Source organism: Lactuca saligna, chromosome 9 (assembly GCF_052625555.1).
Source record: "Lactuca saligna cultivar CGN05327 chromosome 9, ASM5262555v1, whole genome shotgun sequence".
Lineage (NCBI taxonomy): Eukaryota > Viridiplantae > Streptophyta > Magnoliopsida > Asterales > Asteraceae > Lactuca > Lactuca saligna.
The window spans coordinates 31819963-31892051 of NC_136425.1; the positions used below are offsets into that span (position 1 = coordinate 31819963).

The 72089-nt window shown below is 37.4% G+C and overlaps 4 protein-coding genes across 5 annotated transcripts; 1 reads left to right on the forward strand and 3 right to left on the reverse strand.

Moving 5' to 3' along the window:
* Positions 1-29648: 29648 nt before the first annotated feature.
* Positions 29649-34243, reverse strand: LOC145017380 (vacuolar-sorting receptor 2-like). The gene is made up of 12 exons (XM_078975419.1): positions 33619-34243; positions 31980-32672; positions 31720-31808; positions 31546-31615; positions 31378-31461; positions 31214-31290; positions 31021-31102; positions 30872-30954; positions 30595-30661; positions 30376-30504; positions 30154-30260; positions 29649-30013 (listed from the first exon to the last, which is right to left on the reverse strand). The coding sequence occupies exons 1-12, from the start codon at positions 33914-33916 to the stop codon at positions 29915-29917; spliced, it is 1878 nt and encodes a 625-aa protein (XP_078831545.1). The 5' UTR covers positions 33917-34243; the 3' UTR covers positions 29649-29914.
* A 736-nt stretch (positions 34244-34979) lies between these two features.
* On the reverse strand, positions 34980-36981 carry LOC145014275 (DNA-directed RNA polymerases II and V subunit 8A-like). Of its 2 annotated transcripts, none has more exons than XM_078972659.1 (6): positions 36854-36981; positions 36051-36147; positions 35722-35879; positions 35509-35603; positions 35320-35425; positions 34980-35177 (listed from the first exon to the last, which is right to left on the reverse strand). In XM_078972659.1, exons 2-6 carry the CDS (start codon positions 36121-36123, stop codon positions 35163-35165), a joined length of 447 nt encoding a protein of 148 aa, XP_078828785.1. In that variant the 5' UTR covers positions 36124-36147; positions 36854-36981; the 3' UTR covers positions 34980-35162. The 2 variants fall into 2 exon arrangements, with proteins under 2 accessions (XP_078828785.1, XP_078828786.1); XM_078972660.1 differs by lacking the exon at positions 36854-36981 and adding an exon at positions 36231-36333.
* Positions 36982-37819: 838 nt separating this feature from the next.
* Positions 37820-40715, reverse strand: LOC145015679 (uncharacterized). Its single transcript, XM_078974155.1, has 5 exons — positions 40323-40715; positions 38694-39633; positions 38519-38614; positions 38296-38432; positions 37820-38223 (listed from the first exon to the last, which is right to left on the reverse strand). Exons 1-5 carry the CDS (start codon positions 40586-40588, stop codon positions 38040-38042), a joined length of 1623 nt encoding a protein of 540 aa, XP_078830281.1. The 5' UTR covers positions 40589-40715; the 3' UTR covers positions 37820-38039.
* Positions 40716-57145: 16430 nt separating this feature from the next.
* LOC145014177 (transmembrane protein, putative (Protein of unknown function, DUF599)) lies at positions 57146-58376 on the forward strand. The gene is made up of 2 exons (XM_078972549.1): positions 57146-57505; positions 57759-58376. Exons 1-2 carry the CDS (start codon positions 57341-57343, stop codon positions 58281-58283), a joined length of 690 nt encoding a protein of 229 aa, XP_078828675.1. The 5' UTR covers positions 57146-57340; the 3' UTR covers positions 58284-58376.
* The last annotated feature ends 13713 nt before the right edge of the window (positions 58377-72089 follow it).

Sequence of the window (72089 nt, forward strand, 5' to 3'; positions counted from 1 at the left end):
TCTCTTTGGATTCACGTAAAGTTTGCCACTTTACATGATGGATGGGTTGTAGAAGGGTAGATCTATGGTTTGGATCATCTACATGGCCTGGAAAGCTTATGTATGGATTAAGATCTAGGGGTACTCGGCGAGTCACAAGGGTGTACTCGGCGAGTTGCATGAAGGTAGGCAGGAACTCGATGAGTTGGAAGAACAACTCGGCGAGTTGGTTGAAGATAACCTTGGACTCGGCGAGTCTGGTCTTGAGGTTCTAGCTTTTCTGGTTAAGCTGAGAATCGGTGAGTCAAGGGATGACTCAGTGAGTTGAGATGGGATTTTTCAAAGTTGGGGGACTCGACGACTCCGCGGGCTGACTCGGCGAGTAGAGTCAGTCAGGAAGTTTGACCTTGACTGAGGACTTTGACTTTGACCGAGAGTTGACCAGTTGACTTCCAATGGAATTTTGGTAATTATTGGTATTTATTGGATTCAGTCTTTTGGTATTATCAGGGGTGGAGTTCGTGTCGGAGGTTGGAGCAACGTGATCTTATCTTTTCAATCAGCAGTTGCAAGGTGAGTTATCCTCACTATATCAACAGGGTCTAAGGCACCAAGGCCGGCCCTTTATCGGATTGTAATCCGGGTATCGTGTTAAGTTGTTGCTTTGCTATGTTTTCATCCTGGTAGTTAGGATGGTGTATGTTAGAGACCTGGTTAAGGTCGGTATCCTGGTATATAGGATGATGTTATGCTATTGACTGGTTAAGTCGGTATTCTGTTTAGAGTATGTTATGTTATGTGATTTGTGTTGGATTAATGTTTAAGTCCATAATTATAATTGGTAAGACTTGACCCGACCCGGCATGGTCCATTTGGGTTGCATGGCATCATGCATTTGGATAAGACTATAATGAGAGAAATAAGACACTTATGGTTATTAATATATTATAAGTTCTAGTATATTAATAATAAGAATAATAAGATTATTTAATTAGTATTGATCAAGAATTAATCTAGGATTAATTAAGTGATCAAAAGAAGACTAATTAAATATATGGGTTGATTGTGTAAATCATCCATACTTGTATAGTGGGCTAATGCTCCATGCATTATCTAGTTGGGCCAAAACCCATATGATGCTCCATGGATGCTCCATGGTGTATTTGAACCCATGGATCCAAGGAAATGGAAAGTCATGACAATTAGGGTTTACCCTAATTGTAACACTATATAAAGATCTTATTCTTGACAAAATCAGCCACTAGGATCATTCTAGAGAGGGCTAGCCGATTTCATGAAGTGTAGAATTCTCTCAAGTTATTCCAAGTGTATTTGGTGTTGTGTGAACCATTTGAGGTGTCACACTTGGCGCACTAGGAACTCAAGCTTCATGAAGACTTTCTACATGAAAAAGGTATGTATTCTATCTTGTTATATCCATTATTTTGTATGCTAGATTAGGATAATACCTTGGATGTTCATATTTGCATGTATAATAGAGAAAACATAGATCCAAGGTATTTAGGGTTGCATGTACACTTAGGAGTGTTAGAATGCTCATAACCCAACAGTGGTATCAAAACCTAGGCTTGTTTTCTTGTTATACTTGCAAATGGAGCTGAAAATCAAGTTTTGATGATGTCTGCCCAGCAGACTCGCCGAGTCCAAGGCAAAAAGCATCCGACTCGCCAAGTTGGTTCGTGCACTCGACGAGTTAGACCCCAGACAGCATAAATTCGACTTTTTTGGCTGGAATTGGACTAGGAACATTACCCTAAGATGTTTTTGAACTTATAAACTTGTTTTTGATGTGGTTATGTTCATGCTAATCCAATTTCAAAGATAATTGTCAATAGATTCCTGTTTTGTATTAGTTTGAGGTTTAGACTAATTACATGAAAAAGTTTGATTTGAATTATCTTGTTCTTATGAGTTGCTTAGATTAATAGAAAAGTTGAGTGAAATAGTTGTTTTCAATCCAAATTAATCTAAGAGTTGATTCTAAAATGTGTTTTTGTAACTTGTCCTCAAGTTATATGAAAAGTCACATTTAAGTTTCATAAAACTCATAAAATTTGGCAAAGGTTACAAAATGAAGAGTCTAGTTCTAATTAATTGGTGTTATGACTCCATAATTTGTCCTCAAGTTATGGAGGACCAAGAGTCTCTTCATTAAATAATAAATAAAAAAAGTGTAACCTTAATTAATTCCATAAGTTATAAAATAAAGAAAATTTAATTCTTTTATTAGTTTAAAGTCTTCCATAACTTGTCCCCAAGTTATGGAACTTAAAGAGTTTTTGGATTAAAACTACTTTAAACACATAAGTTATGGAATTAATTAGTTTTGAATAGTTTCAAAACTTGCCCTCAAGTTTTGGAATTTGTAAAGTTTTCTCTTATGAATACTTTAATTCCAAGTTAGCCCTTAGAATTTTAAAAGTTAAAATTCAACCCTTATACTTTATAATATTATAAGTTAATAATATATATATATATATATATATGTATAAGAGTAAAGTCGGTCTTACCGCTAGTACGCCTCATTCACGAAGTCGGTCTATAAGGTAGGTATAAGGTTGTTGCCTATAAAATTGCAACTTAATGGGTGTCCACTCTCACCCACCGCTTGCTTGACTGGTGGAGGGTTGTTAGCTGAACGGGTTTCACATGACTATAATTCTCCCTTCATTAAAAGTATTAATGATAAATACTAAGTAATTAAACTCTTAATAATGCCCAATCTTAGTTACTTAGGAAAATGTGAATAAGGTGCTAATCCATGAAATTACACTTTGCACTTTGTTTAAGTCGGTTAGTGGAGCGTGTATGGTTAACCGGCACACTAACTCGTATTTAACAAGGTAGGCAAAGGGTAACTTAATGTTTATCATAGTATCGATGGAGCGTGTGTGGTTAACCGCACATCGATTGAGGGGTAAACACTTAAGGGTACCAAGTAATTTGCATGGTTACTTCACACCTTGTTTTGTGATCCTCGGCATCCCAATCACAAAACCTGAAGGGCACACTCGAGATTGAAACATGCCGTTGAACAGTTCAATGAATTTCAAAGATCTAGGAGTTTCAAAACCAATTAAAACCTAATTATTATTTCGTTTTTCATGGAGGAAATTGGTGAATCGTCATTCACCTACCTTCAAATATTTTATAGCTTGGATTATGGCATCCCTCTTCTAAGTTATAAAATAGTTTGTTGGGTCCTAGCCTTAATATTTCAGATTGGGTATCATATTAAGGACTTTAGATCAACTATCTTGAATATCTCCCAAAACATGTCTGGTTTAGACATTTATGATCTTCCCAAATCTCTTGAAACAAGCTTTCATAAATGAAGATGATGTCCCTTGGAAATCATACTTCATTCACCTCCTCCAATTATTCTCCTAACCCACAAGCTCTTGAAAAGTTTAAGGTCACTCAAGCCGTATTGGCAAGCAAAGGTCTATGTGTGATCACATCTTGGAGATGTAGTCACATATTGACAAGTCGGGAGAGTTGGGTGTCAAAGTCTTGTGAAAGTTGGTGGTTCAATCACTTTCAAAGTCACATAGTGAGTTCCTTTGGGTCTCCTATGAAATAGACTATGACAAGACCCTTAATGATCTTATCTGTTTGCTAAGATCAACTTCCTAAAACTTGTGGACATTGACAATGATGACATTGGATATCTAGTAAAGCTCTCTCTTCCTAGTGGAAAGGGATCGACCATAGTCTACTCGGTTGACCAAATGGTAAAGAGAAAAGCTAAGTCTATGATAGTCTCGTGTACCATTATCAAAGGGTCCATATGTTTATATTGCCAAAGGAAGGGTCATTAGTTGCGAAGCTGCCAAATTTACCTAAGGATGTTAAAGTCAATAAGTTTGACTCTACTTCAGGTAAAGTCCACTATCTAACTCTGCTAAGTTTCTATTCTGAGATTGTTGATACATGATGTGACTGGGTCACATGGTGATGTTTTAAGAATCAAAGAAAAGTGAGGAATCTTAAAGAAAGAATATGTTGAATCTGATCGCGTAGACGGATTTCTATCGTGTAGTTTGAAGATCGGATTCTTGAGCTACTTCTTAGGAGTTATGAGATGTTGCTTAGGAATAGATAACAACAAGTTTTTCATATGGATTGTAAGGATAAGTTTTTCCGCTAAGATTTAAAATAAAAGGAAAAATGATGATTTTATTTATTTTAAAATATCCTTACAATGGCATTTAAGGAAAAATTGTTTCTTATATGATTCCATTAATAGCAAAAGTGGAAATATGAAATTGATTCTTTCATTTGTGGTAATGTCTAAATATACCAAATAAGGAAAGATTCTCATCACCCAAGTTTCAATTGGACCGGGACTTGGAATCATGCAAGTTATATAGCATGATGAATGAGAACTTTCAAGTATTGAAAAAAAATTAAGACTAATTACTTGTTCACATGGATGTGTGAGTCAAGTGAAGGACTAAGGGATCAAGTACACATTCTTGTGCACTGGTCAAGTCTACCACAAAAGATCAATAAGACTATTCGTCATAATTTACTATAGCTCAGTAAATATGGTTATACTTACAAGCTTAAGTGTAATTCTGAGACATTGGAAAGAGGTTCCAGCGTATGGCAGAGCGAATAAGAAGAATCAACTTAGGCAGAAAGATAAAAGTTTCTCAAATCTGAAAAGATGGGAAAGTACTTTAGTATCAGTTTTATGATCATCTTAATGGTTTAGAGACCTTATCACAGTTCATCCTCAAAGTGCATTCTGATAGTTAAGAAGATGAGTGATGAATTGTTAAAGTGGTTAAATCAAGAAGATGAGTCATACTTCGTTCCAATACAAGTCTTGGAGTTATACTCTAAAATTGTAACTTGAGTGACATGTCTTAAAGAAGGTTTAAAACACTTGTCAAATGTAAGAGTAAAAGTTTTCTAGTCTTGTACATTTGAAATTGGTAAGTTGTGATGTTTTGGATAAAACAAAGACCAACTAAGGCCAACTGTGTGAAGTGTTTGTCTTGATTAGAATTCGCACTATCTCTTGGATGTTTGACAAGGGAGTCTTATAGGTCAAGAGGACAGTGGGAGTCTTAAAGGTCTTGAAAATCTCAAGAACTAATCAAGAATAAAACCTAAAGTTCTTCACTAGCACACGACTTAAGGTTTATAACCTATCGTGTTGACATATTCTGTGCCCATTCCAATTAAAGTTGGCTTTGCATATGATTTCTTAGAGTTCTCAATTGGTTGCACAACAACTTGGAAGCAATGGCAGACCCTTGAGCTGCCAGGTGGCAAGAAATTAAGATTGAGTTCAGTCCATATGAGTTTGGATTTCTCATTATCCTTGTCTTGTGACTATGGTTTTGATAATTCACATGGATAAGAACACATACACCATTAAATCTAAGTGTCATAAGGTTTCTCTCTGATTCATGAAAATGATGGTGATGAAACACTTTCACTAAGTAGATTTTAGCTAGATAGCAATTGTGATATTTGCATTCTCAAAGTCATTAGTGGAGCGTGTGTGGTTTACCGGCACACTAACCTGGACTTGTGAGAAGTGGCAAAAAGGTCTAACCATTATGATTACGGCATCCCTCTTCATAATTGTGTAGACACACAAGTGTGCTATCTAAAGGAAGGTGTATGATTTTGATAAAGTTTTATCAAAACAATCTGGTATCAGAAATCTGAACTTTGGTAAGAAACTCAGCTGATTTCTGAGAAAATGTCAGAGCTAGTGGGAGCATAAGTGTTATGCTAATAATCATCATGTTAGTGGGAGCATGATAATTATGATAAAGGTTGCAAGTTAGCAATGTTAATTATAGAAAACAAAAGGTTTTAATTGGGAAAAAGTTGTTTTGCTATAATTAAGGGAGAGGAAATTATACTTCATCTCAAATCTATAAGCTTAGATCGTGAGGCTTTAATCATTTAGTCAAGGAAATATATATATATATGAATTTCATGTTGGAATGGCTCAACATAAGGAAATTCTGTATATGGGTCCATTATTTGCGTTCTAAAATTCGATTATGATTACGGCAATTCTTTTCATAATCTGAATTATGAGAACTTGGCAAATAGAAAGGGAAATGTTGTAGCAAAAGACTGGTTTAGTCTTTATGTGAGACATCATGAATCGTGTCCCATATGCTTCGGATATAGGATCGATTACATGTGCTATATTCATCATTTCTAAAAAATTTCCAAATGCCTAGGGCATTAAGAAGGGAAAAGGTTTAGAATTGGATATGACTAAAAGGATTAAACAATTGTCGAGGACAATCTAAGGCTTACCAAAGATTGGTTGCTCAAGGATAGTTGGAAGTATAGTGATAATTCTGGAAGGACCATATTGACAAAATCTGTAAGGAGGCAACTCTTGTTTAGAAGTGATAGTCAAAATGAATCTGGAAATGTTTCAAAGTCAGATTTTTCAATCTGTGTAAGATTAAGGAAATTTAATGCAAGAAGGATGTTTCCAAGGAGTTGATCTCCTTTGGAATACTCTGTAATGATTGTTGCCAAGTCTTTGTGAATTTGTGCATAATCGTTACAAGAGGATCAATGCATATAAGTTTAGAATCTAACAGATTTCAGTAAATGGCATGAATTTGGAATTCTTGCATTTGCAGTAAGGATTTGGGAGTGTGAAAAGAGAATCATTGAAGTTATGTTCAATTGATCAAGTTCACAAAGTAAAGATCATAGACAAACATAGTATGCATACTTGGTGTATGGCATGACTAGTGTTTAGAAAACATAGTGTACATGTTTGGAGCATGGGACAACTATTGTTTTAAATTCAAGAATAAAGTTGATAGCTGAAACAGTATACAATGAATAATGTGTAATCATATGGTGATAAATAAAAGGTGTTTTATTTATGTTCATAGGTTTTGATACCATATTGGATTCAATTATTATTGTGTTTCACTTTGCATGTTTTGACTTCCCGAATAAACTAGGTTATTCTTCCGGAATGACTAAGTTATTCAAACCATCCATAGTCGGTGATATGTTGGAAGTAGATATGAATTAAGATTGTCATGGGTTGGTTTGTAGAGGTCTAAGGTGTTGGACAAAGGGCTACAACACACATGAGTGCTCATAAGTTCTGAGTATTGGATTCAACCCGCGCTCATTGGAATCACTTCATGGATTTTATCACGAGTGATCATGAGATGATAATATCTTATATTCTTCAAACCTAGAGATATGAGTTGTTACTATGAGTTGGTTGTACATTGTTTGCACAAAAACGCATTTGGTAACTCGGTGCTATAAAACGTGCCTTTGTGTATGATTCAACAAGTAGTAGAACAAGCCATATGAGTCGAAGTTTATCCATTCCTTTTACCTTCAGGATAAAAGCGATATCTGTGGGCCCCTCGATGATTTGACGATGACAAATGGAAGTGCTCGGCCGGGCCAAGACTGATTTGATTTGTTCAATTAGTCAGTCGTCATAAATCGGAAATCGGGAAACAACAAATGGACAAAGATAATGATTATAATCCATGTCTCAATCCATATGATATCTAGAATGGAGGAATATATGATCCCTTATCTAATGGACAAGTCATTGACAAAGGTCAGAGTTCATCTACAAGGTCAAGAGTTCGATAGAAGCTTTTGAGAGCTACGATTGCCAGTCGATTCCTGAAGTCATACGCAATATTAGTTTTAGACTTATCCAAGTGGGAAACTGTTGGATTAATGTCTAAGTCCATAACTATAATTGGTAAGACTTGACCCGGCCCGGCATGGTCCATTTGGGTTACATGGCATCATGCATTTGGATAAGACTATAATGAGAGAAATAAGACACTTATGGTTATTAATATATTATAAGTTCTAGTATATTAATAATAAGAATAATAAGATTATTTGATTAGTATTGATCAAGAATTAATCTAGGATTAATTAAGTGATCAAAAGAAGACTAATTAAATATATGGGTTGATTGTGTAAATCATCCATACTTGTATAGTGGGCTAATGCTCCATGGATTATCTAGTTGGGCCAAAACCCATATGATGCTCCATGGTGTATTTGAACCCATGGATCCAAGGAAATGGAAAGTCATGACAATTAGGGTTTACCCTAATTGTAACACTATATAAAGATCTTATTCTTGACAAAATCGGCCACTAGGATCATTCTAGAGAGGGCTAGCCGATTTCATGAAGTGTAGAATTCCCTCAAGTTATTCCAAGTGTATTTGGTGTTGTGTGAACCATTTGAGGTGTCACACTTGGCACTCAAGCTTCATGAAGACTTTCTACATGAAAAAGGTATGTATTCTATCTTGTTATATCCATTGTTTTGTATGCTAGATTAGGATAATACCTTGGATGTTCATATTTGCATGTATAATAGAGAAAACATAGATCCAAGGTATTTAGGGTTGCATGTACACTTAGGAGTGTTAGAATCCTCATAACCCAACAATTTTCTAGATCGGTTTGATTGGATGTGAATTGTTATATGATTGTATGTTTATGTGTACATGGCTGTTTGACTGGGGTTTGGGTTGAGGCGGGTCCTCCTTTGTGTTGTAGGCCAACATACCCAGGGCGGACCGGTTATCCCGAAGGCCCAGAGAGCAGTCCGGATAGGTTGTAGGCCCCACGAGGGCGGACCAGACGTGCCGAGGCTCGGAGAGTGAACCAGGCCGACTGTAGGTCCGGTACGGGCGGACCAGTCATATTGTAGACTCGGAGAGTGGACCAGGAGGGTTGAAGGCCTGGTGCGGGCAGACCAAACACACTGCAGAATCGAGGGACATGGCTAGACTCGGAGGGTGGACTAGGTGGACTGAAGGCCCAGTGCGGCGGACCAGTCATACAGTAGACCCGAAATGCATGGTTGTTCTGTTCGGTGATGATACGTTATGTGTGGTATATGTGGTTGGTATTTTGGGGGTATCTCACTAAGCTTTCGGGCTTATAGTTGTGGTTTAATGTTTTTCAGGTATTTCAGGAGACCGTGGCAAGGCGAAGGTGTAACAACCCGAAATTTCCGCATCATTTTAATGTAACTCTTTCGCGCAACCGATCGTCGTTCCGATTTCCGATTTCCGATCTTCCGTTTAATTGAGTCATTATATAGTACGCATTTAAAATGACTTAATGGGTGTCTTAATACATTTGAAAATCATTTTAACACCCTACTTTAGTGATCGGAATAATTCTAGAATTTACCGTATCGGGTTACGGTAACTCAATCGGGTACGACCAAAAACCCCGTCTAACGCCGGTATCGGGTAGAATTCCACAGTGTCCAAAATTTTAACACTATATAAACATGTTTAGGACTTCATTTGAAGCCTTTGGCCAAATTATCACTAAACATTTCCCACCTCTCTCCTAATCCAAATTTAAGGGATCAAACCTCAAAATTAAGGCTTCTAATCTCTAAGGTACCTTCCTAGCCTTAATCTATAACATATTTGGCATCCAATTTCGAGTTTAAGACATGAATTAGGCCAACATTCATGAGTTTACAGCCATGGAACATTCATGGGCCGTAAACTCATATTTCAAGGGTTTTTAAGCCCTAAAACCCTTCCTTTGCATAGTTGGACACTAGATATGACTTAAGGGCTTAAAGGGAAGAACTTATAACATGTAGAACATGGATTTAGAGGGACAAAAGTGAGTTTACGGCCAAGGAACATTCTTGGGCCGTAAACTCATATACAAGGGGTATTTGAGCCAATTAACCCTTCCAAAACCTAGTTGGGACTTAGACATGAACCATGGACTTGCTAATCTAGACTTGGAACACTTTAAACTTGATTTTTGAGTAATAAAGAAGAGTTTACGGCCAAGACATACTCTTGGGCCGTAAACTCCTCTAAAAGGGTGATTTAAGGCCTTTAAACATGTTCAAATGCTTCCAAACTCAACCTATGGCCTTGTGGTAAAATCTAGATGCATCTAAAAATGGTTTAAAGGATTGAAACACATCAAAAGTATGATTTATGGGAGTTTACGGCCTAGGAACGTACCCTTGGCCGTAAACTCATAAAACAATGTTTAAGATGCATCAAACACACCCAAATGGCTTGTACAAATTTCTAGAATCACATGTGATTGTTTTAAACACCAAAAACTATCTTTTTCAATGGTAAAAGAGAGTTTACAGCCTTAGAACATACCTCTAGGCCGTAAACTCCAACAAATGTCTTAATTGATGTTCTAAATTCATAACAATGCTTAGAAAATTAGTTTGAATCACATGTGATTGCCCTAAGTAGCTTAAATCAATTATTCTTAGCGATTGTGAGTTTACGGTCGTAAACTCTATGAGTGTGGCCGTAAACTCATATTTTAAATGTTTTAAATCCATTCCAAGTGTTCCAAGGTGTTTAGATAATCATTTCTAGCAATCCCTAAGTCCATTTGAGCCCTTAAAACACCAAAACCTCACCCACATGAGTTTACGGCCGTAAACTCATGTATGTGGGTGTTCCAATGTTGTAAACTCTTTAAAATGTTTACTTATGGGGAGTAAACTCAAGTCCCAAGTCCCTAGTGTCATTACAAATCCGAAGACGTCACCCGGGTCACTCCAAACGCTCGTTTTGAGGTGTTTAACCTCATTGGAGTGTAATGTTCCATATGATTAGTGAATGTATCTCTAATTGTATATATATGGACATTATATCATTTTACATAGGGTCATCGCGAGTAATCAAACCCTGAACCGACGTCTAGCATTCAAAACCGACACGTTTCCGAGTCCGGTGAGTTCATACCCTTACCCTTTTTCACTGTTTTCACTGTTTTCAGGGGGGAACACAAGCAAAGTACAAGGGAATTCTTGTACTCAAAAAAATGTTTTCAAATGTGTGTTTCATATTCTTATGCTTTTATAACTGATAACTACAACTGATAACAGATCGAACATACAAGTCACGTAACATATATTTGTGAAATGAGTCTTTAAACTAGTATGTTTTACACGTATTTCACAAATGGTTTTCCACATTTTATCAGTCAAAAGCATGACATTAAAACATTTGAATATAATACCTGTACACTGTTTTGTCTTCGGTAACACTCCACGCACATACGCGAGTGGAGGACTTTCATATTATTACTAGTAAATTTGTTATTCCTGTACGATTGGAGACACGTCCTCGGAGAACACTCCACCTGGATTACGCGAATGGAGGACTACACCCATAACCAGAATCTCTGGTATTTAGAGAGCGTGACTTGAGTGTATAGATCTATACGGGGCTGACTACCCCACACATGGCTGCTAGCTACAACCGAACCGAAATGGTTCAAGGGTGACGAAAGTCATAAATATGTGGACGACTTATTGCCACATGTGGACTACTTATTGCCACAGGTTTCAGTCTATTGTATGGTTATGGAACTCGCAATTAGGATAACAGAGATTTACTTATAGTAATAATGGATTACTTTATACATCGTTTACATCTTTTATATCTTTTACATCTTTCACGTATCGTAACTAACATTTAGGAAAGTACGGGACTTTCCTGGGGAAAACATGGAACCTAACTACGATTACATCTTTTACATTTTTAACATTGTTTACATTAGAAACTTACATGCAGGAAAGCATGGGGCTTTCCTGGGTAACACTTACATAACTAGAAAGAGTCATAAAATGGATAACATTACATCTTTTACAATTTGTAACATACAATAAGGAAAGTATGGGACTTTCCTGGTTACACACGATAAGTAAACAGAACAGTTTAACCAGTTAGATAACCAACTGTACATTTTTCATATGAGTAAACCTGTTTTCAGTGTACAAACTTACTATACTTTACATTTGTGAAACAATAACCAACTTTTAAGAAAATACGGGATTTTCTTGGTGTACATAACATTTCAGAAACAGAAAGGAAACCGAAACATTTTCACAAACAAAAACCGCTTATGAACTCACCAGCTTTATGCTGATTTTCAAACCGCTTGTGTTCTCAGGTCAGCGTTAGAACAGGTACACGAAGATCCTTTTGCTTGAAGACGGTGTACATGAAGACCCGTTACATTTTGTCTATATATACTATGTATCACAACTGTACAAACTTTACTTTTGAAACAACTGTAAAACTGTTACTATGTAATGTAATGCTTGTTTTACTTTACTTACTATGTACATTGGATTTGATACTCAACATGGTAGTCAACCCCAGAAATGTATTCCGCCTTTGGTTTTCGGGGTGTGACAGAAGGCGTGATCGTACCGCTCCTCATGTTTATGTTTTATGTTATGGTTCTTGGAATACTCTAATAATAAATGTATTGAAAACCTTTTTGTAATAACTTAATGAAATTGGGATGTTTTTGAAAAGTTTAAATTGGCTTGAATTTTTAGAGTGTTACAGTTTAATTAATCTCTTTTAGCCACAAAATTAATTCTTAATTAATTCTTGACTAATATTAATTAAACATTATGATTTCTCCATTAATATATTATTCTTATAATATATTACTAAATCATAATTAATCCTTTCTCTCCTTAATTCATCCTACATATTGCTATGGTGAAGGCAACCCAAAAACACCATGCTCTAATCATATCAAGTACATACCAAAATAGTTATGGACTTAGACACTAATCCAACAATTACTTGATATGTTCTATGTTCTAGTATGCTATGTTCTATATGATAGTGGTATTATGATAAGAATAGTCCCCCGATCGGTTGTTAGGACCTAAGGGTAGGTCGGACACCCCAGATATCTCTGACAGCATGTTATGATAGATTGTTATGTGATATTAGTAGGGGTGAAATAGTCCCCGTGACCGGGTGAGATAGACCGGAGGGTAGGCAGGCACCCCAGAATGGCCTGACATGAGTAGTTAGCACCCCATAATGGCTTGACACAGGTACAGCACCCCAAAATTGTGACAACCATCAAATTCTGGTCAATTCAAAGTCAAATAAAGTCAACAAGTCAAACCGGTCAGCTCAACTAACCCTTGTGTACTTGGACTTACGTTCAGTATTTACTAAACAACCCACTATTCTAATAAGAAAACATAAATCGAAAAGTACGTACAACTAGATCTCTTTAACCTAAAAACTGTAGTACGTGGCGAGCCAAACTGATAAAACAATGATGCATACTCATCGGGAGTGTGTAAGATCCTTAAACAAGGCTTAACAGGGTTTACGAACCATGCATTGCGATGCCGGACACTCACAATTGTCACACATGGATCCTCTCTCAATCGTTTTCACTCTATCTCTCTCTATGTCAAATATCTCCCAAATCTCTCCAAGTACGAGAAATCTCTCCCAAATCTCTCTCAAATATCTCTCTGTAAGATGAATCTCTCCAAGAATGTCAAATCACTCCCAAATCTCTCCAAGTATGTGAAACCTCTCTCAAATACCTCTTTGTATGAGAAATCTCTCCAAGAATGTCAAATCTCTCCCAAATCTCTCCAAGTACGGGAAATCTCTCCCAAATCTCTCTCAAATATCTCTCTGTAAGATAAATCTCTCCAAGAATGTCAAAACTCTCCCAAATCTCTCCAAGTATGTGAAATCTCTCTCAAATATCGCCTTGTATGAGAAATCTCTCCAAGAATGTCAAATCTCTCCCAAATCTCTCCAAGTATGATAAATCTCTCCCAAATCTCCCTCAAATAGTTCCCGTAACTTTTTAGAATCATTCGGGTCATTCCGGCCCTTAACCGGGTCAAAAACGGCTTAAAACGGGGCGAAAACGAGAAAAATAGGCTTTAGGAACCGAAACCGGAGTGAGAGGCTTCTTAGGCGAGGACCGAGCCTCTGGTGGCTAAGCACGCGAGGACCGAGCCTTTGGTGGCTAAGCACGCGAGGACCGAGCCTCTGGTGGCTAAGCACACGAGGACCGAGCCTCTGGTGGCTAAGCACGCGAGGACCGAGCCTCTGGTGGCTAAGCACGCGAGGACCGAGCCTCTGGTGGCTAAAGCACACGAGGACAGAGCCTCTGGTGGCTAAAGCACGCGAGGACCGAGCCTCGGTCTCTGTCGCTACCCCGCCTCTCTGTCTCGCTCGGTCTCTGCTTCTCTCTGTTCCTTCTTCGCTCGCTCGGTCTTTGTCTCTCTTCTCTCGCTCTGTCTCGCGCCCTCTGTTCTCCCTCTCCCTCTCGGTTCCTTCCTTTCTCTCCGTCTTCCCTCTCGGTTCTGCCTCCCTCTCTCTCTCGGTTCAGCACCAGAAGGCCGAGCCTCGGCCAGAATTCGCATTTTTGTCACTTTTAGCCCATTTTTGATATTTTTAACATTTTAAGCCCGTTTTTCGTGATTTTAAAGCGGGATTTTCTCCAGAAATTATATTTTAACATAATAAACTCTAAATATTCATAATTTAAACATATTTTGATGAAAATCATTATTTAAATAATAAAAATCAAATGGGTGAATTATTAAAGGTGGAGTGTTGACTTTGCCTTATCCAATGTCACAAGCAACCACCCCACACCCACTCTTTGACTAACCACACCTCTCCACCTTACCTAGGTCACATCAATGTCATTTCCACTCAATTTACACTCATTCCCACGTTTTTAGAGCTGGAACAAACATCCTCTCTCCTCATTTTCTCTCATTTGCCCTCATTTCACTAAGTATCAAACACCACTTTCTCTCAAATTTTTCCCACTCCAAACTCGAGATTCAAGGCTGATCTTCACGTGTTCTTCCACTCTTAGTAAGTATAATTCATCCTCCTTATGATTATTTCACTTCATTCTACTCAAATCATGAATATCTTACACAAACTCCATCATATTAGCGTTAGAGCTTCGAATCTTCAAGTGATTCTTCAAGTGTTCTTGGGTTGAACACTTCTCTTCTTCATCAATCATCTACTGAAATCACTCAAGGTGAGTTCATACCCCTACATTTTCATGTTTTCTCAAGTTTTCAGGGGGGGAATACAAGTTAAAATCAATAAGAACATAACTAAATTTTTCTAACAGCCTTCATTAGAAAAGTTCAACTCCATTCACGGACTGTTTTGGGCATCTTAAACATTTTTGTTTTCAAAACTGTACAAGGTGCAAATATTTCAAGTTTTTAGCTTTAAAATGGCTACTTGCACATCTCCATACGATTTTTCTACAATTTATGGTGATTTTTACAAAACTGCCTATCATTTCAAACAACAATCCGGACCAGTCTGTGATTTTGGACTTTTTCACCCAAGTTGGAGGTCATTAAAAATCGTGATAAAAATTATGAGTAAACTAGACACATTTTGTGAACTCTCAGAATTTACGGATCTAGTTTTCGACTTCGTATGATTTTTCTATGATTTTTCCAAAAATAGGGCAGAATGGCTAAAGTTAGCCAGCAGCATGTAAATATCATAACACTTTGTATTATGTTGAGCAAGGTGTATAATCATAAGTTCTAATATTTGAATGTGTTTCCTTGTTAGTTTATCATTATGAACTGAAACTAAGACATTCATATTAAATATTATTCATTCATTTTAGAACACGTATTATTTAACTATAAAAAGTATAGTTTGATAAATTCATAACACTAATACATTTCCATAAAAGAGTTCATACATATTACATACATTTTAGATAAACTATAATAGGTATAGTTTATGATACATCACTCTACGCACTCGTACAAGAAGGGTACATTCATACAAGAAATATTTATATTCACACACATTTCACGTAAACTTGTTAACCTATATTGTGAGACTCTCTCTCTCTCTCTCCCCGTACGTCCGAGTACGGGATATAATTCCTGGTAGTTATAATCAGAATCTCCTTGAGGGAGAACGTGATACTTGTATATAGATCTATATTGGGATTGACACCCCACACCTTGCTGCTAGCTACAGTTGGACCTGCAGGTCTACGGGTGACAAATGTCATTTCATTTTTCGCGACACTGAGAACGTCGTGGCAGGTTCACATAGTCATGGTATGATTATAGCGACTCACATAGGGATATAACAATCCATAAGTTTACGGGATTTTATTTTAAAAATCTAAATGAGTTTATGTTGATTTAAAATCACCTTTTTATCTCTATGAGTACAAATATTACTGTACACTTTTGGTTTTGGTAGTTACGACTACACATCATTTGAAACCACATTTATACTTTTAAGTATGGTCAATACTTGTTATTTCTCAGTACTCTAATTTAGGACTACGTATATACAAAGTACCGGGTCTCTATACAAAGTTATTATGATATTAAAACTATACTTCCTCTAGAATTGTTAGACTTCAACTATAGTCGCTGAGCGTATATGTTTGAGTCATATAAGAATTTAGTCTCGGTTGGCCTAGAATTGGTGGTGCCCGCCTCATCTCCTGTTCCTCGTTGGGTTGTGGACCTAGGGCAGACCCACTATATTCAACGTTTTATCTAATTTAAATTTTATATAACTTATATACACTGGACGATTATAGAGGAACTCTACGGGTCATTCTAGGGTTCATTAATGCATCATATAGGAATATTTCTATTCACACTTAACTAAGAAAATATTGGATTTTCTGGAAATCAAACTATATCGATCTTACAAGGAAAAACGGTTTCTACTTCAAACAAAACTCTTATGAACTCACCAACCTTTGTGTTGACACTTTTTAAAACTACTTGTATTCTCAGGAAATCAGTGAAACAGGAAAACTTCATCGCTTTGAGGATGGGATGTTAAACCGTCAACAAATTTATTTTGTCATCATAATGTAATTGCTTTTGAAACATGTAAACATATACTTTGGTGTAAATTTTGCAATTATATTTATGGTGGTTGTTTTTACTTTGAGCACTATTATACACATTGTTGTGATACTGTACATGAAGTCCTCCACCCTCAGACGTTTCCGCCATCCTTGGTTTGGGGGTGTGACCAAAATGGCTTGACACGGGTAGTCAGCGCCCCAAAATGGCTTGACATGGGTAGGTCAGGTACCCCAGAATTACCCGGAAGCATGTATGATTGTATAGTATGTGGTATGATGGGGGGAATCACTAAGCTTTGTGCTTACAGTTTCATTTTTGGTTTCAGGTACCTCTTCATCCAAGGGGAAGGAGCCGGTAGTGTAGCAGCGCATCACACACAAATATGATTTCCGCATTGAGTGTTCTGGGATTGTACTCTGATTTTTATTACTATTTGATGTTTGTTTTTGAGACATGTTGTTAATGGTTTATGGATGGATATGATATCGACAATGTTTTCAGTAAACGATTTATATAAAATACTTAATTAAAAACGAATTTTTTTTGGACTCAAAACTTGGGATGTTACAAGTTGGTATCATTACCTTGGTTTGAGGGATTCGGACACACCTTCGGGGGTGTATGGACTCAAATCGAGGGCTTGAAGGATTTTTTACAAGAAAATAGTTTTCAAAAATCTAAGTTAAAGAATTTTGAGAAAGAACGAGGTGTGTGATGCGTGCGACCGACCGAGCTCAAGTAAGTTTTCCCCAAGATACCTATACTTGTTACATTATGTTATATTATATGATTCTGAGAATTGCATGCTAGATTAGGGCTAAGGATCTAGGAAGATGCCTTGTATGCCTGTTATATGATTCTAAGAACTACATGTAAGATTAGGGCTAAGGATCTAGAAGGATGCCTTATATTCCTGTTGTATGAGCTTATTAAGCTGTATGTTAGAGCTATTAGTCAAAAGTATGAGAGCCTGATTAGGTCATGTTTGATTTGTTTACTCAATGCACGAATGTTGCTTGCTTTGTGCTTATAGGGATCCTAGCTAGCGCTAACTAACTATCAAGTGGATATGTAATAGTATTCACAAACTAGTTAGGGAAGGATGGTAGGGACTCCTTGTGCAGCTGATGGCTGAGAGTAGGTCGGAGAGTGCCCTACGTTAAGCCTAGGATGAGATTAGCATGGAAAGTTGTATTAGTATAAAGGGACTTGGTGAAGTCAAGGTCGTTCTTGAGGAAAGTACGGATAGATGTGGAAGGTAGTATGGGCCCATACTACTAGAAGCATAGGATTCGTACTCGAATCAAGGAAGGATGAGATAGAACCGGGAAACTTGGAGAGTGAGTGATCTCTCGAGAGTATGTATGACCCTAACATCATTGTGTTTGTTTTAGTATGACAATTATGCAACATGGAGCAAGATCTGGGTTAGGATCAGGGTCAGGCTCACGCACAAGATCCGAGTAGGTTGATGACGGGTTACGCAAGTTCATCGCGTCTGAGATCATGAGAGGTATCCTTGAGGCAACACCGGTCATTTTCGGTTCGATCAAGGAGGGGGTTATTGAGATAATGGAGGATTGCCTCCGGATATTTAGGAGTGATTTGGCGTCTAGCCAGTCGAGTACGTGCACATTGTCCTTCAAGGACTTCCGAGGGAGTGGTGCACTGGACTTTCACGAGGTGAAGGACCCCATTACTGCCAGGAGATGTATTGTAGACATTGAGTCTACATAGTTGACAAGCTTCTGCCCAGAGGAGTTGAAGATTCGTTTTGTTGCGGGTTGTTTAAAGGACAGAGCTAGGTATTGGTGGGAGTCAGTCGATGACTCGCTGGGGGCCCCGACCATTTAAACTTTGTGACCAGGTTCATGGATGAGTTTGTGCTAGCTGTGGAGCTTCAACAGCTAGCCAGGGATTTTCTTGATATGAGATAGACTACGAAGTCAGTGGCGGAGATCACTGTCAAGTTCGGGGAGAGGGCCTTGTTGGTACCTCAGTATGTAGGGGATGAGAAGATGCAGAAGACCCGTTACAATGATATGTTGATGGCTGATATCCAGGAGCATGTCAGCTATTCAGCTTGCCCGATCCTGGAGTCCATTATTGCCAGGGCACGGGCGAGAGAGATTGATTTAGAGCACCTCAGGAAGAGGAAGCCAGAGAAAGAGTAAAAGTATTGGGGTTTCGGGGAAGAAACCCAAGGGATCTGATGCTAGGTCGAAGGGCCAGCCAGGATAGAGTCATTGCAGGAAATGCAGTAGGACACATAAGGGAGCTTGTAGAGCGGGATTGTCAGGCTGCTACAAGTGCGGCAAGATGGGGCACTTTAGCAAGGATTGTACTGTCCCCACCCCCACAGTTCAGACATAAGACCTGATTTGTTTCCATTGCAATCAGAGGGGCCATAAAAAGTCCAACTTCCCTAGATTGACAGTAGCAGCAACGCCAATGGTGGCGCCGACTCCAGTAACAGCATGAGTTGCGGATGACTGAAAGGTCAAGGCAAAGGCTCCAGTGGTGCGGAGCCGAGCATTTCAGTTGATAGCCACGGAGGCACGCACCGCACCCGATGTGGTGACGGGTATGGTTTCCTCTCTCTAATTTTTATATTATGTTGTTGTGATTTTGATATGTTATGTTATGTTATGTGCTCTGTTCAGGATCGTTCCATGTGAACGATATTCAAGTTCAGGTGTTGTGTGATTAGGGTTCTACCCGATCATTTGTTTCTCTTGCGCTTAGCAAAAGGTTTCCTAAGTCTTCGGGCATGTTAGACTACCCCTAGAGGTTGAGATTGAATACGACCGATCAGTGCGGGCGTCAGAGGTTTTCATAGATTGTGTTCTGGGGTTGTACGAAGAGCGCTACTTGGTAGATTTGGTTCCCATACCTTTACAGGGGAACAAGGTTATCATAGGGATAGATTGGTTGAGCCCCAATGGGGAGGTGATTGACTGCACGCAGTAGTTGGTGTGGATCAGGTCCCCAAGAGGGAGAGAGCTGGTGATTCAGGGCGAGAGGCCACAGCAGGGACCAGCATTATGTTCAGCAGGGAGAGCTAGGCGCTACCTCCAGTAGGGTTACGTAGGATACGTCGCCTATGTTATGGATACCCGGGAGGCGGGTAAGGCGACGGTGGACGATGTGCCAGTGGTACGAGAGTTCACGAATGTATTCCCCGAGGAGTTGCCTAGGATACCTCTGTAGAGGCAGGTAGAGTTCAGGATCGACCTAGTTCCTGGTGCGGCTCCGATAGCTAAGGCACTGTATCGGTTGGCTTTTCCTGAGATGCAGGAGTTGTCTACACAACTGCAAGAGCTGTTAGACAAAGGATTTATTAGACCGAGCAGTTCACCCTGGGGAGCCCCGATTTTATTCATGAAGAAGAAGGATCGGTCGCATCAGATGTGTACTGATTATCAGGAGCTAAATAAGGTAACGTTGAAGAACCGTTACCCACTCCCGAGGATTGATGACCTCTTTGACCAGCTACAGGGAGCATCTTGGTTCTCCAAGGTTAACCTATGTTCAGGTTATCATCAGATGAGGTTCAAAGAGGAGGATGTGCAGAAGACTGCTTTTCGGACGTGTTATGGTCACTATGAGTTTGTGGTGATGCCTTTCGGGCTCACCAATGCTCCAGCTGCGTTCATGGATCTCATGAACCGCGTGTGCAGACCAATGCTGGATCGGTCTGTGATAGTTTTCATCGATGACATCTTGGTTTATTCCAAGATGCAGGAGTAGCATGAGGAGCACTTACGGGAGGTTATGGATACTTTGAGGAAGGAGATCTTGTATGATAAGTTCTCAAAGTGCGAGTTCTAGTTACGCGAGGTTACGCGATGACATCTTGGTTTATTCCAAGATGCAGGAGTAGCATGAGGAGCACTTACGGTAGGTTATGGATACTTTGAGGAAGGAGATCTTGTATGCTAAGTTCTCAAAGTGCGAGTTCTGGTTACGCGAGGTGCAGTTTCTTAGGCACCTTGTCAACCAGAACGGGATTTCGGTTGACCCGGCCAAGGTGGAGGCTGTGATGACGTGGGAGGCACTGAGGTATCCATCTGAGATTCAGAGCTTTCTGGGATTGGCAGGCTACTATCGGAGATTCATTCAGGACTTCTCCAAGATAGTCGTGCCCCTAACCCGGTTGATGAGGAAAGTTTTGGTCTTTCCCTGGGGACCTGAGCAGCAGGCTGCATTTGAGACATTGAGACAGAGATTGTGCGAGGCACCAATCTTAGCCCTGTCAGAGGGCATGGATGATTTTGTAGTAAATTTTGATGCATCCATCTCGGGTTTGGGCGCGGTATTGATGTAGAGAGTGCATGTTATCGCTTACGCTTTAAGGCAGTTGAATCCTCACGAGTCGAACTATCCGACACATGATTTGGAGCTGGGGGCTGTTGTTTTTGCCTAAAGATTCAGTTTCATTACCTCTATGTGGTTCGTTATACCATTTACATGGACCATAAGAGCCTGAGGTATCTCATGGACCAACCAAATCTGAATATGAGGCAGCATCGGTGGCTTAATGTGGTAAAGGATTATGATTGTAAGATCCTCTACCACCCGAGGAAGGACAATGTCATGGCTGACGCGCTTAGCCGCAAGGCAGCACCGATCAGAGATATTTGTATGAGGATGACGATTGTAACTCCATTGTTGGAGCGGATTCGGGAGGCCCAACAGGAGGTCATAAAGGAGGAACATCGCAAGAGCGAGCGTATTGTGGGTCATGTTTCCTCCTTCGACTATGACAGTCGTGGATTGTTGACTCTTCACCGGAGGGTATGGATCCCATATAATGGAGGTGTGTACCAGGTATTGATGGAAGAGGCGTACAAATCCAGGTTTTCTATCCATCCTGGGGATACGAAGATGTACAGGGATCTTCGTCTAGACTATTAGTGGCCTTGCATGAAGAGGGATGTAGCATGGTTTGTGGATAGGTGTCTGACCTGCAGAAAGGTCAAGGCCGAGCACCAGAGGCCTCACGTCAAGGTTCAGCCGTTGGATATCCCGCAGCGGAAGTGGGAGGATATCACTATGGATTTCATCACAAAGCTTCCCAAGACCGCACGGGGAGTCGATTCGATTTGGTTCATCGTTGATAGATTGACTAAGAGTGCCCATTTTATTCCGATTCAGGAGAGCATTTCGGCCGAAAGGTTAGTCAACATCTATATCAGGGAAGTAGTGGTGTGACCCGGGGTGCCAGTCTCAGTGATTTCCAATAGGGATGTGCGGTTCACTTCTAGATTCTGGAAGAAGTTTTACGACGAGTTGGGTACTCATCTGCACTTCAGCACTGCTTTTCACCCGCAGACGGATGGTCAAAGTGAGCGGACCATCCAGACTCTAGAGGACATGCTGCGAGCATGTGTTTTAGACTTCGAAGGTAGTTGGGATACTTACCTCCCTTTGGTTGCGTTCTCCTATAAAAACAGTTATCATACGAGTATTGATCGTCCTTCTTTCGAGATGTTGTATAGGAGGAAGTGCAGGACCCCGATATACTGGGGAGAGGTGGGTCAGAGTGCCATGGGGAGTACTGAAGTGGTACTCAAGACTACAAAGAGGATCCATCAAGTTTGGAGCAGGCTTCAAACTGCTCAGAGTCGGAAGAAAAGTTATGCCGACAAGCGTTGATCGGACTTGGAGTTCTAGGTCGTGGACATGGTACTCCTGAAAGTGTCACCTTGGAAGGGCGTCATTCGATTCAAGAAGCAGGGAAAGTTGGGTCCCAGGTATATTGGACCCTTTAGGATTTTCGCCCGGGTTGGCAAGGTGGCATATAGGTTGGATCTGCTAGCCGAGCTTAGCCAGATTCATAGCACCTTTCACATTTCCCAGCTGCAGAAATGCTTGGTAGACGAATCTGCAGTAGTACCAATCGAGGATATTCAGGTGGATGATAGCTTGAACTACATCGAGTAACCAATAACCATTCTAGATAGGAAGATGAAGACAATGAGGAACAAGGAAGTAGAGCTAGTGAAGGTGCAGTGGCAGCACCGCAAGGACTTGGAATGGACTTGCGAGCCGGAGGATGAAATAAGAGAGCCCTATCCTGAGTTATTATCAGCAGCAGTAACGAACTTTGGGGACGAATTCTAATTCAAGTGGGGGAGATTTGTAGCATCCGGGATTTTCTAGGTGTTATTATTATTCGTCCTAATTGATGTGTGGTGTGGTTTGGGTTGGGCTTTGACCTTTGGGCCTTGCTAGTGAGTTGAGGACGCTGCGTACGCGGGGTGTACAATGTCGTGTACGCCCAACATACTCGTGGAAAGGAAGCGCGGAGGCCAAGCACGTACAACCAGCATACATGTGCAGATCCTTAAACCCTAAAAATTATAGTTTTCTCCCTATATAAAGAACATAACCCATGTTCGTCCAGCCTCCCTTCACTCTTACCAAGCCACCGCGAAAAACCTAGCTCCCTTTGTGTGCCTTTGTGTTCTAGAAGCCATTTGAGAGTTTTTGTGTGTTATTTTAGTGAGAAAATAAGAAAGGAGCTTGAAGAAGAAGCAAGGATCCATCAAGAGCTTGTAGATCTAGAGGATTGACACCATTTATGACTCTTTTGAGGTATCAAGCTCCATACTTGACCATTGTATGCTTAGATTTGTTTATTTGGGGTTTTTATGTCCTTTTTGGACCCCATTGTTGGGAGTGTTTGAGTATTGTTGGTTCCAGAGCTTACTGTCCTTTTGGATTCTTAGAAGCACCTAGGATCATAAAAATCGGATCTTGGTGGTTAAGCCAATACCATGCAAGGGCTAGATGGTCTTAAAGTTGGAATAATGGACCAAAATCATATTTTTACCCCAACCTTGCATGCAAGCACATAAAGCTCGTGACTTTATGGTTTAGGAGGTCTAAAAGGACTTGGATCTGTAGCTTGGATATAAAGACTTAACGCATTAAGTCATGAATAAAGTCCCAAAGAAGCTAGCCAGTACGTTGGGCGTACTCCTTGGTACACCACGCATACTGGGTCAAACTCCCCGTCTTGGTGAAGGCCAGTGTATGCTGGGCGTACGTACGTATGAAAATTGGGAAAAATTAGGCTTTTGGGACCTAAGAGAATGGGTCTGAACTTTTGGGCCCCATGGCCCACTGAGAAGAATCATTTTGGACTTAGGAATAAGAAACTTGAGTATTGGGCCTTTTTGGGCCAAGATTGGGCGCTTGAGGATTATTATATTGGACTTGGGAATTTTGGGCCCATTTGAGATTATTATAATGGATCTTAGGAAATCCTTAATGGGCCATAAGAGAGCTGGGCTTGATAAGCTAGAATCGGGACTTAAGTATGTCCCAATTAGACTAAAGGGTAAAACGGTCATTTTACCTTGAGTAGTGTTATAGAATCTGATTGAGTGTTTTGTGTCTCTGATAGCCGGGAGTCATCAGAGCAGTTGTTATAGATTTCCTCTGCGAGATTCGACACGCAGTTTACGAGGTGAGTTACCCTCCATTAGAAGTGGGTCTAAGGCACAAAGGCCAACCCACTAGTAGTTGGTTACAGTTAGGGGTGTAAACGAGCCGAGCCGAGCCCGAGCCTGACAAAGCTCGAGCTCGGCTCGTTTAATTTGAGGAAGCTCGAGCTCGATTCGAGCCTTAAAATGAAGATCGAGCTCGGCTCATGAATAATTTAGTGGGCTCGCGAGCCTAATCGAGCCTAAACGAGCCTCTATGTGTGTGTGTGTGTGTGTATATATATATGTGTGTGTGTGTATCTGTGTGTATGTATGTATGTATGTGTGTGTGTATGTATGTATGTATGTGTGTGTGTGTGTGTGTGTATATATATATATATATATATAAAGAGGCTCGTTTAAGCTCGTTTAGGCTCGCGAGCCCATTAATTGAAGCTCGGCTCGAGCTCATTTAATAAACGAGCCTCATATTTAGGCTCGAGCTCGGCTCGGGCTCGTTTAATTCGATCTCGAGTCAAGCTTTTAACGAGTCGATCCCGAGTAGCTCACGAGTAGCTCGGCTCACTTACACCCCTAGTTACAGTTGAGATGACTGTCTTTGTGATAATTGTCTGGTTTGCTATTACTTGATATGTTCTATGTGTCAGTATGCTATGTTCTATATGATAGTGATACTAGGAGGGGAATAGTCCCCCGATCGGTTGTTAGGACTGAAGGGTAGGTCGAACACCCTAGATATGTCTGACATCATGTTATGATAGATTGTTATGTGATAGTAGTAGGGAGTGAAATAGTCTCCGTGACTGAGTGAGATAGATTGGAGGGTAGGCAGGCACCCCAGAATGGTCTGACATGGGTAGTCAGCACTCAGAATGGCTTGACATTGGTAGTTACCACCCCAGAATGGCTTGACACGGGTAGTTAGCACCCCAGAATGGCTTGAAATGGGTAGGTCGGGCACCCCATAATTGTCGGGCAACATGTATGATTGTATAGTATGTGGTATGATGGGGTAACTCACTAAGCTTTGTGATTACAGTTTCAGTTTTGGTTTCAGGTACCTCTTCATCCAAGGGAAAGGAGCCGGCGGCGTAGCAACACATCATACACACACATGATTTCCACATTAAGTGTTCTGGGATTGTACTCTTGTTTTTATTACTGTTTGATGTTTGTTTTTGAGACATGTTTATGATGGTTTATGGATGGATATGATATCGAGAATGTTTTTAGTAAACGATTTTTATAAATTACTTAATTAAAATCGATTTTTTTTGGACTCGAAACTCGGGATGTTACACATTCTGTGCAACAATGGAAAACCAACTACCAAAAAACCTTAGGGATTTGTAACTTCCTTGATACACGTATGGGTCTTGTGCTTTCAGTAGTACGAGCCCAAACTACCTTCCACACCTATCCATATTTGTCTCAACGATCATCACAACACCCTAACAATGTACATAGAGCATAGGCGAGCACTCAGTCCTCACTCCTAGAGGAAAGCTAAATATCTCACAACTGGTCGACTGACCCTGCACAACTCCTCCGTCCTACCACTAACTACCAAACAACCCTCCATTGGTGCCATATGACTATTGCATGAATACAATCACATACCCCATAGTTTAAACAATCTTAGGCTAAAAGATTAAATCCCACAATGGTTAGAATCAGATGAAATACATAGTGTTCAAAAGTCCCTAAGGACTTAATTTGAACTACCAACAAAATTTAAAAAAGATTAAATTTGGTTGTCGGAGTCGGCTTTGTCAAAACCGAATTATTGAATGTCACCGTTTTGGGTTTGCAAGGTTGAACCAGCTGAGGACTAGTAGAAAACACAGGTTTAGAAAACTTGTAATCGTTGTGCTATGAGCATGGTAAATACCATTAGTCTTCCTCAAATCGGATTTAATCACAACTCGAGAACCTTTTCTGATCTTCAAAACATTACCTCCAGCTGAAAAATTGTAACCCTTGTTGTTGAAGACGCTCAAGGAGATGATATTTCTCTTCATCATAGGAATATACCGAACATCAGTTAAAGTTAGAATCATGTCATCGAACATCTTGAAACGAATAGTATCGACACCTTCACCGAGCCGCTCACTGGGCCTTCGGCCTTCAGTCTATCCGGATTGCCCTAGGTATGTTGGCCTACAACACAAAGCAGGATAGCCTCAACCCAACCACACACACATGTCGACATATACATAACTCATAACTACATATTTAATTAACAGGCAAGCACAAATCATACATATCAATAAGCATATCATCATCCTGTCTACCAGGATACAGATCCAACATATCATAAGAACACGACAACATTCTATCTACCGGGATAACCATCCAAAAAGTTCAGGCATTGGTGCCTTCAACCCATAAGTATAGTGAAGAAAACTCACCTCACACTAGCGTATCAAACAGAACCTCCGGCCACTAGCTTACGAAAGCCTCGAACTATCATAATAAATAAACCACTAATTAGTAATCGGATTAATACCTCAAATATCTTGGCCCATAATTGTCCATTAACTCTTCCTTAACTGGACCAAAGCCCAAATCCAAACCTTGATTCAAAAAGGTCCAAATATACAAGGTCCATAATTGGCCCAATTTTCCAAATTGGGTCCAAATCCCTAATAGACCTCATCCAAAGATCCATTTCCCTAACTAGCCTAGAATACTCCTACTCATAAAGTCCATTAAGGGCCCAAGCCAAACTAGCCCATAGATGGTCCAAATCTGAAGCCCAACTCGTGAAAGCCCAACAGAAGTCGTATGTTGGGCGTGCCCCGAAGTTATGCAGGGCGTACGCGAGCCTCGCATTGACTAGAAATGGGGGAGTTGACCGCATATACAGGGCGTACTCCTTTCTATGCGGGGCGTACCTTCACAGAGTTCAAACTTCAATAAGTGCTTAATGCCTTAAGCACTTAAGCCCAAACTTCAGATCCATGGTCCAAATGCACCTTAGAGTTATAAAGTTTCCAACTTCATGACTTTAGACTTCAAAAGTTCTTAATGCAAGATCTTAGCCCATTAAGACCTTTCTACCAAATGCATGGGACACTTCTAGCCATTGGGACCTCATTTTTATGATTAAGGACCCCTCTAAGGTTCTGAAAGGACAATTCAAATAATCCAGAACATGTCATGTTCAAAATGGAGCATTTGTGACCAAGAAAGAAGAATAAAGAACCCAACAAGAGATCTATAAAAACAACCAAAAAGGTTTGAGCTTTATACCTTTGTATGGTGAAGAAGGAAGCCAAAAATACATATCCAAGCCTTCCTTCACGTTCCAAAGCTTCTTGATGCACTTCCTTTGACTCTAACACACCAAAGACACACTTTAAGGCTCTCACTTTCACTCATGGGGGCTAGGGTTTTCCAAGAACAACTGAGGGACATGGAGGCTAAAAGGATAAGGGCACTTGGTCTATAATGATGGTTAAATACTCCTCAAACCCTACAACACTTCATTAGATGTTGTAGTAAAAATTGTAGAAACCTATCACCCGCTTCGATTGATCGGTCGAGAGTTGTAGCTAGCAACTACAGGTGGGGATGTCAACACTGTAAAGATTTGTACATATGTATCTCGCTCCGAAGATTAACAGTTACAGTAGTGTGGGTTGGCTAAATGTTTAAACCAACTAACGATAACGTCTCACAAAAAACCTCTTAACTAAAATGTTGGTGAATAACTCTCAGTCCTAACTTAATTGTGATTATGTAACTAGGCATAATGAATATCGTTATATAAGGTTTATAAAAGTCAAGTATGTTTGACATGTGTAACTCACCAAACATATTTGTCTAATGTAGTAGATACTTTATGTTTTGTAGGTTCAGGTAGCAACATACTACAGTCGTGGTACTAGAGGAGAAGACAGAAGCACAATGACAAGAAATAGATAATAGGTTGTTACTTGTGTACTTTCTTTGTTGTTTCAATTTGTATGTAAGATTTTTATTGTAAACTCGTGATTGCCTGGGATTTAAAGTGTATTAATTTTGGTAGAATTCCACATTAGAGATAAAACTCTAATATTTCTCTTAGATTAGATGTTAGAAAATCTGGATCGTTACAGTGAAACTCTTTGCATGGTTTAGGGAAACTTCAGCATGCGTCGAGAAAACTCTATGGAAGGTTTTGACAACTTCATAGTGAATTACCACTCTTTGGTTTCTCTGTCATGTTTATGCCTTGAAATCAATCTAGAATACTTGTAATTTCCTCATTCATGCATTGTAACTTCATTGTATGTTAGGTGAACTTTCTCGGTGCTCTCTATCATTCATGGTTTTTCCTGTTTTGGGTTTTCCACAAAAATTTTGGTTTTAGTATCTCAATCTTCGTCTCTCTACTTGTACTTATTGATTATCGTTGAATATCGGTGATTCCTATGTGTTGGCGATGTTGGAATATTGTTATTTGAAATATTGCATTTTGGACATTATTTGGCCATTGTTGGTGAACATCATGCTTTGGATTGAATTGCATTTGTTGTTCTTGGGTTGTCCTCGTATTGCAACTATAGCGAACCAACTATATATATATATATATATATATATATATATAGGGGTGTAAACGAGCCGAGCCGAGCCTGACCAAGCTCGAGCTTGGCTCGTTTAATTTGAGGAAGCTCGAGCTCGAGCTCGATTCGAGCCTTAAAATGAAGCTTGAGCTCGGCTCATGAAAAATTTAGTGGGCTCGTGAGCCTAATCGAGCCTAAACGAGCCTCTATGGATATATATATATATATATATATATATATATATATATATATATATATATATATATATATATATATATATATATATATATATATATATATATATATATAGAGAGAGAGAGAGAGAGAGAAAGAGAGAGGCTTGTTTAAGCTCGTTTAGGCTCGCGAGCCCCATTAATTGAAGCTCGGCTCGAGCTCGTTTAGTAAACGAGCCTCATATCTAGGCTCGAGCTCGGCTCGGGATCGTTTAATTCGATCTCGAGTTGAGCTTTTAACGAGTCGATCCCGAGTAGCTCACGAGTAGCTCGGCTCACTTACACCCCTATATATATACCATTACATGTTCTTTAGCGCCCATGATACGAGTCTAGTGATTGAGGTGTGGAATTTCACATAGGAGGTCAATGATTCAAACCCTGAACCACCGAAAATATAAATAATGTTCCACAATTGACCTCCCACGTGGGCCTTGGGGCTAATTGACATGATCCACTCAGATGATACGGTTTACATTTGTTTTACATCTCTTGGGCAATTAAAATTCTCTGGTATATAACTTACTTGTTTCTATCAGTGTCCCCTAGGACTAGGCCATGAGTCTCCATGATATCCGATTCTCGCAAACAACATTAAGTAATGCACAAGTAAAGAAACTAATTTTGTAATGGGCAAGAATATTTTCTTGTATTCATTTTGAACCCAAAGGGGAAACATTTGGAAACAAATGCAATAATACCATTCTAAACTCTTCCATGATTTAACCATCGACTTGTCATACATCTTGCATCATCAACAAAGTCGACCACATTTATTATTCTAATAAACTAAGAATCTATATCTAAACTTACAAACAACTCTCGGATGATCCGGTGTGTAGATTAGTGAAAATTCTGTAGATGTGTAATAAAATAAATAGTACACTTCTTTAACCACATAGATGTTGGTTTCGGATCAATGTGCCAACTTTTCACAAATTGTTTTTCTTTCTTTTTTTTTCTTTTAGACGTTCCCATGTGATGCGTGAACTGCAACTTCAGCTTGATTGTCCAATGGCATGTATTGTGCCATAATAGCCCGGATCTCAGAATCCATGTATGTCTGCAATACAAAAATATCACCCTAAGATCTTAACTACACTTGTTGGTTTTCTATTTGTATCTTTTGTTTATAAATGTTTTCAATTTTCTCTATATGTTATGTCAAATTCAATTAATTAAAAATAAAATAAAAAATTGTACCCGAATTCTATATTTATAAAAGGCATATCCAGCAACTCCAGCAACTGCCATACCAAGAATGATGACCCACATAAATCCCCAACCCACTCCCGAGATAGCATCTTTACCTAGTTATCAATTTGTTAATTATTCCAAAAAACAAGTAACAACATTAAAAAATGTAGATATTTTGGAGAGTACTAGGTTAGAAATTTAATAACGTAAACAAACAAAAACACTCACTTATACATGTGTCGTGTTCTCTAATGTAAAGCATATTGCCACCACATTTACAGTCGTAACTACCCCATGTGTTCTTGCATTTGCAGTTAGGACATTGACACGCTGCCTTCTCTTCACATTCATCAATGTCTTGAAACATAAATAGTAAATGTCAAAATTAAATTGTTGGATTTTTTTATGGGAATTTGTAGTTTTAATTTCTAATAAAAGTGATAATACCTTCACAATTTTTTACTCCATCCCCTCTGAATCCTGGTGGACACTTGCAACCCTCTTTATGATCATCCTACAATAGATTTTTTTTTAAACATAAAAAGAAAAATCAATATTTAATATTACCAAAAGACAAAAAAATGTACACAAAAGTGATATATTTCAATATATAATCACACACACAATATATATATATATATATATATATATATATATATATATATATATATATATATATATATAGAGAGAGAGAGAGAGAGAGAGAGAGAGAGAGAGTACTAACAATGCAAGCAGAATAAGTCCTGCCTTGCTGGGTATCTTTCCAACAGCCTCCATTGTTAAGATCACACGGTAAAGCTCCCGAAGCTGCAACACAGAGGATCAAAACCACATGGACAAAATATGTGCACACATACGATACAAATTAATTACCTTCACAGTGTTTATAACCATCACCAAAAAACTTTACACCCTGAACAATCGGGCATTGACAAACTCTCCCCCTGAAAGTATCCTACACCAACCAATTCAACAAAAAACATGAAATTTAACTAAATAGGATAAGATTTTTCAAAACATTTACAAAAAACCACAAAAAATAGCATGTCAAAAAAATTCTATGTACCCTGCATGCTGTGATATTTAAAGTTTTGTCCATCCAGCATCCACCATTGTTTTCCATACACTCATTTGTTTCTATTCCTGAAATTAACACACACACACACAACATTATTATATTTGTGAAATTAGAGAGATAATAATACAAATAATAATGAATATAGAACTGACCTTCTCTTAAACAAATAACTGGCTCAGTTGTCTCCTCGAATCCTGAACAAATGGCCTTCAAAACTGTTCCTTTATCAAGCTTACCTAAAGCAAAAAATAAAATAAATAAATAAAATTGTCAATGTAATTTAGGGTACACATTTTTATTTTAACATAATTTTCACAAACCTCGAAACTGTCTGTTATTTATTATGAGAGTTGGCAATATTGTCACGTCTCCACGTGGACCTTTACCTATCTGTAAAATTACAAAGTTAAATAATTAACATAAATTAGAAGAATATGTGAATTATGTCAAAAAAAAAAAAAAAAGGAAAAAAAAAATATCTATATGATGAACACCTGTGCTTCCTGCTCAGCCTTGAGGACTGGGTTCTCCTTATCTGCTTTTGTATCACCCACACATTCATTTATTTTGTTCAGATCAGCCCCTGAGAGATCTCAATTTAGTGTCTTGAACACAATATATACCAATAAATTATATATCATGCAACAAGTATGTTGAGATTAATAGGGAAATAATAATGTAGTTTACTCTTTTTACCCAATATACTAATATTTCTTTACACATAATAAGCTCAGAGAACGTTTTGAAAACTCACCTAATGATTTGATTACTTCTTCTGCACATTCTTTATTGTACTTCTCCTCTTTCATTGGACAACGAATAGCAAAATCTGTGACATAATCCCACCATAACCATGGTTTTCCAGATTCATTAGCGACTTTAAAGAAGCACGCCTGTCTTAAATTCTGGATAACAACATCTTTCCCATCGTACCCTCGAGCAAAATCCTCTTCAGGATCAGGAGCACAATATCTTCCATGGTTGATACACTGAGACTTACACTGTTTACTCAAAATGAAAGCTTCAGGACAATACCAGGTGATGTAATGTGGTGTGAATTGCGTATACCCTTTCTTCTCTAAAATTTGAGCGACGCCTTTGAAATCTTTTAGAAAATTCTTTTGACTATCGCATTTCGGTCCACATTCATCGTTGCTGTTCGTCCAAAATTCGTATTCAACTCGATCATCGGGGTGAGGAAGAGCTTCTCTCCAATCGAGGTTTACTTTTACCATTTCTGGCTTTTCTAGGGCTCGTTTTATCGCTTCCCCAAGTGATTGGCTTATGAGGGCTGAAGGGATGGAGATGTTCTGTAAGTAATTGAAACGTGCACTTTCTTCTTCTGGTGTGTCCATGGTGATCAGAGGCTCAGGCCTGTCATCGGCGACAAGAATAGCGGCGGCTCCGGCTCTCTGTGCGTTCCATGCCTTTAACGTAAAGTAACAGTCTGAGACACAGTAAATAATGTAATTTACTTTTTACCCCGAAACAGTATATTCATATTTCTTTACTAATAAATAATAAATAATAATACCAATGTATAGCCTTTTTTTACCAAAATGGCAAATGACGTAAAACTGTTTTAAGTTTTTATAGGAATTTGTGGATTTACTATGCGTATTTTAGGTTCATTGCAACTTTTTCCTTTCCAATTTTACCATTTTTATAGGTATACCCCGTAAAAACCAAACATTTTACTAGTAATTTAAGGGATTTAATATTCCATAAAAAAGGATAAAACTAAATATTTATGTCATATGTAAGACTTTAATGAACCAAAATATGCAAAAAGGTAAATTGAAAAAAAAAATTGTAAACCATTGGATTTAATGAACCTAAAATACACAAAGGGTAAAGTTTGTACATTTTTGTTAAATTTAAGGGCTTTTATGTTTTTTTCCCTTACCAATAATAGCAATATATAATAAATGAAGCATAATGTCTATTTGGTTGCAAAATGTTATTATGTTGTTATTTGCTAGTAACCAATAGGTAAAAAATGTACATTGCTAATGAGAAATTATTTGTACATAATAATTTTTTTCCATACACAACAATTGGTGTTTTAAAGTGTTGTCCTATACAATTTTATAATGCATATATTGTTATGCATGACAAAAAATTGTTGTATACGAATCACTTCCCATTGGTAATCAGTAAAAAAAATATGTAAATATAAAAATATAAGTATGTTGTTATTTTGGGTAAGAAATAAAATACATTGCACAAACCATGTTTTCTATCTAATGCATTATTTTGCTCATCTAGTATATGATGTTATTGTATTTTTCGTTCAAATCCTTATTATAATCACATTGATTATGCTTTCGAATGAATTTTTTACATGATAGGAAATAATACAATCGAGCAAAAGGGTAAAAACGTAAATTTACCGCCACGGTCAACAAGAAGGAAAACAGGAAGGCCAGCACCAGATTTAAATTTGAAGGAAACATCATCAGAGAAACTCCTGCAAGCCCTTTGATTGGCTTTTGGATAAAGAACAGCTCCAGCTAATGTTCCTCCGTATTGAGGAACACCAAAATTACCAATTGCACATTCATATGTATCTTTTAGATTCTGAGGTGACGTCACCCTCAAACTGTTCTTCTCAACCACAAATCTACCCAATGTAGACTCACAAATCAACAACAAAACACATATTACAAACCCTAATCTCCCTTCCCTCATAATTTATTGAGAAAAAGAATGACTACCCAGATCACAAAATCAAATCTATGATTAGTTCTTCACTCACATTCAATCAAATCTATCAAAAACAAAACGATTAAAAGCTGATTTTGATGTTGTTTTGAACACAAATTTCAGGAGAACTAAAACATATTCCTCTTGAACCAGTTTTATTGATTAAATGTCATGGGTTTGAGCTGGATTTGGGACAAAATAAGGGAAATTTTTAGAAAATAGGGAAAAAGGTGAAGGTTGGAAATGTGTTGATATTACTTGTGAGAGTAAGATGTTATGTTTTCTACAAGTGTAAGTCAGAGAGGAATTTACAGACAGAGAAAGAATCGAGACTCTTGTGGTGGAAGCATATGAGGAGAGATGTAAACTGTCATTTGATCAAGTCTTTGTTTAATTAACTACCTTACACGTAATATGAAAAATAGAGGGGGGACGAAATTTGTTGAAATTTGTTCATAATTCAGCTTAGGCATGTTGTAAACTTTGAGCCTATTAAATGAAAAAACTTTAATAGAAAACCGACTAAAATATCTTTAAAAAAAATAACTTTTTTCAGCTCCAAGTATAAACGAATAGTAATACTCGAATTAAATTTTGAAATTGTTCTATGTAAACGAATAGTAATACTCGTTTAAGGATAGTTTTAAATAAATATCAACAATTGTTTTATATCTTTTTAACAAATATGTTAATTATTTACAATTAATAGTTATTTAACGTGGTACCATTATTTAAAATATAAATAAAAAAAAAGTTTACTAAAATCTATAATAATTAAATGTTACAACAGAGAGATTAATTAAAAAACATATTGATTTATTTTATGATACTTCCGACATGGAATTTCATGGAATCTAAAAAATCCTAATTCTTTTGATTTTGTCAACCAAATGCAATTTCTATTGACATTTGCATTTCAATTCCTCCAAAATCCAATTAACCAAACACACCTAAGTGTTACTTCACAATCATGTATGCACATAGACAATAAACATTTATTGAAAATGAAAAATACTAGAAAAATAACGCAAATATCTTCACTTCAACATTTGTCCAAAATCACGTTCCAGATTAGAAATTATCATGGTTTTCATATTGCAGAAAGTAAACCCTAAAAGGTACATACAATATATAAGAAGTTAAAATTGTCAACATATTTTACATCTGATTTTTTTTTTTTATTAATTCTCATTACTTTGGCATCATCCTGATTGAGATATATGTTGAACAACTAAGCCTTGTCCACCTGCAATACCAAAATTATACTTATTATTACTCCTTATAAACTAATATAGATCAAATTATGTAAGTTTTGTCCCAACCAAAAAGACGAGAATGCCCCCATCATTGAAAACAGTTATAAAAAGATATCAAAAAAGGCTTTTTACCTTCCTCATGAGGATGAATAGCCTCTGATCAAGCTCAAACTTAGCTGCAATTGAAGGGTCACCCCTCAACAACATCAATAAACCACCAAACGAGACATAAATGTCCCTGAAAAAACAAGAGCAGTCGACACTTGAGACCAAATTTCATAAACCGGATAAAGGGCAAAATAGTAATATGGCTCAACATACGCTTTAACATTAGCTCCTGACCCTTCTTCATTGATCCTATACAATTTTCCATGCATCACATATTCAAACTTGTCAGCAAGTGACTTTCGCCCACCCTGAAATAAAAAGTATGTGCAATTCAAGATAATGAATAAAAATTTAAACTCAATATTTTATTCTTTTATCATCAAAAGTCAAAACCCAAAAAAAAAAAGGTCAAAGTGTTGAGATTACAGGAGAAAAGAATCCACTGTCAGGAGTTCCATCCAAGTTCAAGGTAGTTGCTAGAACCATCATAAATTTCTCACCAACATGCATAGGATAAACATCTGTATTCACATCCAGCTGCATGTACATATCAAATTGATCGCTTCTTGCTTCTATACGATTAACTATTTCAAAAAAACAACAAACATATTCAGATACTAACTTCTTATTGAAAGGATAAAACAGTAATTTACTATGGCTACTTTCTTGTACTACCAATATTCCAAGCTACTTTTCAATTGGATTCAAGAGAAGGAGAATGGGAGGATGATGATGATGACGGGAGTGAAGAATACCTTTGTCAAATTTCTTGCCATCAGGGTCAAGCTGATCAACCCTAAATATATCTTCAAACAAGGTTTCAACCATCCTTTAACAGTTATATGAATTCACCTACAAAACAAAAAACTTAATTTAATTGGTAAAAGTAAAACAGTTCTTCATCTGGTATGATATGAAACCCGTGAATTGCTTACAAGAATCACTAGTTAATTAAACAACCAAAACCACTGATTAGAAAGTAGAAAGAAAAAGACTGTTTTCAAATTGATGGGACTATTAATTAGAGGGAGTTTGGTTAGGAAGTGGAATCTTTCCAAGGAATTGGAATAAGAATAATTTGGAAACAATAATTGGAATGGAATTCAATTCTATTCTATTATGTTGTATATTTTTGTTTGGTTTGTACTTTATAGATGAAGTGGGATGTAAACCAATGACAAATGACATGATTGATCGCTTCACGTTCACCGTTCACGAAATCTTTCAGATAATTTGTGAGAATAGTAAAATTTGCCTTCTTGATTGTGAAAGGTTTTGCAAACTATTTTTAGGTAAAATCAATGAAACATGTGAAATTCAGTGCACCGATATTATCATCAGAGCTTCAAACCCTATCCAACTTTTATGTTAAACAATTTATCACTAATAACAATGCCGACGAGTAAAAGGTAGATAAGCTCTCAGAGCTTCTTGTTGCTTATGGTGGCCTTCATGAAATATTCAGGAACTGGTCAAAGGAAAGCGAGAAAACAAAAGGCACAAGCATGATTGTCATAGATTTACAGAGGAAGATCTACAGAAAGGAAGTGACATTTACCTGAAGCTAGAGTAGCAGCGACAGAGGTAAGAGCGAGATGGAAGAGACAAAATGAGACGATCGAAATTGTGAGAAGAGACGCTTATGAAATTCTAGGGTTTAAGGCTTAAGAGTAGTAATTGAAGTTTAAATTGACTGGCTATCAATTCAATTTTCATAAAATCATAAATTCGATTTCAATCCTCTTGATATTTGATATTTCATTTCTAACCCCAACCTTAAGTTTTCTTTGTATTTTAGTCCATAAAAAAATAACTTCATTAATTTACCATGGTAAGTGGTTCTTACTTCTTACCTTCTCCTATTGGGTATGGGGACACTATTATGCCGGCTATGGGGACACGCCAAGTGGTGTGGTTTTTCTCCATCTCACAACTGTTTCTTTCCACATTACCATCATCTCCTTCCACACCATTGTTAGTGTACCTGTAACGATGGTGGGAAAAAAAAAGGAAGAGAGAAGAAAAGAGAGCTAGTTGGTTGTGATCTTTTGTGGTATAGACTATGAGTGCCAACGATCGTGGCCCCACAACACCCTTGGTATGTGTACGCAATCGTGGTGAGCTTGTCAGATGGCCACGAAAACCTTTCACCATAAGTATACTGAATGACGTTATTAAAACATTTTGTTTATTTGAGAAAAAACTCATCTATTTTGTTTAATTATTTCACTGAAAAAAAAACGCAGAAATTTCCATTCTACAAAACAGCCATCAAATTTGTATTGTCATGACAAAATATATTTAAACCTTAGATATTTTTATACCATTTTGCTTTTGTAAAATCTCTCATAATCTCACCTTTTTTTCTAATTTACTTGGCACAATACAAACAATGATTCATAACTTTTCTTGATTTCGCTTTTCTACAAAACTTTGTAGATATTCGATTACCAAAATCAGTACAAGAGGATGGATTTTCATAACAAGTAATCAACAGGTTCAAAACTCTAAACTCAAGTCGACGTTTGAAAGAAAATGTATATTGGCCTTGAACAAAAGGGAGTCAAAGTAAAACTAGTACACCACTTTCTCTCATCATTCCCTCAAAACATGAAAGATGCCAAGAGTGATTGTAAGTTAGTTAGCCACGTTTTTATACAATACACATCATCACATGACACAAACTTTACACAAAATCAACAACTCAAAACACAACAATAACATCTCATTTTTCATTCTCACTCTCATTCTCTTTTATCTTCCGCTACATCTTCTGTAAGCCCAATAAGATGATCCGTTGAGGCTGACCCTTTCTTCTCCTTCCTCTCCATCATCATTCCAACTTCTCCCCCATCCACTTTCACTCCACTTGTAAGCGATATCGCCTCCTCATCATACTCTTCCCCCGTGTCCCCTGCATACGCATATCTACACCCCCACACACATTATTATACTGTGTTCTGTGTACTGTATAGTGTGTACTGTGAAACAAGAAATTACCTGGTGGGATTGCGAGAAGGGGCCCACAAGATGCATATCACCACCAAGAGTGAAAAGGCAAGTAGTGACCAGAAAGCAGGAATGATCCAATAGATACGCCATAGCTCACTTATTGGATCAGTTGCATTAAAATACAACTGTCGAATTTAATTTTCGAATTAAAAAAATAATTAGTCAAAAAAAAATGAGAAAGAAAAGAAAAGAAAAAACAAAGGGTACGTACCTCATAGCCAATCCAAGCAATAGAGAGGAGGACAAAAAGTGCAAGGGCGTTTGTGAACTTTCGATACACCTCCAGTTTAGCAATGCTTCTCCGCATCTAAACATCATTAACAAAATTTAAAACCAAAAGACGAAAATGCCCTCCGAAAAAATTGATACCAAGATTATATTTATACCTGAAGCTTCTCCAATGTCTTGGACAAAGACGAAAATATCCACAAAATAAACCAAGCATCCAAGAAAGCAACAGGCAACACCAAATACAATTTACTTTTCCCAGAAAAATCATTAATATTTCCCAAATTTTCAACAAGCTCGAGTGCTTCTATAGCCACAAAATACACCACACCAAGAATCATCACTTTGGAGGTGACCCCACCTAGGGTGGGCCTCACCACCCCATACCCCATAGCCACCACCAAAAGCAACAACCTTGAAAGAGTCTTTTTAACTGCACTAATAGTCACAGCCCACACTGTTATCCCAAAAGGCCTACTCCCAGTTGACCCAAGGTTAGAATAGTCAAAATACCAAAGTGCCATTTCACACATCCCAAGAGCAATCACAGCAGAAATATGGTAATGCAATTGCATTATATCTTTCCAAAATTGAACAAATCTTAAAAACCAACCAAGCCCAAGAACAAGGTAACCCAAAGACATGAACCCGTAAAAAGTCATTAATTTTACCATTTTTCCAGGTAAATACCCTTCTGGATTCCTCCAGACTGTTCTTCCTGAAATTACTGTGCCCTTCAGTTCTGGATCACAGTACATGAAGTAAAGATAGTACATTCCGGTTTTGTTTATGTCAACTGATTGAGGTTTCATTTTGGCTTCTTGTTTGTTTCCTTCAAAGAAGGTTTGGATGCGTTTTGGCCATTCGGGGGTATTTTCGTCTTTTTGGATGATGACTTCTCCTACAGTGCAGGATTCTTCTGATGCGAGCTTTGGAGTGCAACATAAGATGTTTGAATTAGTTTTTAGAAAGTTTCCACCGATTCTTTCGGTGTCTTTTACTTCGAATATTATGGCTTCAATTAATCCGGTTCTACTCTGCATTGAGTTTTGAATTTTGGCTGATTCTTCTGTTCTTTTGAAGGTAACATCTTCAAACCTGAAATGGATACAAAAATGTTTGTTTTGAAGATTGTCTGTTATCCAATCTCAATCTATCATTTCACAAATGTCAATACCTAAAACCTAATCTACAAGTAGATTGTAAACTAATTCAATATTATCAAAAAGTGATGTCTCATGTTTAAACCTGGGCGCTACCTATGTATGTGATTTGATATTATGAAAATGTGCTGTTTGAAGCTTTCAATTTGGGTTATCTTATCCCCTAATTTTGGAATTTCAATGTTATCAAATGCAAGAAGATAAATTAACAGTTAGTAATTGCAAGCTCTGGTTTTGAAAGTGTTTTATGGTTCACTGTAACTGAATCATCTCATTCCCAAACACTTTGGTTAATTTCCAGAAGAACATGCTAAGAAGGATTGGGGTTTAATTGAAGTAGTGCCTCTGGAACATGAGCTCAGCCAGTATTATTTGGAGGACTATGATCAATATCTGTTCATTTAATCTATTTTCTTGTTTAGATATATGTAAAGGAACACAGGAAATATTTCAGTATTAAGAGGAACTAATCTACTCGAAGCAATAACATAACATTTCCACGGTGTTAGAAATGATCGTGTCTCTACGGATTTAGATTGGGGAATAATTTCTTGGAGAAGGGGTTGATTATCAATGAGAGAAATCAAGATCAAGCTGAAGATTAAGAAAACATGAAAGTAAAACCTGATGAAAGATTTCCCCTCGAGGGGTTTATTTCCTGGAGAGGTAATTGAAGAACTATTGTCATGATCTTCGAGATGTTTTGAAGCGAAGAGACCTTCACTGCCTCCATGAAAGAGGAAAGCGTTCAACTGAGGAGTGAAGAACTCGTTGCGATACTCATGAATCGATGCTCTGATTGGTACGATTGAGTAATCGCATAGGTATAGTAAACCCAAAATAAACCCTAGCACTACTTCGCCATTGTAGAAACGCAAGCCCTCTCTCATCTCTCTCTCTCTCTCTCTCTCTCTCTCTCTCTCGAATCTAGGAAGTTGAGACGTGATGACAATACACGACGACGTGGAACTTCACTCTAGAGCCCTTGTCGGAGTTCGAGATACGATGGCCTTTGATGGTAAAAAATGTTAACTTTTATATTTTTGTGGTGAATTGATACAAAAAGTTTCCGGCATCTAAAATCTAAGGTTTCTTTAAATTTCTAGTCCAAAAAAATGAAATGATAGTTATATCCTTATTTATTATATTTATATTTTTTTATATTTTATTACCATTTCAATAATAATAATAATAATAAGAAAATAGGTAAAACTCTATCTCTCTTACGTCTCTTTCTCCCTCCCTCCCTCCACTGATACTTCTCTCTCTCTCTCTCTCTCTCTCTCTCTCTCTCTCTCTCTCTCTCTCTCTCTCTCTCTCAGTGTATTTTCATTAGAGATTAAAGACCCATCGACGAATTCCCCTTCTCCGTCATTCGTGCCACTGAGTTGTGCTTCTCCGACTATTACTAGGGTTTCATCTCTAGATTCAAGACCCACTGACAAATTCTCCAACTCTAGCGAGAACTCTAGACATGTATCAGTGGTGGAATCTTCGACATGTAGCAATGGTGGGATCGCAAACAGAAGGATGAAAACATGGAGTAATAGTGGAATCACTATTAAACCCTCTTTCCAATGATGTATCCTTCAAAATCTCGATACACTTGAGCCAATCCAAACCTCAATTTCTATGTAAACTGTCTTATTGCAGTGAAATTATGGAACCCCTAAATGGAATATGGTTTAGACTGAACACAATCACAATAAATCGAGAAAATTTTGAAAACCCAGATGATCGGTTTTCCGGCGCGATCCATCAACAACAAAACCTCATCGGGGGTTGTTGTCTTTGATCCATCGACATTAGTGGGCATAGGAAGCATTTGGGTGATTCTTCTTCAATATGAGGGGTTGCAGTCGACGTCTCCAGCAGGCCCGTCGTGGCTTTCTTTCTCATCGTCGGTAGTGAAGGAGTCAGGGGTGTTTAGATGGTGTTCCTCGACCAATCGCCATGGAGAAAAGGGGTAGCTCCGGTGATCCACTTGACTGCTTCCCTTCTCGTTGTAGGTTGTGGATTTGAGCAGTAGCAGTAACGATCAAAAGGGGTGTTTGGTTGAGATCGGTGAGCAGATTAGGAAGAGGAGTATTGTCGTGGTGGCAATTGGTGGTCTCCTAGTTCCACCATTTTCCTCCTACACGAGAGATGCATAACTGGTGAAGAGAAAGAGAAAGAGAGAGAGAGAGAGAGAGAGAGAGAGAGAGAGAGAGACGTATTGGTGGGTGGGGGATAATATATTTATTTTCTTTTTATTTTTAAGACAAACTGGTTTTAGAATAGTTGTAAAAATAAAAATAAAAAAAGAAATTAAAATGGTATAATCGTCTTTTTTAAGTTTTTTTGGATTAAAAACCCAAAAAAACATTGATTTTGGATCTTTTGTACAATCTGGAAACTTTTTAGATCACATCCAAAGATTTTTGCAAACCACAAGGACTAAATTTGCAATTTTGCCTTTTGAATAACAATGTTATAACTAAAACAAAAATGTCAAAAATCTTTTTAGATAAAAATATTTATTGGTTTATGGTAATGGTAAATGAATTTTTAAAAAGCTGTTTGGATTAGCTTTTATGATAATAAAAAAAGTCAATAAATCAATAAATTAAAAAATATATTGTTTAAAAAGTATTTTTTGAAGTTATTTTTGATTAAAAAATCAAAAACAGTTTTAAAAAGCTAAGTTTTATATGTTTTTTAAAAAGTGTTTTTTGAAACTAATGAAATAGTTATTATAAAAAGTGTTTTTTGAGTTTGTCAAATACTTTTTTTTATTTAATATATTAGTTTTTAAAAAAGTCAATAAATCAATTAGTTGTTTTGAAAAGCAATCTCAAACACCCCCTCAATATGAGTATTTTTATAAAAAAAAATAATAATAAAAAAATAGGTACGCGGCAAGATTGGAGGCGGGTTTTACTCCCATTTAGTTTTCAGGTACATGGGCTGGGAGTTCTGTCACAAATCTCCTGTGAGGCCCCGTAATAGTTACTCTATATTTAATTAGTATATTTATAAAAATATTATTTTTTGTTTAAATGATTAGCTTTTATGTTTGTTTAAAAAAATAATAAATAAATAAATAAATATTATTTTTAAAGTATTCATTGTGTAATATATGTTTTGTATTTGAAGAATTGGTGTAATATTTAAAGTTAAACGAGTTAAAAATACGATACATATGGGTGAATGGGGGATTTTGAGCCAAAAGGGTTAACGAAGGATTCGAGGGGAAAAGGGGAAACATGGGTGAGATCATGGGTGGTTTTTAAATTTGGGTGCGGGATCAAGGGTGGGGGGGGGGGGGGGGGAGAATTCAGGGTTGGGATTAGGGTCGGGGAAAACAGACGAATTCGGGGGTGGAATAAGGGCAACTATTTCCACCCCTGTTTAGTATAACAATTGTCCAAAAAACAGCTTAAAGTTCATACTTTAATTCTTTTAATAGTGAAAAACGGCAAAATTGCTAATTAGGTCATTTTTGTTCATGTTTGATTATTACTATTTTTAAAGGGTGTATTGGAAAACTTAAATGATTGAGTTTTTTAATTTATTGTTGGTTTTATATCATTATAAATAAAAATTAATGGATAGATGTTTTTTTTAAACAATTCATAAGGGTTCCACATTGGAGATAAGTAATTTGATTAGTCATTCATTCCTAACTTATTAAAAACTCTTAAATAAATTTTTAAAAACTATGTCTTGATACCATTATAAGCTAATAAATTAAAAAGTGATTATCATTTTAAATAATCACTCTAAATAGGGATGAGATTTAGAACCAGACTGAATGTCTTTGCAAACAGAAGTGGATTTAACATATTACATAAAACGAGAATCACACTGTCGATACCAATGTTCGTTCCGGTATTGGGAATGTTTTTCAGTTATTTTTCAGAATAGAACTAGTTTTGTGATTTGCACCAATAACAACAATGCACTATCAAAATGGAACCGGTTTAACCATGAATATTAATACACTTTTAAAATATAACCAAGAATAGCAATACACTTTCAAAATGGAACCAAGAATGACAATGCACTTTTAAAATGGACCCAATAATAGCAATGAACTTTCAACCACCACAAATTGAAAAATTAAGTATTAAAAAAAATAAACTTTCATATATAAAAATTAATAAAAAGTTATAATTAAAAAAACGATACAACATAAAAAATTTAGCATTGATATGTCGTCTTTTGGGGCATGTAGTGGATTCAATATTAAACAAGAATATATCTTTTTCATAGTCTAAAATGAAGTACAGATACCAAATTACATGCTGAAAAACAAAATCAAGTAATTTCGAATTCATATAGTGAATTATGCATATTTCAAATACTAAGACTGAATTAAAAAAAGGTTAAAAAAATGCAGTATAGATATGTTGTCTTCCAGTGACCTATATCCTATTTATATTTAACCAAATTATATATTTTTATATTATAAAATGAAGTACAAACACCAAAATACATATTTGAAAAAAATCAAATAATTATGATTTCATACGAGTGAGATATGCGCATTTTAAAAAGCATGAAGTATAATGTTTTCAAAAAATATTTGCATGAATTTTTTACACTTACGATTCCAGTATGGTTCTAGTTTTTTAACTGGGTTATATATGATCGAACCGGTGTTAGAATCGGGACCAGATTTTCTTAATGTGAGGAACTGATGACCAAACCTTTATAGTAAATATGGTTCTAAATCTCATCCCTACTCCCAAACATCCCTTTAGTGGTGAAAAATGTTAAGAAAGTTGATTTTGATGTTTAGGCGATCGAAAAATATAACATTTGTTGTGGTTGATATTAGAAAATATTTTCTTATGGGATAATGACTTGTAAGGTGTAATGCCCAATTCCAAGTATGAAATTCTCATCTTTACACTTTGAGTTTTGGGTGGCCACAACGTCGCAACATTGCATGAAATGTGTGTTTCTCGTGGCCGCTACGCGTGGACATTCATTGTGCACAACGTGATGATGGCAACAATGTAAACCCTAAATTTTTCGGGTTTTGTGCAGTATTGAAGGGAAAGTGATAGCTAGGGTTCCTTCTACCCTCAGCCTCAATCACCTCCAAAGCACCATAGATTAACCCTAGCTTCCCTTTTACGTTCTTGGCTCATTTTTGGTGGTTTTATGACCTTGGAAAGAAGAAAAGGAACTATTGTACATAGATCCAACAAGCAACTTGTCTCTACTCCTTGTGTGTATCTTTCAGACCCTTTGTAAGTCCTCAATCTTCCACCTTTTTGGTTCCTTCTTCATAGATCTAGGTGTTATAGAAAGTATTGGTTCACTTTTGAGATTGGAATGGTTGGATGAGATAAAGATACAACTTTAAGGCTCATTTTGGTTGCTTGGTCAGTATATCTTTTGGATCTAGAAGATAAATGAGTTTTGAAATCCATGCGTGAGTTTTAGGTCGGTTTTCTCATATTTTGACCTAGATGGGTAAAGGAAATGCATGGGTCAGGCATGTCTATAAAGTTTGGATTTTTATGGACAATTAGGGTCCCAAGAAGCATCCTGGAAAGTTAGAACTGAAGGCTTAATGGATTGAGAAATTAATTGTAACGTCCCAAAAACCATAGTAAAAAATTTTCATTTTCAAAGATTTTTTTCGTAAAAAAACATAAGTATCCAAACCATTGGTTCAAAACATAAGCATAAAAATCAGAGTATCAATAACATCTTTCAAGTAAAAAATCAACAGGATGATGTGTACGATCACGATTTCGCCTTCCCCTGATCCTCTAAAGTACCTGAAACATTTAAATCCACAATTATAAGTCAAAGCTTAATGAGTTCCCCTAAAATACCCCACATAACAAAACACAAACAATGTATGCACACATGAGCCTACAGTTTGACTAGACCACCTCGTAAAGCCTACAGAAAGCCTAGACCACTCTTATAAGCCTATAACATATAGTTGGACCACTCCCATGGGCCTACAGTATGACTGGACCGCCTCACAAAGCCTACAGTACACCTGGACCATTCCGGTATCTTGACCTTCAACACAAAGCAGGACTGCCTCGACTCAACCACAATATGTCAACATATGTAAAAAGATAGATAATAACTAGAAAACATAGTTAATCATAACATATTTAATTATTTAATAGGTCATTACAATATGCCAACATCCTACACATATGGATATACATTGCAGTCTAAGGTATAGTGAGAAAAATTACCTTGCAGTCTAGCAGATTAACAATACAGCTCACACAAATCCAAAAAACTTACCTTCCAACGGGTGCCTCCACGTCGTGGTTCTAACACCACCACACCATGGCCACTAAAATCTTATACTTTTAAGTCTTAAATGTCAAAACCACAAAAGCAATTACACCTGGAACTTAGTGTTGCAAATCTCCCCCACTTGAACTAGATTCCGTCCTTGATATCTTCAGACAAAATAGATCTCGGTAGTGCTCGCACATTTCTGCCTCTGGTTCCTAAGTCCAATCGAAACCCTTCTGAAGTTGCCACTAAAATTTAACCAAAGGTACCACCTTTTTGTTCAAGGCTTCTGTTTTCCTGTCTAGGATCACCACTGGTCTCTCCATGTTGTTCAGGTGGTGATCGACCTGAATATCATCTAATGGGCCCAACGGTGCATCATCTACTAAGCATTTTTGTAAATGAGAAACATGGAAAGTGCTATGAATTTGGCTCAACTCCTCAGGTATATCTAACTGGAAGGGCACCTTGCCCACCCTGACCATCTTTCGAAAAGGTATGATGAACTAGGGGCCTAACTTTCCCCGCTTCCTGAAGCGTATAACACCCTTCCAAAGTGATACCTTCAACAGAACCATATCTCCTATCTGAAACTCCAAATCATATTGTTTCCTATCAACATAAATCTATTGTCATCTCTGAGATGTCTATAACCTTTGTCTGATCTGTTGGATAAGCTTTGTCATCTGGAGCACCACCTCAGTGCTCCCAATAAACCTATGGCCGACCCCCCCCCCCCCCCAACAAACTGGAGTCTGACACCTCATCCCATAAACAAGCTCATAAGGAGGTGCATTTATGTTGGGATGATAATTGTTGTACGAAAACAAGCTCTTAGCATATCATTGAGCATCTGAATAGTCTACTTATTTTGCCCATATGTATGTAGGTGAGAAGCAGTGTTGAAATGCAAACTAGTGCCCAACTCCTCATGGAACCTTTTCCAAAACTTGGAAGTGAATCGGACATCTTGATCCGATACAACGGAAACTGGTACACTGTGGTGAGCAACGATCTCTCACACATAGATATCGACCAACTTCTCAGCCGAAGAACTCTTCCGGATAGCAAGGAAATGCACACTCTTGGTCAGACGGTCGATAATCACCCAAATTACATTAAATCCTTTGGCCGTTTTTCGTAGCTTTGTGATAAAATCCACGGTCATTTGTTCCTATTTCCATATGGGAATCTCCAAAGGTTGTAACTTGTCATGCGGTCTCTGGTGTTTGGCCTTGACCTTCCGATATGCCAGGAACCTCTCAACAAAACCAAGCTATTTCTCTCTTCATGAAAGGCCACCAATAACTAAGTTTTAGGTCTCGATACATTTTTGTGGCTCCCGGGTGAATCGAGAAACTGGACTTATACACCTCCTCTAACAATGTCTGATGGACTCCACCAGAGACTAGAACCCAAACTCTCCCACACCGAGTCAATAAATCTCGACTGTCAGTAACGAATCTATTAATCTTACCCATAATATTATGCTTCTTCCATTTTTTTCCTCTTCAATCCCTCAGCATGAGCTTGCCTGATCAAATTCAGAAGTAGTGAAATGATGTTGAAGGTTTGTATCGATCAGATACACTTCAAGTATTAAGAACAACCGTAAAACTAATCTAAGCAAAACAATAAATAGAAAGTAAATAACATAGAAGTTCTCCAAATTTTTGTTTCACAAAGAAAGGTTTTCGTCTTCACCAAGAAGATGGGTTTGTCACAAAAACGATTAACACCAAGCCATGTTCACAACATTAGGGTTTTCCTTAATGTTGTATATATACTAATCTATACATATCAATCCCATGATTCAAGGGATTGTGTCTAATCTATACGAAGAACCGATCTTATTACAAAGATACTAGATCTATGATCTATTCTATACTTATCTATATCATTACCTAACATACAAAAGATTACAATCGGATAACTATACTATAAGCTGACACTGATAAGCTTGATACGCTGGCGCTGTAGATGTATGTGACGCGTGTGTTTCTGGGCTTGTCATTAATATTGATATAATAGTCTAGGTTAACCTTTGTAACCCGTTTGGAAATAATAGAAGTGTATTATTTGAGTATTATGTGTTTTGTGCTTAACTGTGTGACTTAAATAAATTAAGGATAGAAATAAGTGTCAAAATGAAATGTTAGATAAAGCCGATATCTATGGATAATGTTGTAGTAGTTGAAACGAGGTTTCCGAATATATAAAGAATGCCGAAATCCGAGTTATAACGAAGAAGTTATGACCTGTCGAAGTTTCGCGGTAGAACTGGCACGACACAGAATGATGTAAAATACGAATTTAAGATAGAGAGATATCTAGCCTTAGTAATCTAAATGAAAGTCATAGAATACGCTAAACCAAGAGCGCTCATAAAAAGAACGCCCAAATTTGACTTCGTATGAGGAAGTTATGATTTTTCCGAAGTTTCGACTTAGCAGTATGCAACCCGAATCTTCGAATTGAGATCGAGTGATTTTTAGCCGAAACAATCTAAATGAGAATCAAAGATCTGGTTAATAGTAGTGAAACGATAAAAAGATAGGCAAAAACGGATGTCAGATGAAGAAGTTCTGAATTTATAACGGAGTTTTCCTGTCCCGGCCTACTAAAAATAATATAAAAGTAATATATTTATAATATATTAAAAATAAAGTCAAAATTAGCCAATGGAGTCTAAACGAGAGTTGTAGAGCGTATTCTCACCTTCGCGTCGATATAAAGAACGTCAAAAACGGAGTTCGTATGCGAAAGTTATTAATTTCTGAATTTCGGGGCGCAAAACCCCCAAACTGTCAGCCACCACGACGTGGTAAAAGTGCCACGACGTGGCAGGAGCTCTGGAGTCTATCAGACCCACTTGCAATGACGCATGTAGTGACGACCCAGCCACCATGATGTGGCAAAGGCAAATTTTTTGCTATAAATAGATTTGAAGGGCCAGCCGAGTTTGGTTGCTCAAGTTTTCTCCTCTCACTCATATTACCTCGATTTACATGCAAAGAAGTACCCCTAAAGCCCCGGTATCATCCCGAGACCCAAAGCAAGTCCCGAAGCTCGAAGATCCCACGAAGAAAAGAGTTTCCAAGCCAAAGCTCTGCCTGTAAGAAGCCCGGTGAGTGAAGTGAACCCAATTTCACCGAAGAATACTACTCTTAGAGCCGTAGTGTTGTCCGATCATCTTCTGATCATCTTCTGAATTTCGGGGCGCAAAACCCCCAAACTGTCAGCCACCACGACGTGGTAAAAGTGCCACGACGTGGCAGGAGCTCTGGAGTCTATCAGACCCACTTGCAATGATGCATGTAGTGACGACCCAGCCACCATGATGTGGCAAAGGCAAATTTTTCGCTATAAATAGATTTGAAGGGCCAGCCGAGTTTGGTTGCTCAAGTTTTCTCCTCTCACTCATATTACCTCGATTTACATGAAAAGAAGTACCCCTAAAGCCCCGGTATCATCCCGAGACCCGAAGCAAGTCCCGAAGCTCGAAGATCCCACGAAGAAAAGAGTTTCCAAGCCAAAGCTCTGCCTGTAAGAAGCCCGGTGAGTGAAGTGAACCCAATTTCACCGAAGAATACTACTCTTAGAGCCGTAGTGTTGTCCGATCATCTTCTGATCAGGTGAGTGTGTAGTTACCTTCTTCTAACGCATAATTATGAAGTATTTTATACAAAATACGTGTTATGTGTATATTTTGTTGTCATATGTATGAATGTATTTTCTCTTTCTTTTATCTCATAGATATGATTTATTCTCTATGAAATACGTGTTATGTGTATGTGTCTCATTTGTTGATTGGAACATGTATTGAATGAGAACGCTATACAGGTTTAAACTATGTATATAAATATATATTTTTATCTACTAATATGTTGGGTAGAACATGGGTAGATAGTTGATGTGTGATCAAAAGATGAGAGGCCTCGATGTTGTTATTGTTGATCTAGTTATTCAGCAGAGTATGGATAACAACCACAGACTCTTTCTAGACAGTCCTGTGGAACGCTAGCAAGCTCATAACCTATAGGTGTTGTGAACGATGTGTTCACCGGTGTACTCTATCCCCCTCATGGTTGCCTTTAGGACATCTACTGTTGAGGAAACCCCTTTGCAGTAATGTGCGTCCCGATTAAAATCCTAGATTAGGTCCCTTAAGATAGATGTTGTTTTAGAGATGTAAAGTGAGGATAATGGGAATGGGTAATCAGGTTATTGTTGGTTGGTGAAATTAAATATAATTATTTATTGTGGGTTGAAAACCCTATACGCTCACCAGGCTCCCAAGCCTGACTCACTCAGTTTATTTGTATTACAGGTAGTGGCGCGAGGGCATAAGATGGATGACTTGTCAAGTTATTTTTGGATTATAGACTTGTTGTTTTATATAATTGTTGTAAGGTCTGTAATGTAATGTTTATGCTTTTGGTATGATTATCGGAACATGACATCCCGAGTTTTATTATACAATGAAAATACATTTCTTTAAGAAATGCTTTGGTAAATCTTATTTTTATCACATTTCGTTTTGGGAACAACTTCCGCAACTCTTTTAATCAAAGGATTACTCTGAAATTGTTTTAAAAGCATAAATTAAACCAGTCTTTTCTGACCGTGATTTTAGGGATGTCACAGTTGGTATCAGAGCATTAGTTTAAGCAAACTAGGAATTTGTAGGATTTCTAGACTTAAACTTAGAATGCTAAGTGAAGGTTGTTAGATGTGTGTCTTTTATATTTCAGACACGAGCACTAGTTTATTTTAGGAAAGTTGCCTAAAATGCTTTTATATGCTAAATGTTATATGTTGCCATATATGATATTATTTGTTCGGATCTATGGTCTGTTGCCGACCGGATCTGGAAACCTTATGCGTGTAGGATTCTAAGCGTACATCTACGGTATTAGAACTATCATGTAAACGTTTCGAAGTGATAAGGATGATTTAATTATCTATCATGGATGAGGATCTAATTTCACCTTATTCGGTGTGTAGATCAAAAATGGTAAGAACCAAGAGTGGCGTTGGAAACGCGGATGAAAACAGCAATCAACCACCAGTGATTGAGCAAATACATGTTGTAGCAGCAGCACCAGAACCAATAACAATGGCTGTGGTGCAAGCCATGGTTCGGGCTATGTTAGCTGAACAAAGGGAAGAAATGCGATAGATGTTACATGAAAATAGGGACGAACCAATCATACATATTGAGGAACCCGAACTGATTCCTGAACAATCGGAGGAAGGAAACAATAGTCACATTATGAGTTAAGTTGGGAATCAAGGAGAATGAAGGAACGACCCGGAAAGGAGAAACAACAAGGATGGGCGAATATACAAGAATTTCTTGGGTGCCAAGCCGCCAAGTCTTTCTGGGAGCACAAACCGTGTTGAGATTATGGATTGGATCTCCGGAATGGAGATGGTATTTGAAAGTTGCGACTGTATCAACAAACATAAGACTGTTTTTTTGCAGTTAGACAACTGAAGAATGGAGTCTTGAGTTGGTGGAAGTTGTTGGCAGATACTATGCCACGAGGAGAAGCCCTGAAAATGTCATGGGAGGAGTTCTTGGATATGTTGGAATAGTGTCTAAGGCTGCAACTATATTAGGTAAGTATTTGACCCAATTGTACATGGTCCTTTTGGGTTGCCTTCACCATAGCAACTTGGTAGGATGATTTATTATGAGAGAATAGATATTATTAATATATTATGAGAATAATATAAGGAATAATAATATAGTTATTTGATTAATATAAGTCATAGATTAATTAGTATTAATTTGGTGACTTAAGGAGATTAATTAAATAAGAGGGTATAAACTGTCAATTGTTTGATAGTTAAACTTTAGACTGTAAATCCTTATTGATAAAGGATTGGACGATTTCTAGGGCTAGGATAAGCCAAAATCATCCAAAGGGTTATCAAGGAAAGGATATGGATTAACTTAAAGTCTAAGTTATCCAACTAGGGTTTAAGCTGTAACCCTTAAGGAGTCTACAAGTATAAATAGACCCTATGGCTGAGGGAATTCAACACATGATCTAAGGTAGAGAACCCCTGGCCGAATTCCATCCCCTCTCCTCTCTCTCAAATCATCCTCTTTGCTAGTTGGTGTTTGTAAGCCATTAGAGGAGTGACAATTGTGACTCTAGAGCTCCAAGACAACAAGATCAAACAAGAGAATCAAAAGGTATGTTTCTAGATCTGATTTTGTGTTGTTCTTATACCTAATAAGTCATTAGAAGTCTTGGATTCAAAGCATGTTTAATAGAGAAACCTAGATCCAAGCATTAGGGTTTGTATGCGCACTTCGGAATGTTCTTATGTACAAAACCCATCAGGATCAACTAAGGGTGCAACACTGTTCAAAGATAGATCTGATTGATCTAACAATGATTTCCAAAACTTGAAGAAGGGGAGAATGAGCATAGATGACTATGCTACTGCATTCACTGAGAAAATGAAGTTATTTCCGTACCTAGTGCCAACAGAACTCTCCAAGATTGAGAGGTTCACTAATGGACTGCCTGCCGACTTTAGCCCGACAGTTAAGATGGCCACTACTCTGAAAACAGCTGTTCGAGCAGCTAATAATGTGAAGACCTAACAGAAGGAAAAGGGTCTAGAAAGGATAGATGTTGGTGAGAAAAGGAAGTTCGATGGACCTTCAGGGTCCAACAAGAAAAGTAAATTCTTGAAGTCTAGTTCGAGAGGAGGAGGAGGCGAAGCGAAATGGTGTGACAAATGTAAGAAGAAACATCACGGAAAATGTGACGTAGTGGCCGCATGCTTAAAATGTGGAAAGCCAGGACACTATGTCAATGAATGCACTCCCACCAAGAAAGTTTACTATGGTTGTGGTGAGGAGGGACACATGTCGAGGGACTGCCCGAAAAAGAAGGAGGTAGTAAAACCCAATATTCCGCCAAAGCCGAATGCGAGAGCCTTCCAGATGATGCTGGAAGCTGCTAAAGATGAAGCTGATGTCGCTTCAGGTACCTTTCTCGTTAACGAATTGCCTGCCCAAATTTTATTTGATTTTAGAGCCAACTACTCCTTTATTTCGCATGAATTTGGTAGAAAACTAGCTTTTCATGTCGGTAGACTAGATAATGCTTTATTAGTCGAAGTTGCTAGTGACAAGTTTTTACCTGTTAGCCATCGTATGAAAAACATCTTAATTGATTTGAATGGGAATAAGTTTCACGAGAAATTATTGCCTATCGAACTTAACGGTTTCGACATCGTGCTTGGAATGGATTGGCTTAGCGCCAATGACGCCGAGATATTGTGCAAGAAGAAGATAGTCAAAGTAAACCCTCCTGGGAAAGAGTCGTTTACGGTGTATGGAGATAAACACAAAGTAAATTCTGGAATCATTTCATTGATAGAAGCCATAAAGTGTTTGACCAAAGGATGTACGCCGTATCTAGCATTCGTTTGAATGACTTCTACTCGCGAGTTAAACATCAATAAAATTAAATATTGTATACGGTTTAATATGATTTATAGTTGTTATTTTTAACTAATTTTTTAAAATTTATTTGCTTAATGTTTTAATTTCTATCATTATAATTATTTAAAACAACAAACATTATTTTTTGATTTTAAAGGTAACAATATAATCATTTATATAAAGTTATTTTTAACTATTGTTAGTATAAGTTATTTTAAGCTACTTATTTGAAATTTTTTAACGATTATATAAATATATTTAGGAAATATTTTAGTTAAGCTGATATTACAATTTAGTTTTTACATTTATCACTATAATTTATCACTTTTAGCTATTTACCAAATATTATTTGGTTTTTTTAGTGGAACTGAACTTTATATTTAAGTTGACACTTGACACTATAATGTTATATTTAAATTAAAATTTTAAGTATTTTGTCAAAACTGTTCAAAAATTGTAGTTTTAAACTGATAATGGTTTACATGCAACATCATTTTAAATCTAATAAATTAAGTATAATATGTTAAAATTTAAAGACATAACTTTATAAATAGAAGTAAATATATTATTTTAAAATTGAAATTTAGTCTATTTTTTATTACACTTTAGGTTTGATATTTATTTAACTTTATTAACCAAGTTACAATAATTATTAGAAAGACACTACAATTTATCACTTTTAACTATTTATAAAATAATCTTTGGGTTGTTTAAGTTAAATAAAATTTATATTTAAGTTGAGCCTATAATGTTATATTTTAATTAATAATTTAAGTATTTTATATAAATTGTTCAAAAATTATACCTTTAAAATGATAATGGTTTACATCCAACAATATATTAAAACTAATAAATTAAGTATAATATGTTAAAAGTTAAAAAACACAATTTTATAAGTAGAATTAAATATATTATTTTAGTATTGAAATTTAGTTTATATATGAATATACTTTAGATTTGATATTTATTTAACCTAATTACCAAATTATAATTATTATTATAAAGAAATTGAAAAGTAATGGGAGTTTCAAATGAATGTTGTGAAAAGAAAAAAAATGGAGGTTTCAAATGCATGAGATTCAAGAAAAAATGTTAGCTTTATAAATATGTATGAAACTAACATCATGTTATATGTTTAAGTTTTTAACCTATTCAAGTTAACATGTTGTATGATTTGGTCTTGTCTCTAAACATCATTGCATGTGTTGTATAAAATTTAATATAGTTGCATAAATTAGCAAAAAAACCAAACGTTAATGTATAAATAAGTAGTTAGGCCGTGTTGTATAATGCTCTTGTCTTCTATGTAAAAGTCAAAATGGTAATGCTCTTGTCTGTAGTGATAGGAAACTATATGATTTAAATAATGATTTTATTTATTTTGTGTGATTTTAGATAATATTAATATAATAATAAAGACAAAACAATACTATATCCTTAAAATGGTAGTGCTCTGCCCTTCATAACGTTGGTGCATGGCCTAATGGAAAACAAGATGGGAATTGCATAATTGCTTTTATTAGGTTTGTATGGATTCCACTTCATTAATTATTCTTATAAAAACAACTATTTTTAGTGAAATTAAAGTTTATATAATTATATTTTCTAAGATATCAATTTTGTTATGCTAAAAATAACAATAATACTTTTAATCTGTTATAAATAGTAAATTTTTTGGTAATATATCTCAACATAGAACCAAATACTAACCACAAACCATACAAACAAATGAAAATTATATATATATATATATATATATATATATATATATATATATATATATATATATATATATATATATATATATATATATATATATATAGTTTGGAATAAGAAATCAACTATGTTTTCATACTTATTGTATTGCTCAAAGGTACATTACAATGAATCAATAGTTTGATCAACTATCTATAAAAAAAATATTAAATAGTAAATGATTTTTGAAATGAAAATTCATGTATAAATTTTTTCTTAAAAAATTCATTATTATTATTTTCCTCAAAAAATGTTATATCAATTCCCAAACCAAAAACTATATTGTGGCACAATTTAAAGTCATTTCTAACCTATATTTTTTGTAGTGCTTGGATATATAAATATGTTGACAAAATTATAAAAATGGTCCTTGTAGTATGTATTTTTTTAGGGTTTTAGTTCAAACCCTGACTTTTTTGGATTGATGGTCATTTTGAGCTATTTTGTTTACACTTTTGGTCAATGTCCAAACTAAAAAGACTATTATACCCTTAATGAATTTTTTTTTATTTTTCTTTCACTTTTTAATAATAATACTATTATTAAATATAAAAGTGGGCCCACTTATCCACCCCACCTCTCTCTCTCTCTCTCTCTAGATCTCTCTTTCTCCAAACTAATTACCGTCTTTTTCTATCCCTCTCGTGTCCATCTTCTTCCTCCCATGATCTGCCCCAAGTCTTTTGTCCCTTCTTCTTCTTTCTCACCCTCGCCATCACCTACGCTTTACTCGATGATGGAGAAACAAATCAGGGATTCCCACATCAACCCACCTCCAATTGCATCGATTTTTCTATGTTAACAGGTTTTGAGGAAACAATATCCTAATCAACACAAACCTCGATTCCCAAATCAACCCACCTCCGACCCATTCCATTCTGATGATGAAATCGACAACAAATCAACCCTAAAATTACCAATCTTCCTCCATACATGTTTTCCTTTCACCTAAATCGCAACCACCGCCATTAGCAACCGACGACCCCTCCAATGAAACCTACATCTTCTCCATTAACATTCTTCTTTTCCCGAATACCGGATCTTTCACTTTAAAAGTCAAGAGCAAAAAAACCCAGATGCCTCACTACATAGGAGGTATTAATCGAGTCATCTGAGATAAACAGAAGATGGCCATGGTTCGATTTCACCCTTAAAATTGATTTCAGATAACAAATTTATTTAATATTTCATTAGGGTTTACCGAGTTTGAATCTTGAGAGATCGACGGTGGTTGAATCTTGAAATATTTGAAATCAATTTCGTCCCCCGATATGTCTTCAACTTCTCAATTGATTTCAAAAAGTACATGCGTGTGTGTGTGCAAATACTTCTTAAATCGTTATTGAGGTAAGAAGAAATTGCATATAAATTCACAGAAGAAATCGTCGCCTCTGTTAGATGTATGTTTCTTGGAATTCACTTTCTTGTCATTAATATTTCTTGTTACCACAGATTCTAGATTCGATCGACGATAAGGAGAGAAGAGAACAAATGAGGAAATGCAGAAGTAGAAGTGTAGGTGTGTGTGTGTGTGTGAATTTGCAGAGAGAGAGAAAGAGAGAGAGAGAGAGGGGGGGGGGTGGATAAGTGGGTCCACTTTTATATTTAATAATAATAATATTAAAAGTGAAAGAAAAATGAAAAATAAATTCATTAAGGATATAATAGTCTTTTTAGTTTAAACAGAAACCAAAACTGCAAGCAAAATAGTTAAAAAAAATCACCAATCCAAAAAAATCGAGATTTAGATCGAAACTCCAAAAAAATACATACCACATGGACCATTTTTGCAATTTAGTCAATATGTTTACATTGATAATACAATAAACCTAATTTTTTTGTTAATAAAACATTAATTGGATTAGTAATTTTCAACCATGCTTATAATTAATCAAAAGTTTGATCAAGTGCCTATAAATAAAGGCCCCATACAACCGACCATGCTCACACCCAATCCATTGTACATGTATTCACACAAAATCAACGTGACTCCAATCAGGTAACTATTTGCTTTATATCACACTTTTGATAGCAACAGGATTCCACTATCCTTGATAATGAATCCAATTCAGCTTCCATAAACTGAGGAGTATTCTTTCTTCACCATCAATAAATTCAGTTGAATCCCATCAATTTATACAACAGAAAAATGGCACTTCTTCGTTATATGGACACCATCTTAGTCCCGCTCAGCTTCTTCATCACATTTGGTTACCATACCTATCTTTGGTATAAATTCAAGACCAAACCATCTTGCACAACAATCGGCATCGAATCCATCAAGCGGAAACATTGGCTAAAAGACATGAAACAGGCATCAATTACATTTTTTTGTTAGAAATTAATGCATAAATATAGATGAAGGAAACGGGGTTTGATCAAATCAAGAAAAACCCAAATCCTGATATGGGTTTTGTCTAAATCAAGAAAAGAACTTGAATCTGGATATGGGTTTTGATAAGATCAAGAACAACAACATTATTATATAAGTTGTAGTATATTAGAACGTACTTCATACCTCTTACACTTGATTTTCTTTTCTTGTGTTTTTTTTTTTTTTTTATCAGGGAGATGATAATAAAGGCACGTTAGCTGTACAAAGTTTGAGAAATACGCTGATGAGTTCTATACTATCTGCCATGGTCACATCCATCATAACAGTAGCTTTGGCTGCTTTGATCAACAACACATACAGTGCAAAAGATCTCTTCAGCAATTCTTTTTTTGGGTTACATACGACAAAAATCCTTTTCCTAAAATATGGATCAGCGTTCCTCTTCTTGTTAACTAGCTTTCTTTGTAGCTCTATGGCTGTTGCAAACTTGATCGACGCAAATTACTTGATTTATGCATTGGGAGCTGAACCTGAGGCTGAAGGGGTTGCATCGCCATCACCTTCTTCATCTCGTAAATACACGAGAGATATCTTGGAAAGAGGGTTTATTTTGGCTATTTTTGGAAACAGAATGCTTTGCATCACGTTTCCTGTATTATTTTGGTTGTTTAGCCCGGTGGTATTTGTGATTGCCTCTTTAGTGTTAGTTTGGGGACTCTATGTGCTTGATTTTGTTAATGTCGCACCTTACTACTGATATGGCCTCGAAAGGGCTTACAACGTATAGCGGTATGTTGTGTATCGTCTTTAAAAAAAAAACTAATATACGTACTAAATGGATTTGTACAAACGACTTTGTGATGGTTGATCTGTATAATCGCATTTGATTAGTAGCTATAAATTATAGTCCTGAATCAATTTAATAAATATTAAGGTTTATTGGTAGAGTAAGTTATTCGTACGTGGCATATAATTTGTTGTTTGCGACAGATGTTTGTAAGTTATAGCTTGCAGATAATTTATAATCTTATAGAACTTATCATAAAATAACTAAATACACAACTATACATGTTTTATAATTATTAGCTTATAGCCCTTACAAACAATGGTTATAAAAATAATTATTTTTATAATAAAAACTTATAGTTATTAATCAATTACTTTCAATGAATTATTAATCAATTATGATTTTGTAGGATTTTTAATATAAAAATATAATTAATTATCGAAAATCATAACCAAAATTTATTGAAGACGAATTCAAATTTTTCTTAAAAATCGGGGATTAAATAAATAATTGACTAACATTATCAATATCAATATTTTAAAAAAATAAAAAATAATAAGAAAATGACAAGTGTCTTTATGGAGCAATTGAAAAAAAAAAAGACAAGAACAAAATTCAGATGTTCATTTTAAATAACATATGTTTTGAAGAAAAATTAATAATAACTCTTTGAACAATTTCAAATTTTAATATAATTTCATAATGGAATATCCGTCATAATGCGTAGTGGCCATGTGGAAAAGCATTGTTAAGAATAAGCACCACAATAAAGTAGAATTATATGCACATATGAAAGTATTCATCAAACATCACTAATAGAGAATACGTATGAGAAGGCTTTCAACAATACATATAGGCAGCCTCCTATTGCATGGTCGCTTAATATATGGTGATGGAATTAGAGTATCCATAATCATGAGTTGAATGGTAGAATTGATCAATTTAGTTCATGTGTCATTCAATATATGAAACTTTATCACTATAAGATATCATATTGACATTCAATGAATTTGAAGTTTAGTAGCCACTGAATTCTTCAATGGAAAAAAAAAAACGTTTTTAATTCTTAAATATTTACTATAATTATATTTTATAATATTCTATTGAACTTTATAGAGCTTAATGCATTATAAAGAAAAAAAATAATAGAGTTGTATGGATTGTAGAAAGATAATGTGACAACCATTGAACTCTATGGAGTTTAATGCATTGTAGATGCTTTTAGCCGCAAACACTAGCAAATTAGTGATGGAACCATTGAACTCTATGATTGTATGATTATTAAGGCACGTATTGCAAGTTGACAATATTAATTATAGAAAACAAGAGTTATACCTTGCAAAGTGGTAAGGGTTGTAAAGTTGTTTTGCTATAATTAAGGGAGAGAATATTATGCTTAATTTCAAATCTAAAGGCTTAGGTTGAGAAATGTTAATAAATTTAGTCAAAGGTACATAGTGTCTTCTTAAAATTTCGATTATGATTACGACATTCCTCTTCACAATTCGAATTTTGAGAACATAGCAAATAAAACATTATGCATCGTGTCCCATACGCTTCGGGTATATGATCGATTGCAAATGCTTTAATATTTGACCATTTTAAACTTTTTAAAATGTCTAGCGCATTTAGAGGGAAAAGGGAGTACAATCGGTTTTGACTAAAATAATTAAACAACTATCAAAGGACAATCCAAAGTTCGACGATGATTGGTTGCTTATGAGTAGTTGGAAGCATGGTATTGAATGGACCATATCGACATTATTATGAATAGAAAAGATTCTATTAATAAGTTGTCATATGGAAAATATGGAAATGTTTCCAGATTGGATGGACCATATCGACATTATTACGAATAGATAAGATTCTATTAAGAATAAGTTGTCATATGGAAAATATGGAAACGTGTCCATATTGGGAATTGAATATTGAAAATCTATGTCTAGATTAGAAACATTTATGCAAAAGGATGTTCAAAGGAATGTACTTTGAGTGAGAGACATCATATCTAAGGAATTGTCTTGTAACAATCTCCGATAGAGGACTTTGTAATATTATTGACAATAGTCTTTGTGACTTTGGTGCAGTGACATTACGAAAGAATCATTGCATAGAATGTTAGAATCTAGCATATTCTATAAGTAGCAAGAATTTGATATTCTTTCACTTATGAAAAAGGATTTGGAGTTGTGAAATGAGAATGATTGGAAATGTGTTCAATTTGATCTATTTCACAAAGTAAGAACCATAGGTAAACATTTTGTGCATGCTAGGAGCATGGGACAAGTGTAATAATTCAAGTAAGAAGTCGATTACCCGAAACGACAAATAATGAGTAATCAATATGGTGATAAATAAAAGGTGTTTTATTTATACTCAAAGGTTTGAAGCCATATGGGATTACTATTATTCTTTTGTTTCACTTTACATGTTTTGACTTCCAGAATAATTTGATTGGTTAAGAACAGTTAAATTATTCGAACGGGCCACAGTCGTTCATATGTTGGAAGTAGGTATGAATGAAGACTGTCGTGAATTGGTGTGTGGATTGTCTAAAAGAGTATTAGACATAAGTAAATGTTTGCTGCAACATTCATGAGTGCTTATGAATAAGATTTGAGCATTGGATCAAAGCCACACTCACTTGGATCACTCCATGAATTGTATCACGAGTGATTGGTGAGACGATAACATCTTATATTCTTGAAACCGAGATGTGTGAGTTGTATCTTGCTAATCGGTTTCACATTGATAATATGTAAACGCACTAGTAACTTGGTGTTATAAAACATATTGTTGTGTGTGATTCGGTGATTGAGTGCAAGCAAGCATTGTATCAAAGTTTATCCGTTCCTTTTATCCAAAGAAGGATAAAAGCGATATCCTTGGGCCCCTCGATGGTTTAGTGATGACAAACGTAAATGCTCGGCCGAGCTAGGGCTAATTTGATTTATTCAATTAGTCAGTCGTCGTAAATCGGAGATCGAGAAATAGTACAAAGAGAATGATTAGAAATCATGTCTTACGATATGTAGAATGGAGGAATATATGATCCCTAATCTAAAGGACACGCGTATCTGATAGGATCAGAGTTGACAGCGGCTTTGGAAAGCTACGATTGCAGATTAGGATCTTAAGTCATACGCATAATAGTTATTAGACTTATCCAAGTGGGAGACTGTTGGATTAGTGTCTAAGTCCATAACTATTTTGGTATGTACTTGACCCGATGGTGCATGGTGCTTTTGGGTTGCCTTCACCAAAGCAACTTGATAGGATGAATTATGGAGAGAAAGGATTAAATATGATTTATTAATATATTATGAGAATAATATATTAAAGGAGAAATCATATTGTTTAATTAATATTAGTTAATAATTAATTGGTAATTAGTTTTGTGACTAAAAGAGATTAATTAAACTTAAGGGACTGGAATTGTAATTATAAGATAATTGCAATTTGGGCTATGGATTGCCTTATATTAGGGGGTGGATGAATTCTATGGGGAAACCCATGAGAAATCGTCCAAGGCCTTAAGGAAAGGGGGTCCATGGGTTGCTTAGGGCTTAAGCATCCAAATTAGGGTTTCCTTGTTAGATAACCCTAATAGCCTCACTATATATAGACCCCTTAAGGACCAAAAACGTGGCTAAGCTTTGTTCTAGGGTTTCACACATTTTTGGGCAGCCTCCATCCTCTCTCCTCTTCATCCTCTTGCTCTTGGTGTTTGTGAACCATTAGAGGAGTGACATTTGTGACTCTAAGCTTTCTAAAGTCAATACAAGGAGATTTGGGATTGTTATTGCTACATAACAATCAAGGTATGATCTTAAACCTATTCTCATGTTAATATGATTATTTGAATGCTAGAATTAGGGTTTATAGTCTTGGATGAATTGCATGTACAATAGAGAAACCTAGATCCAAGCATTAGGGTTTGTATGAGCACATAGGATGTTCTTATGACTAAAACCCATCACACCCATCATTAACCACCACCACCACCAACCACCACCTGCCACCACCATCACCACCCTTCATTTTACAGAGGTACTTGAGTTCAACTTGTAATTATCTTATACATACAATAGATATGGATCTTATATATATATATATATATATATATATATATATATATATATATATATATATATATATATATATATATATATATATATGGGAGTGTTCTATTGATAATATTTCTTATCGCGAGAACATTTGATAACAAATTTGGACCACACAAATTTTATAATTAAAATAATAAAATAATATTAATATAAATAAAAAATAGTTACAAACAATTAAAAACCCCACTAACTAACACCACTCACCACCCAACCAACACCACCCACCACCACCACCCATCACTAACCACCACCACCTACCACCACCAACTACCCACCACCCATCACTACCCACAACCACCACCTGCCACCACCATTACTACCCACCACCATCACCACCCAACCACCACCTCCTGCCACCACCACACCTCCACCACCCATCACCACTGCCTGCCACTACCACCCAAAACTACTACCTACCACCCATCACGACCACCCGCCACCACCACCCGTCACTACCCACCACAACCACTCGCCACCACCACCCATGACCAACCACCACCACCAACCACCACACACCACTACCGACCACCTCCACCACCATCACCAACAACAACCACCACTCGCCACCACCACCTACCACCATCACCACCCACCACCACCACCTAAATTCACCACCCATCATTACCGCCCGCCACCACCACCACCAAAAACCACTACCTACCACCCATCACCACCATCCATAACTATCCACCACCACCAACCATTACCCACCACCCATCACTACCCACCACCACCCGCCTCCACCCACCACAACCTCTACCCACCACCACCACCACCACCAACAACAACAACAACCAACCGCCACCACCACCCATCACTACCCACCATACACCACCACCACTACCCACCATAACCACCTCTACCACCCGCCACCACCATAACCATCCACCATCAGCACCACCCACCCAACACCACCCGCCACTACCACCCACACCCACCCACCACCCACCAAAACCACCACCCATCACTATCACCACCACTTGCAACCACCTACCCACCCACCACCACCCATCACTACACACCACCACCACCCATCACCACCACCCACCACCACCACCACCCCCACCTCCACGTACAAAGATTTGTTATTATGTTTTTGATTTCTCATGTATATAATCACATTGATTATATGTATCGAGACACATGTGATTATATGTATATATGATTTATATGTTACTAAATATATATATAATCACATGTGATTAAATAGACGTGAAAAACTAGTGAATCGAGAATGAAAAAATAAATATTGTCCACATAAATCATATGTGATTAGATACATATAATTACATGTGATTATATGTATTTAATAAAATATTACTTACATGGTCCGTATTTATTTTTCGTAATTTTTATTTAATAATTGGAATCGTGTACTTAATCACATATGATTTACATGGACAGTTGTACTGAAGTGAAGATGAGTACCCATCTCGTCATGAAAACGCTTACAAAATCTGGAAGTGAAATGAACATCTCAGTCTGATACAACCGACATCGGCACTCCATGATGTGTCACCACCTTGTGTACATAGATCTCGACTAACTTCTCTGCCGATATACTCTCCTGGATCAGAATGAAATGAGCACTCTTGTTCAACCAATCCATGATGACCCAAATCGAATCCACTCCATGTGCGGTCCTGGGAAACTTTGTGATGAAATCCATAATGATGTCCTCCCATTTCCACACTGGAATTTCCAATGACTGCATCTTTCCATGAGGTCGCTGGTGTTCAGCCTTGACTTTCCTGCAAGTCAAGCATCTCTCCACATACCATGCTATATCCTACTTCATGCAGGGCCACCAATAATTAGGGCAAAGATCCAAATAAATCTTCTTCGCCCCTGGATGGATGGAGAATCTCGACTTGTGAGCCTCCTCCATCAGAACCTGGCATACATTACCCCAGTAAGGAACCCAGACCCTCTGATGCAGGGTTAAGAACCCACAGATCTCATAATTAATGGAGCCACCTGACCAATGATCCGCTCACACTTCCGTCGCTCCTCCTTTATACCCTCGAACTGTGCCTCCGAAATCCGTTCCAGCCACGGAGCAATCACTGTTATCCTCAGGCATATATCTCAAATGGGAGCCACATCCGTCTTGCGGCTAAAAGTGTTGGCCACCACATTGGCCTTCCTTTGGTGGTAAAGGATCTCACAGTCATAATCCTTCACCACATCCAACCAACGACGCTGCCTCATGTTCAGATTCGGCCGATCCATTACGTACCTCAAGCTATTGTGGTCCGTGTAAATGGTACAATGAGCTCCATAGAGGTAATGTCACCAAATCTTGAGGGAGAAAACCATAGCCCCCAACACCAAATCGTACGTCGGGTAATTCTCCTCATGAGGCTTCAACTGTGTCGAAGCATACACTATCACATAACCCTGCTGCATCAGTACTGTACCCATACCCGTGATCCAAGCATCACAATAAACCATGAAATCGTCGACGCCCTCCAGCAAGGTTAGAATCGGTGCCTCACACAACCACTATCGGAGAGTCTGGAAAGCTGCCTGCTGCTCAGACCCCCAGTGGAATGTCATCGACTTCTTGGTCAGTTGATTCAATGGAACAACAATCTTGGAGAAATCATGGATGAATCTCTTATAATAACTCGCCAAACTAAGTAAACTCCAAATCTCAGATGGACTCGGAACCTCCCACTGCATCACGACCTCTACCTTGGCCGGATCAACCATAATACCCTTCTGGTTGACAAAGTTCCCCAAAAACTACACCTTACGCAACCAGAACTCGCACTTGGAGAACTTTGCGAAAACTCTCTCCCTCCTCAGTGTTCCCAGTTCCTCCCTCAGGTGCTCCTCGTGCTACTCTTGAGTCATGGAGTAAACCAAGATATCGTCGATGAAGACTATCACAGACCGGTCCAACATTGGTCTGCACACGCGATTTATGAAATCCATGAATACGACAGGAGCATTGGTGAGCCCAAACAACATCACCACGAACTCATAATGACAATAGTGAGTTCAAAAGACTATCTTCTGCACATCGTCATCCCTGACTCGCATCTGATGATAACCCGATCAAATTTCAATCTTGGAGAATCAAGATGCTCCTTGAAGCTGATCAAATAAGTCATCGATCCTTGGAATGGGATAACCGTTCTTCATCGTTACCTTATTCAACTCTTGGTTATCTATAAACATCCGATGTGACCCATCCTTCTTCTTCACAAATAAGATCGGGGCTCCATATGGCGAACTGCTCGGCCTGTTATGTTTAATAGCTCTTGCAGGTGTGCAGACAACTCCTACATCTTTGGAGGAATCAACCGATACGGTGCCTTGGCTTTCAGAGTCGCACCAGGAACTAGATAAATCCTGAACTCTATCTGCCTCTCCGGAGGTACCCCAAGCAAATCCTTTTTGAAAATATATGGGTACTCCTGTACGATCGGTACATCATCCATAGTCGGCTTACCCTTATCCTGGGTATCCATGACATAGGCTACATAATCTGCGCAACCCTATTAAATGTAGCGTCTCGCCCTTGCTACTGAATACAACGACAGTCCAGACTGTGGTCTCTTGCCCTAAATCACCAATCCTCCCCCACTTGGCGGCCGAACTCATACCAACTGTTGCTCGTAGTCGATCACTGCACTATTGGGGCTCAACTAGTCCATACAACGCTAACCTTATTCCCTCGAAGGGAATAGGGACTAAATCCACCGAATACTGCTCATTGAACAACTATAGTGTACACCCCCGGTGAACCCTCGCAACCCATACTATCCTATCATCCACAATCTCTACATCAAGAGGATAGTCCAGCCCCCCCTGGAGCTCGAAAAAATCGCTTGCTAAGTACGAGAAACACAAAATATCGGTAGCCCCTGAATCGAATAATACCAGAGCAGATATGCTGTTCACTAAGAACGATCCTATAATGTAACACACAAACATAAGCGAAAAATCAATATAAATAAAGAGATAAGGAGAAGATATATACCCGTCAAAACATCAAGAGCTGCATGTGCCTCCTCTGCTGTCACCTGGAAGGCTCTGCACTTCACCACAGGCGCCTTTGTCCAGCCCTAACGGCCATCAGTAATCCTCAATGTAGCAGCAGCGGGTGCCGCCACCTATCATGTTGCTGCTATTATCGAGCATTAGGACCCCTTGTGGCCCCTCTGATCGTACTAGAAGCAAATCCGATATGATACTGTGGTGGTGGTAGCTGTACAGTCCCTACTGAGGTGACTAGCTCGGCCGCACTTGAAGCAGCCCGAATTACCTGCCCTGCACGTCCCCTCGTGCATCCTACCGAACCCTCTACACCAGATGGTGCATCTAGTTTCCTCTTCCTTTCCATCTCTAAAGTAATATATATATATATATATATATATATATATATATATATATATATATATATCTCCCTCTCTCTCTCTCTCTCTCTCTCTCTCTCTCTCTCTCTCTTTCTCTCTTTCGTCCTCGCTATCATATCCTCCAACATCTTGTAGCTGGACCGACTCACAAACTGCTGAATGTTTCTCCTCAACATCTCATGGTACCGGGCCTTTTTCATCTCCTCGTCTGTCAAATATTGCGGGCTGATCTCAATCACCCTCTCAGTCATCTATAAGAGATCCTAGAACTCCCATGCAAGTTGTTGCACCTCAATCACATGTGCGAACTCGGCCCTAAACCTGGTCTTAAATTCGCTCCAGATCATAGCATCAAGGGAAGCATCACCAATAGCATGTCCAATCTCCTCCCACCAATACCGCGCCCTGTCCTTCAGGAGGCAGGAAACAAGTTAGACCTTGTCCCCCTCGGGACAGTGGCTGGTGCGAATGGCATTAGCCACATCTTCCAACCACCTGTTGCTAGAAATGGGGTCCCTAGCCCCATGGTAGTCTGGAGCTCCTCATGCTTGGAACTACCTGAATGTCATCATGCGTGCCCTAACATGGCAACCACCTCGGTACAGAATGCACCGAACCTCTTGTCAAGAATCTCCAAAATACCCTCCTTGACCGTACCAAAGATCACATGAGTATGGTCAATGATACTGCACTTGATTTCAGATGACATAAACTCTCTCATATGATCATCAAGCTACCTAGCTCTAGAGCCCGTGCCTAATCTTTGTCCGATGCCAGAACTGCTAACTGGCCTCGTACGTAGTGTCACCATACTAAAAATACACCATAAAAATCATCAGAAAACTTATCACAACTCAAGGGATCTCACACACTACAAGATCCTTGGGTTTATCTCAACCTTCCTAGATTTGAGTACGGATCCTCTACTTTCAGTAGTACGGGCCCATACTACCTTCCACATCTATCTGTACTGTATTCAAGAACTGCCTTGACTCCACCAAGTCCCTTTCACTACTACTACTTTTCGCGCTAAACTTATCCTTGGCTTGCCCTAGGGTAATCTTAGACCCACTCTCCGCCATCAGCTGCATAAGAAGTCCCTACTACATTTCCCTAACTATCTCGCGAATACAATTACATATTACTAAGATCAGATAATTCTTCGAATGAGAGGTCTCTCTCTACAACGGTTAGACTCAAACAAGAGCTATGAAATAAGACTAAACCGAACCCTCTAAAATTATTTAGTCCTCATAATATGTAACTTAACATATTCATTTAGTAGTTAGTTAAAGGTAACTAGAACTCCTAAAAGCACAAAGCAAGCAACATTCGAGCATTGAGTAAACAAAACCATGCCTATCCTAATCAGGCTATTATATCACTAACTAATTAGTACTAGCATGCAATTCAATAAGCTCATATAGTAGGCATACAAGGCATCCTTCCTTGATCCTTAGTCCTAATCTAGCATGCAGTTCACATATTCACAATTCACATCATAACATAAACGTTCATGGTTAATTTAGGAGAACTTACTTGAGCTCGACTGATTGCATGCACCACACCCTTTTCTGTTTTCAAAATCCTTTTTATAAAAATGGTTTTCTTTGGAAAATTTTTATACCAAGCCCTCAGTTTGAGTTCAGACATACTCGAGAGTGTGCCGAAATCCTTTAAACCAAGGCTTTGATACCAACATGTAACATCCGAAAAATCATGACCAAAAAAGTCATTTTTTAATCATTAAATAAACCATAGTTAATAAAATCATCTTATTATAACAGAAACCATAGTATCTCAAAATATCATTATCAATATATCCATAACAAAATGCATGTCAAATTTATCAGAGTAACATCCCAAACTAACATCAATGTGTATGCAATGCATTCATCCTGAGCTCTTCCTTTTGCTACCGGGAGTACCTGAAACCAAAAGTGACACCGTAAGCATGAAGCTTAGTGAGTCTTCCTAAACTACCACATACCATACACATAACATGCAACTAGGTGATATGGGCCTCACCCACACTTAAGGAGATACGGGCCTCGCCCACACTCGGCTAACGGGCCTCGCCCACACTCATCTATCTAGGATATACTGTCCCCTCCCATACTCGACTAACTAGAGATATAGGCCCCGCCCACACTCGACTACTAGTGAGATTCGGTCTCCGCCCACTGTAACATCCTGTTCCTGGTACGCATTTAATATATTTAAGTATTTATTTTGTAAGAGCTACTCGGCGAGTTGGTAGCCCTAACTCGTCGAGTAGATGCTAGTTTGGATGCTGGATTTAAGTAGTCTACTTGACGAGTCGAAAGTATTGACTAAACGAGTAGGTCCGCTAGGTGGAAACCCTAATCATTAGGGTTTGCACCCTATTTAAGCATCATATCAGGCCTCCACCCCCAACCTCCATCACCCCCCCAACCTACTCTCAAAACCCTAATCAACCTTGGGTGTTATTGAGCTAGTTCTTGCCATTTTGTGTGATTTGAAGCTAGGAGAAGGAAGGAAACCCTTGGTGATTCAAGAAGAAGCAGTAGATCCAGAGCTTGTGTTGCATTTCAGACCCTTTGGAGGTATACAGATTATACCTTGGTTTCTATTCATTTAGATCTTCTCCTTGGGTTTCATGTTGTCATTTTTGGGCGATTTCCAAGGCCAATTCTGAGTTATGAGCTTTTGGAGATGTAAGGACTTCAAATATGGGTACTCTTGAGATGTAGAAGCTCAAAGTTATCACCTTTATTCAGCCATGACTCCATTCTATGCATCAGGTCTTCATTTTTTCTTGGTTTTGGTATTGTAGGTTCATGACACCATGCATGCACATAAAGTTAGCAACTTTACGTGTTATGATAACCTAGGGAGTACAAACCTATGAGTTGGAAGAATTGGAAGTTATTAGAATCGATTATATGACTTTAGAATTCAAGGGACTAAATGAGTTATTCATGTGACTCGGCGAGTCAAGTCGTGGTCCCCAAACATTTTCTGTTTTTGAGTGAGCTCATCGAGTTAGTAAGTAACTCATCTAGATGGACGAGATCTAGACTAAGAAATTGAAGAACTCACCGAGTTTGTGAAGGGACTCGATGAGTTTACTCATTTTGTCCCAGTCTATACTAGATAGAACTTGGCGAGTTTGCGAATGGACTCGATGAGTTGACTCAGTTATCATGAGTCTGATAGTATAGAACTTGACGAGTTAGCAGATAACTCAGCAAGTTGGGGTGATTGGGAGTTGACTTTGATTTTTGACCTTGACTAGAGCATTGACTTTGGCCTGAGGTAAAATGATCATTTTACCCTAAGGAGGATTATCTGATTTTGACTAATATTATTGTGATTTTGATAGCAGGGGAGAAGTTAGAGCAATTATATATCAGATATTCCTCACAACAAGATTTCACAAATAACTTTGCGATGTGAGTTTTCCTCCAGTAGGAACGAGTCGAAGGCACCAATTCTAGCCCGTTTATGTATTTAGAGTATGTCGGGCTTCGGTCCGATGTCGGGGTTATCCTAATGCAGATTATATGTTTCCGGAGTTCGGTCTGATGTCGGGGTGGTCCCGAGTAGGGTATATGTATGCTTGATGTCTTTGGGATTCATGCATGTTATGTGTTATGTATTATGGGGTAAGCCCGATGCCGGTTTAAGCCTGATCAAGAATTAGCTTATATGTTATGTGTACCGGACTTCGGTTCGATGCTAGGGCTAGCCCAAGGATGTTTATTATGTGTATATGTTATATGCTTATATGTTATGTGCTTGTTGCTATGATATGTATTCCGTACTTCGGTCTGATGCCGGGTAGGGCCCGATGTAGTGGGCAAGGCGTATTATGTACTATTATGTGTTATTGTATGGTATGTGCTAGTTTGGGGGAGCTCAGTAAGCTTCACGCTTATAGTCTTTTGTTTTGGTTTCAAGTACTTCAGCTAGAAAAAGGAAGGGCTCAGGACGATCGCATGGTACACACCACATTTTTTCTAGCCTGGGAGTTTACTCTGATATTTGATATGAGATTTTGAGATATTGATAGATGCTATGATGTTTTGAGATACATGTTTTATAATTTTATATTATGGTGATGATCTTTATGTTGTAATAATGATTTAAAAATGAAAATTTTGGATTGTATATTTGGGATGTTTCAAGTTGGTATCAGAGCCTTGGTTTGAGGGATTTGGGCACACTTTCGGGTGTGTTTGAACTCAAACTAAGGAAGTGGTATAAAATTAAAAAAAAGCCATTTTTATAAAAGGATTTCTAAGAAAAGAAAAGAATTTAAAAAAAAGTAAAAAGAGAAAAAGGGTGTGGTGCATGCAATCAACTGAGCTCAAGTAAGTACTCCCAAATTACCCATACAAGTTTATGCTATGATATGTTTACCAACTATATGAGAACTACATGCTAGATTAGGACTAAGGATCTAGGAAGGATGCCTTATGTGGATGTTATATGTGTATCAGCTATGAGAACTGCATGCCACTACATATTAGTGAGTATGATAACCTGATTAGTATATGCTTGATTATGTGTACTCAATGCTCGAATGCTGCTTGCTTTGTGCTTTTAGGAGTTCTAGCTATCTTTTACTAACTACTAAACGAATATGTTAAGTTACATATTGGAAGGACTAAATTATTTTAGAAGGTTAGGTCCAACTCTATTTCGCAGCTCTTGTTTGAGTCCAACCATTGTAGGGTAGGACCTCTTATTCGAAGAATTATCTAGTCTGAGTGATATGTAATAGTATTCGCAAGCTAGTTAGGGGAGGATAGCAGAGACTTCTTATGTAGCTGATGGCGGAGAGCAGGATGGTGATTACCCTAGGGCAAGCCTAGGATGAGAGTAGCGCGTCAAACATTAGTCGTAGAAGGGACTTGATGGAGTTAAGGAAGTTCTTGAGGAAAGTACAGATAGATGTGGAAGGTAGTATGGGCCCGTACTATTGAAAGTAGATGATTTGTACTCGAGTCAAGGAAGGGTGAGATGAATCCACGGAACTTGTAGTGTATATGATCCCTCGAGTTAGGTTAGTATTCTGATGGTTGTTATGATATGTATTTCAGAATGGTGGTTTTACGCCCTAGAACAACAGTTGGTAGTTCAGGTGAGGGATCGGGCACAGGTTCTGGAGTTGAGCAGTTAGACGAGTAGACTAGGGAGTTCATCTCCTTAGAGATCATGTGCATCATACTAGACCAAACTCCTGTGATCTCAGGCACGATCAAGGAGGGCATTCTTGATCTTTTGGACGTGAT

Bases quoted from the DNA above. Each gene is read 5' to 3' on its own strand.
- LOC145017380 (XM_078975419.1), bottom strand. From the start codon at position 33,916: ATGAGGGAAGGGAGATTAGGGTTTGTAATATGTGTTTTGTTGTTGATT. The intron at 31,291-31,377 runs GTCAGTTCTATA...TGTTAATTTCAG, and splicing joins AGTTATTTGTTTAAGAGAAG to GAATAGAAACAAATGAGTGT. The intron at 30,662-30,871 runs GTTAGTACTCTC...AATCTATTGTAG, and splicing joins GGACTTATTCTGCTTGCATT to GATGATCATAAAGAGGGTTG.
- LOC145014177 (XM_078972549.1), top strand. From the start codon at position 57,341: ATGGCACTTCTTCGTTATATGGACACCATCTTAGTCCCGCTCAGCTTC. The intron at 57,506-57,758 runs GCATCAATTACA...TTTTTTTATCAG, and splicing joins GGCTAAAAGACATGAAACAG to GGAGATGATAATAAAGGCAC.
- LOC145014275 (XM_078972659.1), bottom strand. From the start codon at position 36,123: ATGGTTGAAACCTTGTTTGAAGATATATTTAGGGTTGATCAGCTTGAC. The intron at 35,604-35,721 runs GTAATCTCAACA...TTTTTATTTCAG, and splicing joins ACAGTGGATTCTTTTCTCCT to GGTGGGCGAAAGTCACTTGC. The intron at 35,426-35,508 runs GTATGTTGAGCC...TTGTTTTTTCAG, and splicing joins TCAGGAGCTAATGTTAAAGC to GGACATTTATGTCTCGTTTG.
- LOC145015679 (XM_078974155.1), bottom strand. From the start codon at position 40,588: ATGAGAGAGGGCTTGCGTTTCTACAATGGCGAAGTAGTGCTAGGGTTT. The intron at 38,433-38,518 runs GTACGTACCCTT...TAAATTCGACAG, and splicing joins TTGCTTGGATTGGCTATGAG to TTGTATTTTAATGCAACTGA. The intron at 38,224-38,295 runs GTAATTTCTTGT...GTGGGGGTGTAG, and splicing joins CCTTCTCGCAATCCCACCAG to ATATGCGTATGCAGGGGACA.